Raw genomic sequence first — 72,089 nt, forward strand, 5'->3', positions numbered from 1 at the left:
GCACTTTATAAGGGGCTTACTACTAGGGGCACAAGGGGCACTGCACTGGGGGGACCACTACTGGGGGCACTAAATAGGGAGGACCACTACAGGGGGCACTGTATAAAGGCACTGGATAGGGGGGATCACTACTGAGCGCCTGCATAAGGGGGACCTCTACTGGGGGCACTGCATATGGGGGGCTACTGCTGGGGGCACTTTATAAGGGGCTTACTACTAGGGGCACAAGGGGCACTGCACTGGGGGGACCACTACTGGGGGCACTAAATAGGGAGGACCACTACAGGGGGCACTGTATAAGGGGCACTGGATAGGGGGGATCAATCCTGGGGACCTGCATAACGGAGACCACTACTGGGGGCACTGCATGGGGGGGCTACTGCTGGGGGCACTATATAAAGGGCACTGCAAAGGGGGTACCACTAATGGGGGCACTGCATAGGGGGGACTACTACTGGCGGCACTATAGAAAGAGCACTGCATAAGGGGGTACCACTACTGGAGGCATTGCATTCGGGGGAGTGCTACTGGAGGCACTATATAAGGGGGACCACTACTGGGGGCACTTCATAGGAGGGACCACTACATGGGGCACTGCATAAGGGAGACCACTTCTGGGGGCACTGAATAAGGGGAACTAATGAGGGGCTGCATAAGGGGGGACCACTACTGGGGGTACTGTATAAGGGGAACTAATGGGGGGCTGCATAAGGAGGACCACTACTGGGGGTACTGTATAAGGGGCACTACTATGGGCCTGCATAAGAGGGAACACAACTGGGGACATTGCATACTGGGGTACTGTATAAGAGGCACTAATGGGGTTAAGGTGCATATGGAAAGGAATGTTCAGAGTGACGATAAAGGGATGTGTGTCATGTTGACACGCCCCATTTTAAAGTGACCACGCCCATTTTTTTTGCACATAGAGGCATATCCAATTAGCTGCGGGGTTTCACCCACGGCTAATTGTCAGGCAAAAGTCCCGCGATGCGGGGATTAGCTATTCAATTAAATAGCTATTTCCCCGCATCATTAGAATGGGACTCCTGCACGAGAACACACCGATTCCGCTAGAACTGCGGAATCAGTGCGTCATACCCTCTCGCGCGAGGCCGAATAGGGCGGCTTCACGCTGATTTGACCTCGCACCTACATGAGGTGCGAGGTAAAGTCTGACAGTGGGGACTCGTGCACGGGGTCTCGGGGACACCCACGCATGGAATCCCTGCTAAATTAATCCCGACCATTGCGATAATTAGCTTCGGGGTAAACCCCGCGGCTAATTAGATATGCCCCATGGGGGGGGGCTCCATTTTTAAATTTGCCCTGGGCTCCACATACCCTAGTTACGCCACTGCCCCAGACTGATGGGTTAGTGGAGAGGTTAACAAAACTTTAAAACACATGATAAGGAAAGTGGTGGACAAAGATGGTAGAGATTGGGATTACTTGTTACCTTATTTGTTGTTGGCCATAAGAGAGGTTCCCCAATCCTCCACCCGGTTTTCACCTTTTGATTTATTGTACTGGAGACACCTAAGGGGATTACTGGATATTGCCAAAGAGACATGGGAAGGGCAGTCCAGTCCGTATAAAACTGTTATTGAGTATGTTTCCCAAATGCAGGAAAGAATTGCTGCAGTGGTGCCAATAGTGAGAGAGCACTTAGAACAGGCCCAACAGGCACAGCAGCGGGTATACAACCGCAATGCCCAATTACACGTCTTTGTTCCTGGGGACAATGTGCTGGTGTTGGTTCCCACAGTATAAAATAAACTTTTGGCTAAGTGGCAAGGACCCTTTGAAAATCTAGAAAAAGTGGGAGAGGTTAATTATAAAGTATACCAGCCTGGGGAAAGAAAGCCAGAACAGATATACCATGTAAATCTTCTAAAACTTGGAAGGATTGAGCAGCTCTGTCAGTGGTCCCAGCCCCTCCGGTAAACCTAGGGCCATTGGTTCCCAAAGTGACAGTAGCTAAAACCCTGTCAGCCACTCAACAGCAGGAAGTTAAAGAATTTCTTATCAGAAATAAGGTTCTGTTTTCAGACATCCCGGGTAAAACCACAGTCATTAAACATGATATAATCACTGACCCAGGGGTTAAGATTAACCGAAAGCCCTATAGATTGCCAGAAGCCCAAAGGGAATCGGTGTCCAAAGAGATGAAAAAAAAATTGGAATTGGGTGTAATTGAAGAATTGCATAGTGAGTGGTCAAGTCCCATTGTGCTTATTCCAAAGCCTGATGGAAGTGTGCGCTTCTGCAATGATTACCATAAATTGAACAGTGTATCAAAGTTTGATGCCTATCCAATGCCTAGGGTGGATGAACTAATTAAAAGATTAGGAGCCAGATATTTAACCACTCTAGACTTAACCAAAGGGTATTGGCGAGTGCCGTTAACTGAGAACGCCAAAGAAAAGACAGCCTTTTTCCTCACCAGAAGGGTTGTTCCAATACAAGATGTTGCCATTTGGGTTACATGGGGCACCTGCTACCTTTCAAAGGATGATGGATAGAATTCTAAAGCCCTGTAGACAGTATGCTGCTGCTTGTCTGGATGCTGTAATCATCTATAGTCCTGATTGGCAGTCTCACATGCCCAGAGTACAAGCAGTGTTGGACTCCATCTACAAGGCAGGATTGACAGCGTACCCAAAAAAATGTTGTCTAGAGATGGAAGAAGTAAAGTATTTTGGATACACCATTGGCAGAGGTTTTATAAAGCCACAACTTAAAGAAATGGAGGCAATACAAAATTGGCCACGACCAGAACCAGGACCGGATCAGAGCCCACAGATCGTGTACGAGATTGGCAGATCTTGCCTGCAGTAGGCAAAATCCGACAATGGAATGTACGACCTGCGGGGACGCGCATCAGCATCATGATTGTGAGTGGACACTTACAATTTGTACATATAATGCATGATCTGTCATTCCGATGCGTCGGAATCAGCCAGATTGTGCATAATATTGTCTAGTGCGTACGCACCTTCAAATTCTCATTACCTGGGGTCTAGGGACACTGTGATATACACTTTGTAAGTACTGTGCATATGCATATGTTGTGATGAGGGCAGTAGGCCCTGTCATGTTGAGATAGGAAACCTGTTTGTTTAGTTAGTGCCCAGATGGGCTAGAACTTATTTTTATTACCGGCTAGCTTGCACGAAAACCCTGGACTGGTGTGCTGTTTTCTGGCTGCTGTGTGTAAAGAGTTGTCCAACTACCCCAGGAGAGGGACCCCCTACCCAGATCTTATTACAATATATATATATATATATATACATATAGAGAGAAAGAGAGAGAGTCCATATGCTGGCACTCCCCTTGCTATTTACACGAATGCTTGCACCCGGTGCATTCCACTTTACCACTCCTTGCATGGAGGGGAAAGAATAAATACTTGCTGGATAGATAACACCCCTGGCAACTTGATGAATCAGCCTTAGTACTCGTTATGAATTATCAACATTTCAGAACTATTTAATAAGTTCTTTCATCAGGACATAAAGGATTTTATATCCTGATGAAAGAACGTATTAATTAATTCTGAAACATTGATAATTCACAATGAGTACTAAGCCTGATTTATTAATATATACATATATACAAACATTTCCATAGCATCATTAAATCTCATGGAAAAAGTGATTTAAGTACAAGAGTACAGTCAGCATTTACCACTTACATATAGTGTAAACCCATCTGCTTTAGTTAATGTGTGCTTAATGTGATAAATCCCTTGAATACCCAAACCATTTATATCACAGCTATGGTGTTCTCCATCAAGGAGGAATTTCATCAATAAAACATTTTTTCTGTTTATGACATTGAGATTGAGAAGATGCAATATGAATTTATTCTTGTTTCCATTAATTTACCTCACAATTAATTTTTTGTCATTCCCAATTTTATTTACAGACATATGGTACTGCCATGGGAACTTATTTTGACACAATTTTTGGTAATTTAAATAAGGCCTCTTTAAAAAAACAGTGTTTTTGGAATGCCCACCAACACACTATAAATCAATAAATACATATTATTAGAAGTAAGTAATCAAGAGTTTCTGAACTCCACCGCCACCAAAAAGATATTAAATGCAATGTACAACCACTTTGGGGAGAATACTGGAAATGTATTTGACATGTTACTTGTGGTTATTGAAACAAAACTATTATATGCAGACAGTAATCATGATACATAATTAATCATCAAAACTTAATGCAGTGCAATACCAAAAATTATCTTCAAATCTAATACAAGTTTTAATTCTAACCGTGCATTTGGCCAAATTCAGGAGCTACCCATACTTGTAACAGAGCTTTGATCTTGCTCTCCAAAATCTGAAAATGAAACAATCCTCACACAGCAAAATGTCTACCATTGGTGACATAAAGTCAAACTGTTTTTGTCTTGTACTGTTAAAAAATATTGATACACTATATTTTTAAAATAGAGTTGCAAATTGCCCCTTGTGTTTTGCAAGGTTCATATGGATTGCTCATTAAGATGATCTTTGCCCTAGAACCACTAATGTCTTATAATACCATGGATTAAGTTGGCATATTACTAATGCATACCCTCTAATAGAGGTAAAGGACCTGACCCAAAGTTGAGTGCAAGTCGGCCGTAATAGTTCCTGAATAGTTTGCATGACAATAAACGTATGCATTCATCCTTATACATGAGTTGGACGACTCTCTGCCATGCACCCGCCCCCTTTCAGTAAGAAAAATTTGAAACTCATCATCATTATCAACCTATCCAGTATGAAAATGACAGACCTGGAAATATGCGCATTTAGGCATACATCCAGCTCTGCATTCCCGCAAGTGCGTAGTCACACCCTCTCTGATCTAGAACATGATAATGCCCAATTACAATCCAGTCGTGCACCTTCAATCGCAAGTGGAGATGTACTTGAAATGCATAAGCCACTGTATCACCCCGTACATATGCATGCTTGGTTCTGGACCCTGCAAAAACATGCAAGATACACAGTGCAAAGAGGCACAAGCATCAGGCTCAAATACCTTAGCTAAAATAATTTCTAAAAGCCTGTATCAGGCTCTTCAAATGCCAATGATTAGTAGGAAAAAATCTTCAGCATCATACGGGAATAACCACAGTAATCATTGCTATGAATTCCTACAGCAAAAATATTTTGTTAGGTTAGGAGAGACCCCTCAGACTGAAGGATTTATTAAATGCAAGACAAATAATTTAGTCTTTAATTTATTATGTTTGTGCAAGTTTACTTATGTAGGTAAAACTATTAACCCAGTGAAACCTGGAACTGCGCTAATGATGATGATGAGATTATTATTATTATTATTAGTTGTATATGTATTTTTATTATAGAATTTTATTAAATAATTAGGACTTTATTTAACAATCAGGTTACAAATTTTACCTTGTTATTTTTTATAATTATTATTATTATTAGTTGTATATGTATTTTTATTATAGAATTTTATTAAATAATTAGGACTTTATTTAACAATCAGGTTACAAATTTTACCTTGTTATTTTTTATAACTATTATTATTATTAGTTGTATATGTATTTTTATTATGGAATTTTATTAAATAATTAGGACTTTATTTAACAATCAGGTTACAAATTTTACCTTGTTATTTTTTATAAATTAATATTAAAAGTTGATGACAGCAACTTAAATTATAAAAGCTCAAATGCAGTGGTGATAAATATGAAATACCTAATTTGTTTTAAAATATGTTTTGTATATGGCTGCCATTAGTTTTATTAAACCTTAAACAAAATCATGTGAAATGATAAATTGCAGTTCTATCCAATCAAACATAATTTATTTAAACTGTCTGCTAGATACAACTCCGATGACACAGACAGAAGCCACTTTAGCAATACCTAATAGATAAACCACTTGCTGTAAAACCGAAAAACAAATGTAAAATGTATAACATATTTTCATGGAAATATATAGTTTGAAAGTTACTTAGAGGGCTGTAAGTACAAGTCTGGCTTTTCTTTGACATAAAACAGAGACAAAGACATGACATGAGGGCAGTTAGGTTACATTTGATTTACCATCTGAGTGCAAAGATTTCTTTTTTTTTTTTTTTTTTTAAATCCTCCCCATTGATAAATGACTTACTGACCTCAACTTATTAAAAGTTCCACTGTGTGTCTGTGAGCAGTTTAAGCACAATTATTTGTACTTTACTAAAAGCAGCTATTATTGCTGAAGCTGTGTTCTTTTAAAATGAATATAAAATCTAGTATGTTTGTGCAATAAATTAGTTAGACTGCGCTGTAATCCGGCTTTGTGTACTAAGTAAACTGTAGAGGTTTGGAAAAAATCTGTGAAACACTCAACAAATGTTTATGCCAAATGAAATATTTAACATAATATCAACTCAATGGATATATTATAACATTGCAAAAGAAAACTTATTTTAGTAGAGAGAAAGGAACAACTTGTTGGTATAAGTATTTTTTTGAGTTTGTGATATTAGAATGTATGTTTTATTGTAGAGATGAGCAGATTGGTTATGCTGAAAACTGAACACATACGAACTTTGGAGTTCCGAGTCGAGCCAAGTCCTAGATTGGGGGGGTCATTCAGACCCGGTCGTTAGCGCTGATGCGCTCGGACCGGGCCGATGGCCCCCCACAGAGCATGCGCACGCATGAGACCCGCTACGACCGACAGCGCCGGTCGTAGCGGGTCTCGATCCAAAGGGGGCGAGCTGTCGATGTTGATTGACAGCTCACCCCGTTTGGAAGGCGGGCTGGTGGGTGGCAGCCCAAACGGAGGCGTTCCTATGGGAACGCCTGCCGTTTGGGGGAGGCCCCACTGACATCGCATTCGCTCGGCATCCATTCAGTGATGGGAGAGGGCTGGGGGAAGCCCAGCTAGTGAGGCTCCCCCCAGCCTGACGTTATTTGGAGGCATGCCACGCGGGCATGCCTCCAAATAAGTCACATAGGGGGCGTAGCCTATGGTAAGTAGGCCACGCCCCCATTTTCGGTCATGCGCAGCCAAACCCACTTAAGAGGGCGTCCTCTTAAGAGCCAGCACAGGGTATTCCAACCCCTGGAGCCGGCCCTGGTTGGTTTAACACATTTGTGGTGCTGGGAGCACTTACACATTATACCTTTTTTTAGTAACATCGCCAGCAGATCTTATTGGCAATTTTATTAGTAGGGACCCCACAAATGAGTTGCACTGGGGTCCTAACAAACCCTAATCTGACCTTGCATGAGAATAATGATAAATATCCCAGATTTAACATCTCCTATTGCTGGAATTGCCGGCAATAAGAGAGTCACAGGGAAGAATTTGCAACGGGTCTTAAATAGAACTCCAGGTGTTTAGCACTGCCAAAATAAAATAAAAATAATATGTATTATTGTCATAAAAATATTAATATTCTTTATATAAATCAGACATTACAGGATACTATAGTACTTTACAAAAAGAATGACACAATGAGCATACGATAAGAAGAACATCCATTAAATATGCAATAAACAGCCATTAAGATGTCCAAGCAAAGCTTAGCTAGATCCTGAGATTGAGTATACAGTATAAAGGAGATGTGAGGGGGGCGGGCTGGTGTTGGGCTGTGTAATGCTGCGGTCCATTAGGATCTATAAGGATGTAAGCTGTGATGTGTTTAGTCATCCAGTAGGGCCATCCATTAGCTAATTACAGAGCATCTATACAGTAGATGGAGCAGTTAGCTAAGTGGAGATCTCTGGAGATAAGTTATATAAACGGGTTACCATTACTCTCATCATTTCACATGGACGGGGGAAGATTTGTTATTCAAATATTTACTTTAGTCATGGCTTCAGAGATGCACAAGTTAGTAGAATGTTTAGTATAGATTCACCTATTACATGACTTACTGTAACATGTGGATTCTTTTATAAATATAGGAGTCGTCAGATTAACACATTAGTATTAATTTAAACACATTAGTGAAGACTTTTATTTATACATATCTAACCATCAGCAAGTGGACAGTTTAGATGGAAAGCAAGATGGGTGCATTTGAATCAAAACCTACTACTATGCAGAGCTACTACTATGGGGCCCTAGGCAAGATACCAGTTTGGGGCCCCCCTCCCTCAAATAATCCATAGCACTATACCTTGGCGTGTGCGCAGTGCAATCACAGTCTGTGCGCAGTCGACCGATAATCGCTCAGACCATAATTATTAACTAGTCAATTTTAAATCAGATTGCACAACATAAAAACGACATAAATCTATCTATGGTACAGAGTAATTGAGAATAAGGCCGGCTACGCACTTGCACAATATCGGCCCAATTTGGCCAAATTGGAAAGACAAATCAGACATATATCGTGCAGTGTGTTTGCCCGATTTGCACGCTCCCGCGGTCGCATGAGGTATCGTGTCATTGGCTGTGCTGCACAGGCAATCACACGATATCACAGGCGGCGCCATACATATTAATGAAGGATGGAAGAAGTGATCGTTCTGTTGTTCATTAAATCGTGTAGTATGTACCGGCAATCATGCGATGCCCAGGGTGAAGGCACATCGCCCTGAACATCGGCACAATTGCTGGTCGCTCAGGTGTGTACCCACCCTAACACAATACCCTACCTGTCTGGCTGCTGTGCTTCCTGGAGATCAGAGGCCTCTGAAGCTCTGTCTGTCCCTCTGGTCTCTGCGTGCTGCTGGTGGGCGGTAGCAAGCCTGACAGTGGGACTGTGCAGAGGCTGATATGCAAGCTGGGGCTGGGCCCTGGGGCGAGCCGGGGCCCGGGGCAAATGCAGGATTTTCCTGGATGGGTTTCTAAATATATATAAATTATATATATATATATATATATATACACACACACACACATACACACACACACATATATATATATATACATAAATACATAATATATAACATACACACTAACACATACACATAAACAGTCTACACACACACACGTATATAAAAATTAACACATACATACACATATATACACATTAACATATACAATAAAATATACACAGTATACACACATATACACAATAACATACATAGACACTAACACATACATACATACATACATACACATACATACACCCACTGAAACAGTACACATACATAATATACTTACACCCAATGCAGCAGCTGCTAAAGGTACAGTACAGGTTGCTAAAGGGGAGGTCACATCCATTCATTAGGCCCCACCCCCTCACAACGTAATGCTGCGATTCGCTGGGATATGGGGGCGGGGCTTGTTGTATTGGCTGTGGCCAGAGCAGGGGGGATTCAGTGTCTGTTCCGGAGCTAGTTCGAGCTGGGCAGCGGACCCGGTGACTGACCCTCCTCCTCCCCCCTGCTATGCACAGTCACTCTGAGTCTGTGATGGGACTCTGGCAAAGTAGGCGGAACCGTGTGACGTCATGACATCACACGGTGCTCGCGATGTGTTCCTCTGGGAGCATTTTGACCGGCCAGAATTCTTAGGCCCCTTGGATCCCGCCGGGCCCTAGGCAAACACCTAGGTTGCCTGGTGGGAAATCCGGCCCTGCTACTATGTCATGGATAATAGGGACAATCGCATAAGGGCAATTAAAATCTGGGTATTTCAGGAATGTGAGAAGCTTTTCATTGAACCCTCAGAGCAGTGGTCAGGGAACAGGGATAAATTACTCCACATGGGGTAAAACTGAAATTCCAGGGGGTAATGGACGGACAGCCAGGCATGCATATGAATCATTCTCTAATATAGAATGATTCATATGCATGCCCGGCTGTGCCACAGGGAGGCTCTAAGCTGGACGCCCACTGAGATGTTATTACCAGCGGGTGCCCGGCTCCTTCCCTGCAGTGCCACGTTAGCTGGAGGCTGGAGTTCTCTTCTGAACTCCAGCTTCCGCCTCTCTCCATGCGCACTATGGGAGAGATGTCACAACGTCTCTCCCATAGTTCCAAGGAGCAGCCAGGCGGACAGGATGGCGGCGGATGTAGGAGTGGGGATTAAGGTAAGTGGATTTTTATGTACAAGCGGCACTTACAAGGGCATTATATGGGGGCACTACTACAGGGGCACTACTACAGGGGCATTATATGGCGGCACTACTACAGGGGCATAACTATGGGGGCACTACTATATGATTTCCTTCCTTTCAAATCAAGGGGGTAACGTCGGCGTATCTAAATATATTTTGGGGTTAAAGGTAAAAATGTTCCCTAGCCCCTGCCTCAGAGGATCACTGAACACAAAACTGAAAAAAATGGAATTTGATGAGATGAAATAAAAATAAAAAAAGACCTGACTACCATTGCACATTAATTATCATCCACATTCCACTCACCAGATGCACCAGAATGGTCAGTATTTTTAACATGTATTTAAATGGTTAAACACTACAAACTACCTCTTAACTGTGGGTGCATGACTCATGAATAACATCACCTGTCTGAGTGAATGTCTAAGTGCATGACTCATGAATAAACATCACATGTCTGAGTGAATGTTATTCACCAAATAAAGGTCAGGCTGTCTAGCCTGCAGGTGCAAGACCTGTTCACTTGGCTCTCAGAAAGGGTCTGCATGTGCCCAAGCCTATTACTGTGTTATTAGAGCGTCACAGTGCTTAGCCCAGGAAAGATTACTACCTTATCATATTGACTGCTGTTTATCTTCTATCATGTGTATCCTCTAGCCTTCAATATAACCTACTCTGGCTTAGAATCAACGTGTGGACTAACCTCCATGTTCACATCCTCTACACACCTACCAACTTGTAAGCATCTGCCAATAAGTATTGAACTGCAGTCCACTGTTGTTTGAAAAAAGCTGAGTGGGTGTTGATGCTCCTCCCCTTCAGTGATCCTCCCAAATAGGTGGGCCTACATTGCGGATGCAAAAGACTTGTGCATGCTCAGAAGAGTAGAGTGTAGGGATGGCCATTGATGGAATCACCATCAATGGGCGATGGTGTTCAACAATCAGGAGGAAACCATTGATGGTACATTCACAGGCCACAGCCCGGCATGCGCAGGCCACGGCTGCAGTCCAGTGTTACTAATGTTGATGGTTGGTGGCCATCCCTAGTAGAGTGGGAGCCTCTGAAGGCTGGACTTACATCGGAATGCTATAATGTAGTAAAGGGAGATATTAGTAACTGAAAATGTTGGATTAGATTGATGCTTAAAGACCATCAGGGGCTTGGCCCTTTTCGGTATGTAAATCCAAACATCAGTTGTCGATAGATGATACGGGGAGATACATGATAACTGTACTGTACAAAGTGTCCCAAAATGCACAGGAAAAGTATTGCAAATTGTTTTCAATGCACAAACTGGCTTAAGGGACAAAACAGTTTCCTCTACAAACAAATGTGCCTCTGCATCTACAGTACATTCCCATCAGGTTATTAATTTTTATTATTTGTTTGTCATATTTTTATTTCTATTGCAGGATGGCTCAACATATTAATAAACATTCAGAAGGATTGTCTCATTGTGAAAGGTAAGTATAGGGCCAGTATAAAGTCTCTTTAATAATGACTACCTTGTTTTGCAAACTATGTATATTTTTACGGTCACTTTTTGCCTATAGAAACAGACGTGTAAAATGAAGCCACCATTACATACAGCACAGGCAGCCATTTTGTGAGATGAACTAATATTCACAGCATGCCATCCCCTTTGGGGTGAGTCAGAGTGTGAGGGCTGTTGGAGAAGTATTAGTTTGTTCTGTGAAGTGACTGCATGTAGGGGATGAAGTGAGTGAGAGACATGCAGAAGACATGCAGAAGTGTGGAACTACAAGTGTCAGCCAGGTAACAAATGCTGGCAAGTGAAAATTATGTGAGAAGGCAACCTATTCCATGTGCTATGTGGACCTGTGTAAGGGGATTGGGTGTGAAACCTGATTCCCGTAGAGTGAGATTATGCAACATCATGCTGTTTAAGGTGTAGGTTGAGATAGGAGAAATTAAGGGCCTGATTCAGAGCCGGACGCTCTGACCAGAGCGCTCGCTCTGAATCAGGGCCCTCCTCCATTAAAATGGAGCGTCCTCCTGGACGCTCGTATAGCTGTGGGTCACCACCCACAGCATATACGAGCGTCCAAGAAGATGGTCGCGATGGTCTTGACCATTGCGACCATCGGACTTGCGACGGAGACCCTGCGGTCGGGTTTCCCAGCCACAAGCCCTGGAGTGATTTTGGCTCTATCAGAGCCAAAATCACTCCCACTGACATCCCTAGTGATGTCAGTGGGGCCGGCTTCAGACGGTAGGCGTTCCCATGGGAACGCCTCCGTCTGGCAGGCACGCCCCGGCACGCCCACCAAAGGGGGCGTGCTGTCAATCAACATCGACAGCACGCCCACTTTGGTGCAAGACCCGGAGCGATGGGAAGCCCGTCGCTCGCTGGGTCTCGCGCATGCGCACGACGGAGCTCCCTCCGTCATGCGCATGCGCAGTGGGGAACATCGACCCACTTGCGAGCGTACTGCCGCTCGCGAGTGGGTCTGAATGACCCCCTAAGTTCACATGGAATGCACCTATATTCTGCCAAATGCCATCTGCATCTCATTGTGGGGCCTATTCGTCATCGGAGGCCGTATGGCCCCCGATGATTAATTAATGGTCTTGCTGCGAGGGATACTTAAGTATCCAACTGTCAGAGGGGGAAACTTTGCACCGGAGCAATTCATCCGAAAAGCAGCTGTCCCCTCGGTTAGTATCGCAGCTACTTTGCAGCTACAGAAGTAGCTGCGTTACTTACCTCCTCCCCGTCAGCGCGGCTACACAGGCATGACCTGAGGTCACACATGCGCAAAGCTGCCGGGGAGGTACTGAGAAGGTGGCGGAGGGATCCGCATGGATCCCTTTTCGCATCCCTAGAACTCCTTCCCATAGGAAAGAACGGGGATCCGAGAACAAGCGCCGTCTGAAGATGGCACTTGTTCTCGCAAGCAAACTGAAAATTTTCGGAGATTGCTGAATATCAGGGGGTCCATTTGGTGCCCCTGATAATGAATGAACCGGTAACTAAAATATGCTGAAACTAGCGTTCCCGCATGGTTACTGGGCCATTTATCGATGATGCATAGGCCCCTGTGTCACCATTCAGGAGGAGCAATTAAAATGTGACCTGTTCCATTTGTAACCACAGAGCTAAAGTGCTAGAAGACGTACAAGTGCAAATAATAAAGTTCATTTGCTTTGATTGATAGACGGTTTATACCCTTCACACTGCCATAAATATCCCAGGTTATTTCACGTGAACGCGCAGCAACCCGGGTTACTGCGCAGTGTGAAAGGGACAGGTTGAAATTAGCCCAGCATGTCAACCCCGGTAATGAGCAGGGTTGAACACGGGTTCAACCCGGATCGTGATGCAGTGTGAACGGGTAAACTGGGTGGTGGGACCCGAGTCCCGTTCACAGCATAGGAAGTGCGGGCGCTTGGAGATGATCTCATCTCCAAGCGCCGGCTCAGCAAGTGATGGTGGTGATGTCATTATTGCTGGGTCGGGCCGCCAATCTGAAAGAGGTCTCATCTGGGTCACACCCGGGATGGACCCGTGTACAAAATCCCTGGTGATGGACCCGTGTACAAAAACCCGGCAATGTGATATGAAAGGGGTATAAGTTAGCAAACTAGCAACATCACTGATGCATCAGGATTAATGGGAAATCATATTTCAGTCAGATATCTGTGCCTCATGCCTCAGTGATGTCATTAGTTCCTAGACACTTGATTGGCTACAATCTATTAAATAATAGAGCAGCTCACAAAATGGCTGACTCCAGCATAAGTAGACAACAGCATCACATTAAAGGTCATACACTTTAAGGTGCCGGCAGGGGAGATCATCTGAACTGAGGGCCTGATTCAGACCCGCTCGCAAGCGGGTCGATGGTGGCCCAGTGCGCACACGCGGTGCGAGCCATTCGTGTGCACAAGCCCCGTAGCGAGTGAGAACTTCACTCGCTCCTGGGCTCGCAACAAAACGCAGCGGCTGTCGATGTTGATCGACAGCTCGCCCCATTTTGTAGGCGGGTAGGGGGGGTGGCTGCACAAATGGAGGCGTTCCCAAAGGAATGCCTGCCATTTGTGGGCGGCTCTACTGACATCACGAGTGCAGCCCTATTACATTTTTCAGGATACATCTGTGCAGACACTTTACTCAACAATTCAGGATTAATGTTTAATGTCAGAAGAAATATACATTTTGTCAACAGTAAAAATATCACAATAACATCTTGGAAGCTATCACTGTTGAGCCACTCTCTAAATGACATATTTTCTGTTGTTTTCCTAACAAACTGCTTACTGGGGCCCCATTTATGCTTCAATTAATCATTGATGGTAACTTTGAAGTGTAACCTTCACCATATTTGCCGAGTTTGCTGCTTTCTCCTCCTGGAAGGGTCAGCCAGGTGGGTGTAGCGCATCATTGTGGGTCTGGTACCCATTATACAGTGGCAAGAAAACAGATGTATTGCGTCATCAACCCCCCCGCCCCCCGCCCTGATAAATCTTTTCATTCCTCTGTCAGAAATCTTGCAAGGAGCACCTGGTCATGGCCGGTTTATGGTGAAATTATGTTCTTTCCACTTCCAGATTATGGCCCCAACAATGCTCACTGGAACATTCAGAAGTTTAGAAATCCTTCTGTAACCAATGCCATCAGTATGTTTTGCAACAATAAGGTTGTGAAGGTCTTGAGAGAGCTCTTTGCTTTTACCCATCATGATATGTTTCTTGTGTGACACCTTGGTACTGAGACTCCTTTTTATAGGCCATCAGTATGGACTGAACCAGTTTATATTAATTTGCACTGACAAGGCAGGGCTGCTTTCTAATTACTGATAGATTTTAGCTGGTGTCTTGGCTTTCCTTGCCTTTTTGCATCTCCCTTTCTTCATGTGTTCAATACTTTTTCCCTGTGTCATTTCACATTATTACACATAACTTAATTTATAGACATCTATGGTTTGATTTCTTTGAATGTGTGGATTGCATGGGTTGTTGCCGATATTTGGTGAAAATTTTATTACAATAACCCCATTACAAATATATGTACTGAGAAAAATGTTGATGTGTTCAATACTTATTTTACCCGCTGTATGTTCAGTAATAAATTGCTATGTTGAATATAGCCATTCCTCTATTAATTATTCAATTAATTTTTGACTATAGTTATATCTTCCACTGGCGCAGTCTTTTCCTAAACTTTCTAGTCATTTCTTTGTTTACAGACTTTTGACAATAATAAGTAGTTAAAGACGCTGAAGGTGGGATATATATTTACTTAAATAATTTATTTACTTCATAATGCTTATTTAAAACATTTTGTTTACTACCGATCTTTGACCAGAATTAGAGATTTTTTCACCCAATAACGTGTAGCACAAGGATTCACTCTGTGTGAATATTTACGTTATAACTGCATTGTTTGATTGATTTTCTTTTCTTTTTTGGGGGGGGGAGGGGTTGGTGTACAAATATTTACATTGTATCATATAAAATGCTCCTTGCAGGTACAGAGGACGTAAAAAAATCCCAGGTACCCGCTCGGTGCAAAAATCAGGATGGTTTGCACATTACAAGAATACTCCGCAAAGTTTCCTTAAATGCACCATTTCCCCTCTTGGTATAAGCTAAATAAAATGATGTGTTGGTGCTTTCTGCAGACTGAGACGTAGCACTGCGCCTAATCTGCATTCAGCAAGTAAAGTCCTCATCCATCAAAATTGTACCATCAAAAGGAAAGTCGGTCTATTATATTCCCCTGTGCCATTGCCGCTCTATTGACATGCTAAGTCATGTGTGTACCCCTCTGTACATGGCCGAAGTTGGCGTTTTTATTGAACTCCAACTTGTGTTGCATTTAGGGCTCTATTTACTACAATCCGCATTTATAATGCAGATTATAGTGTGATATTACCGACTGAATTCGCATTACGAATTCAGGCAATATCACAGGGATTTACTACAAATCCCTTGCAGGTACAGAGCTTGTGAGAAAGCTCTGTCCCTGCGAATACCATCCACACACTAGTCACGGTATTTTCGCAAAAAAATACCGTGACTAGTGTCCCACACATGCGCCGACCGGCCGCCGCTGCTACCCCCTGGTGCTAAGCCTGGCCCCCGTCGTTAAGCCCCACCTCCCATGATTGCGGACCCCCCTCTCCCTTAATTACACTTACCTGCATGATCTGGGCTCCGGTGATGTCTTCCATGTCCTCCGGTCAGCTGATATCCCATACTGCACTGGGACCCGATCACCTGATGACCGGGCCGCAGTGCAGCATGGGAGACCAGCTGACCGGACGGAGGACATCACCGGAGCCTCGACCACCGGTCCCTGGAGTCAGGTAAGTTAAATTTTGTTTTGACTTTTTTTTTTTGACTTTTTTTTTTACACTGTTTAGACCTCACAGATGATTACTGGGGCCAGCTCTGGGCTCTGACCTCCCCGTTAGAGCAGGGCAGGAGTCCGGTAACCAGGGGAGACCCTGGATAACGCCACCTCCAGGTGGCATTATTATCATAGGGCTTTCCCCGGTATTTTTTTACAATTTATTTTTAGTAACTTTGGTCGGATCACATTTCCCATTACAATTATGGGAAATGCGATCTGCTTACTAAAAATAAGTGATACGTAGGGGTTGGAGTAGAATTCTACGAATTCTACTCCATTTGCCCTTTAGTAACTTTAGGTAATACTAAAATAATGTGAAAAGGGTGTGAAAATACCCTTTTTCACCTTATCTTAGTAAAAATAATGTTAATAAATAGAGCCCCATGTAACAGCGAACATAAGAACACATACAGTAAATACCTTATGAGTTATAACAGATACAAAGTACACATCATCCATCCACATCTAAAGTTACTTTGACACATTAAGCAACAAGTATAATTGTTTATTCAACATAATTGGCTGGGCTTTACTAGACTTGTGTATACAGTTTTGGAAAAACACAGCAAAACCATTGTGATAAAGTGCAGGGATTTGTGGCAGAGATATGCTCTGACTGATCCAGGATCTCTGGGAGACAAGCACACCCATTATCACACGGATGATATAAGTTCCACTTGAGTTCAATAAGATTGTGGGGTTTGAAATCCTTATTAATCTCTTAATGTATAAACACAGATGCTTAAAATGCAGACAATTTACAATTTAAAATGAATACCATAGTAAATGTCATGTTTTTACTATTCTGCGGGGGCGATTCAATTGTTTTTTAAGCCGTGATAATTAATGGGCGCCAAGTGTTGCAAATCAATTGTTCTGGGCACTCATTAATTATCGCCCTCTTCGCCCCGAGTTTAGCCGTGTAGAATGGTTAAACCCGTCTTAAGTTCTGGTTAGGATGCGCTAATTGCAGTTAGCGCGCCCTAACCAGGGGGTTTCTCACACACTTCCGCTCGCACCCTCCTGACAGTAGGAGCAGATATGCTCCGTCAGGCGACTTAAGAGAAAAAAATAGCAGGCAAAACATTTGAATCGCCTCCTGACTATTACATTGAAGTCCTAGGGGTAAATTTACTAAAGTGCTGGTTTAAAAAAATGGATGTGTTGCCCAGCGACCAATCATATCCTGGCTATTATTTATCAGGTTAATTCTAGAAAAAAATAGATTTAAATTAGTTTAGTTGGTATGGGCCTGGTCTAGTCTAATAAACAGTCAATAATTATAACAAAGCATACTGGCCTACCAGAAGGTGCGGGAGACTCCTGATTTTTCGGTGAAGTGCGCATGATGTGGAGTTAATATGGGGAATCACAAGTTTGTAGGGAGGAGACAGGACTGAAATTATGCAAATTGTGCCTTTTGCACCCACCACTTCCCCCGGATCTGTGATTCATGGGGGCAGGGCCTAATGACATACGTAGCCAGACCCCACCTGCTAAATGGTCAGCTGTATCTCTTCTCTGGGCTTCTCCTGGAGAGGAGAAATCAAATGTCCGTAAGTATATAAAAAGCCACATTATTTCACTTCTATGTTACTACTTGTGGAAAGGGGATGTAGTCAGCATGTCTACAATGACAATGTACACAGTCAACATGTCGACACCAAAATGTCCCATTTTATCATATCGACATGTGTAAATTGTTGACATTCACCTGCAAAGTGTCGACATATGACGTGTACTTTGTAAAAATGTTGACAATAGAACTGTTAGGGTTAGCATTAAAATTAGGTGTCCACATATTTAACATTTAAACTTTTTGTTGCTGTCGACATGTTGCAAGTTGGCATTGTATTTGTCGACATTACGGCCAATCATCTTGGAGATTTAGCAGTCATTCTTCAAGAAAATCTTGGTGCGGTACTCCTCTCTTCACTCGACATTATGAACCTGTCACCATGTACTGTCAACATGGAGAACCTGTCGACATTATGTAGTCAACATAATGACAAAACATACTGAACCCGTGAAAAGCAACAGTAATTTTGCCGCAGTCTATGCAGAGATGAGGTCATGACAAAGGGCCTGATTCAGACCCGCTCGTGAGCGCATAGCGCTCGCAAGCGGGTCGATGGTCGGGCAGTGCGCACACGCGGCGTGCGCACTGCATGTGCGCGAGCCCCAGAGGGGGGAAGCTGTCGATGTTGATCGTCAGCTCGCCCCGTTATGTAGGCTGGTCAGGGGGGTGGCTGCACAAACGGAGGCTTTCTCGAAGGAACGCCTGCCGTTTGTGGGCGGCCCTACTGACATCACATGTGATGTCAGTAGTGAACTTCCTGCTCTATTAGAGCATGAAGTTTCACTGGGGCTTGCCATAAGGGTCTTGTCGCAAGCCCGATGGTTGCGATAATCGCGACCATCGCCAGGCCGCCCGCACAAGCTTTAGGTGGTCACCCACAGCTATGCGTGCGGCCTGGAGGCGGATTTTTAATAGCGAGCACCTCTGAATCAGGACCAAAGTGCACTATAAACTTCATCTTGCACAATAAGCTTCATCTTGCACAATAAGCTTCATCTTGCACAATAAGCTTCATCTCGCACTATGAGCTTCACCTTGCACAATAAGCTTCATCTCGCACTATGAGCTTCATCTTGCACAATAAGTTTCATCTCGCACTATGAAGCCACCTCTGCAATCTAAAAGTGTGCCTTGCTTTGTAGGAAGGCAGAAACCATCAGAAAGGGGTGCACGTCATCAAAGTCTAAATTTTTACACTTTGGGGCAAGATTCAATTAGCCCTGGTGCCTACCCTATAGCCTCGGCTTTATCACCTGGAGCTATTCAATTATAAGCCGATTTGCTCATGCAATAAACCCGCGGCTAACGCACGTTAACCCATGTATTTCAGGTTAAACGCTCAGAGCTATTAGTTAACGTGCTTGCGCCGGCCGCAGTACGGACAGAAAGCCCTACTTACCGCAGATTTCTGTTCGCACCTCAGGAGGGTGTGTAATTGAAAAGTTCCGAGCACTGCTAAAAAAAAAAACACCGCGGGTAATAAAATCTACCCCTTTAGTTGTTCCCCCTTGAATTTTATAAAGTTTTTAGTGAATCTTCTTGATTTAGTGTTATTTTTAGTCTGGATAAAACAGTAGAAAGAGAGGACATCGGGGCTGTTGTATTATACGGGGTCAATTCAATTAGCCGCAAGGGGGGCGAGTTGCCGCTGGAGTGGCGTAGAAACACTAGAATGGCAGCTGTACTCGCCTTCCTCACTGCCCTATATCTCCCCAGACTCACATTTTTTTGAGTGCAGCCCCGTGAGGCTGCAAACAAAAAGCCGCAAGTTCTAAGCAACAGTGGTTCTGATTCAGCAAGGAACGCTCGGATGCAGACGCACGCACCCGGCCGCTGCGAGGATATGCTAATGAATGTATACGCACGGCCATCTCAGCAAAATAAGCAGACGCCCACTACATAATACCACCCACTTCCCTTTACTTGCGTCCTCTATACCTGGCAAGACAGCGGAAACATCTGTAACATCGAAAACCATCGGACCAATACGCACAATAGTGGTTGACCTGACCCTCCCGCAGACATAGCGAGACTTCCTGTGTGCAACTAGACCTCAGGCTGCATCTGTCGCCACAAGGGCTTAATTATGCACGCCCCTGAAACGCCATCTAAACGCACAGGCACGCCTGCGTTTGCCCGACCACTCCCCCGTCACCACCCACAAACGGCACTTCCTGTCAATCACTTGTTCCTGGGGCTGCGGACTCCCTGCGTACGCATACTCCATCACACTGGCCACTTCGCGCATGCGCAGAGCAAAAACATCGGCCAATTGCGTGTGTCTGCATCCATGCGTTCCTTGTTCAATCAGCTCCAGTATGTGCAACAGTAAATGCGGGATGAGCCGCCTTGCAGCTAATTGAATGGACCCCTACGTGTCATGTTTGAGGGTGTCTAGCTTTTTATTACATTTCCATTAATGGAGCACCTTGATGTTTGCCGGTCAGACGCATAGGTCTAAAATGAATGTGTTTCGCAGTGAGCCTCGGCTGCTCTTCAAACATGACCTCACCAGTATTCTTTTGCCTTTGTTGTACTAATAAAGTTGTGCTTTACTAATGTTATATTGTTATTTTGAAGTTCAGACAATAAAAACTCCAAATAATGTGTTTCACTCCTCTATTATATACAGGAAGATCTAGGGGTATATTTACTAAAGTGAGAGTTTTTAGAAGTGGAGATGTTGCCCATAGCAACCAATCAGATTCTACTTAACATTTAACTAGCATCTTGTAGAAGATAATCGCTACAATCTGATTGGTTGCTATGAGCAACATCTCAACTTCTATAAGCCTGCACTTTAGTAAGTTTATCCCCTAGTCCCTTGGCTTGAGCACCAAGGGACAATTTGACAAAGTTATTATACAGGAAATTCCCTGAAAATAGCCTCTTTTGGGGATCTTTGCAAAAAGTAAGTATCCCCTGGAGTAACAAAGAGAGACAGCAGTCCCTCCATTTTCAACCATAACAGTAGCCCCCATAGGTTTCTATAGAGGCTGCTAAACGGTCACATTTACCAAGCTCCAGAATGCAGAGCATTTCTTTTCGGAGAGGTATATGCAAGCAATCATTTTCATTACTGCATTGTGAGCTGGAGAGTAATCACATCCTAAGGGGTCTATTTACTAAGCAGTGTTAGGAGACAGAGTGAAAAGTGATAAGAAAGTGATAAGGTTCCAGCCAATCAGCTCCCAACTGTCATTTTTCAAACACAGCCTGTGAGATGACAGTTGGGAGCTGATTGGCTGGCACCTTATCACAGACATCACTTTTTACTCTGTCTCCTTGGCTTCTCGTTATCCAATCAGCTGACTCCTGTACACACTGGCATCTGAAAGGATTTTCATATAGTACCATTAAACACCAAAACCATAAATTTAGATAATCGTCACCAAACTTCTCTTTATGCCCATGGCCTACCTACCACCCCCATGCAGCTTGGACCTGTCAGAACGGGTTGACCAGCAGAAATCCTAGCTGGAGGTGAACGTGGGGGAAGTGTGAAAAGATTGTGAGGTAGAAAAAAAAGAGGGGGAGAGAGAAAATAAAAGAAAGGTAAAGAAAAAACAGAGGGAGAGACAAAGTAGGAAGAGAAAAAAAATAACATAAGTGGGAGAGATAAAAGAGTGATATAAAGAAGAAAGAGTGGTGAGAGAAAAAAAGAGGGAGAAGAGAAAAAAAGATGGGGAGACGGGGAGAGAAAGAGACAGGGAAATGTGGAGAGACAGCTGGAGGCTGAGGGAGAGACAGGGAGGAGAAGAAGGCTGAGCAAGATGGGAACAGAGCGAGAAATGGAGGATGGGGAGAGATAAAAAAAACAGCTAGTACAATGAATTTTCATGCTTGATAAACTTATTTTTACCAACTGTTCTATACTTGCTTTTCTGACTTATATTTAGCGCCTGGATGTTTATGGTCTTTGAAAGGAAGAAATTAGCAATGTACATCTAATTAAAGTAGTGTACTTGTGTTTTATAGTTACTATAGATTTATTTTTGCACTGACCTATGGGCGTGATTCAGGGATGGACGCATATCACACACCTGTCGCGTCTTTGTGCGCAATGGCTGTGCGATTATAAGCTAATGTCGCAGGAGGCCTCTGTGATCCACTGCCGTGCCCGAGGATTCTGCATGGGATCATCTGCGTGACCATTGGACGTCTGAGTAATGCCGAGGACAGGGTTGGCTCCAGGGGTCGGAGCACCCTGTGCCGGTTCTCTACAGGGCGCCCTAACATTGCGCACGTCCAAAAATGGGGCGTGGCCTAATTACCATAGGCTACGCTCCTTGTGTGACATTCCTTGACACACAAGGAACTCCTTGCCCGAACGGCACGCCTCCAAATAACGTCAGACTGGGGGGAGCCTCACTAGCTGGGCTTCCCCCAGTCTTCTCCCATGCAGCATCCATTCAGACCCCAACCTCCCGATTTGACCACCCACCGGCCTCTTCGGCCCACGGGTGGAACAGCGGAACAGTACTGTCCCGCTGAGAAGGGGATGTTGGGGAGGGGTGCGCCCTCTATGGTCCCTGTTCGACCACACTGAGCCGGCCCTGGCTGAGGATGTCCGGTGTAATGATGCCGCTGAAGCCTGTGAAGCTCTGTCCAGAGTCAACACGCCCGTTTTCTGTGACGTTGCCTGTTGCATCGTTGCCAAAAGCTTGTCAATCATGCTGTAGAGTTTGGGGCACTGTGGGCACCATCGCAGCTCCGATCTGCACATGTGCTAAAAACATCAGAGATGTACGTAAACCGTAAGGCCCAATGTTCATAAGAAGAGCCCTTTCCCTGGCAGGCAGACATTTTATCAGCTGAAAAGATCTTCATCGTATCAATCTACTAGGAAGACATTTCTCGCCCCTCAGTGATGTCATCAGTTTCGTAGTGAAATAATTGTGTGCCGTCTCATAAGTGCTGGTTCAAAGCATATAATGGCTGTTACCACCGTGTTTAACACATATAAATTTGTCTACATACAACGATAACTAAACATAGAACAATTGCATCAGAATACAAACTTATCCCAGGAATAATGAGAGGGAGTCATTGGGGTCAATCCAATTAGGTGCGAATTGCAAGTAGCGAGTTTGTTTCTTGAAACTCGCAGACTTCTCACTAATGAGCGCTCCAATCCAATTAATAATGCCTATTTGCGGTACTCGCAGCAGAGGGGTGCGAATTGACTGCCAAGTGAGATGTGTGTGTGCATATTCCAAGAGAAAATGTCAACTCGCACCTAAGTGGATTGACCCCATTGTATGGTGTTACATCGCTCCTAGGGGTAAATTTACAAGGTGGGAGTTCTATTAAGAAGTGATGTTGCCCATAGCAACCAATAAGGTATTATCTTCTAGCAGGTGCTAGTTAAAGGAGAAGTAGAATCTGATTGGTTGCTATGGGCAACATCACTTCTTAATAGAACTCCCATCTTAGTAAATTTATCCACTAGATACAAAAGAACAGTTTAAATCAAGATTCCTCCCATTATTTTATTTATGATATTTATATTTATTTCCTTTTATGTTTATTACATTTGCTTTCAATTTTAAACTGAATGTATGTCACATTCTTGGTATTTTAGACACATTAAGAAATAATATTAAATTGTTTTGACTGATGAACCCTAATGTCTCCTTTACATTTTTCTTTACATCGGTAACAAAATCACAGCATGAAAAAATATCCCATCTGGAGTAAATAAATCTTTTATAAATGCAATAACAAAATAAAGTAGCAACTAAAATATTTCCCAATTTTTTTTCTTTATTTATACCAGTAAATCTCATCTTATTAAACATCTTGTTGCCTCTACTTTGTATTTTGTCATTTACAAAGCATGGATGCCCCTGGTTGAATTATTTAACTTGTGTAAGCATTAGTGGGACTTAGCGAGCTGCAAAGTCATGTGATGCCCTCGGGCCAGGTTTGCCCTGCTGCTGCAGAGACCTCTGGTAATTCTAGATAAATTATGCTCTTCAGCTGGAGGCATTCATCTCCTTTAAGGGTACGTAAGGCCACTTTGACATCCTCCTTTGGCATGATGCCCTGCACAGAAATCACTGGAAGGGGATATAGTTATGAGACCTGCGGTGAAAGTCCAACACGGGATGTAAGATAGACGTTGAAATACTGATGCCTATCTTAATCCCAACGTTGGAACACAGAAGAACGACTGCTCGAACAAGGTAAGTCCGGGGCACACTTAGGACCTCATTCAGACCCGCTCGCAAGTGCTATGTGCTCGCAAGCGGGTTGATGGTGGGGCACTGCTCCGGGGCTCGCTACAAACGGGGCGGCTGTCGATGTTGATCGACAGCTTGCCCCGTTTTGTAGGCGGGGAGGGGGGGTGGCTGGACAAACGGAGGCGTTCCTGAAGGAATGCCTGCCGTTTGTGGGCGGCCCTACTGACATCACTCGTGATGTCAGTAGTGAGCTTCCTGCTGTATTAGAGCAGGAAGCTCACTGGGGCTTGCGGCAGGCGAGACCCTATCACAAGGGTCTCGTCGCAAGCCCAATGGTCGCGACCATCACCTGGCCGCTCGCAAAAGCTGTGGGTGGTCACCTACAGCTCAGCGAGCGGCCAGGAGGCCGGCTAAAAAAAAAACAAAAAAAACTACCACCTTCATTCAGAGCGAGCGCTCACTTTCTGCGAGCGGCTCTGGATGAGGTCCTTAGTGTTAGCCGCGGGGGGGAGGGTCAGGTTTAGATAGCATAGTGGGTTTAGCATAGCGGGGTTATCATTAGGTTTTTGGGTTGGGGAGGTTAGGGTTAGGCACCACTGGGGGGTGGGGGGTTAGGCACTAAGGGGGCGGGTTGGATTTAGGCATGAAGGGGGAGACTTAGGTTTAGGCACTAACAGGGTTAGTTAGGGTGCGGAGGGTTAGGCTACAGAAGGAAGGGTTGGGGGGAGAAGCAGGATACCAACCATTGGGATGCCGCTGTCGGTTCTTTGACAGAAGGCATCCCGGCAGCCGGCTTTTCATACCGATTCCACTGGAAGGTTAAGAATAGCTTCACCGGTCATGAAAATGTCATCTTCTAGAATCTAGAAGGTCTGTCCAGTCTCCTACATGTATGGACAGGGGACAGACCCTAGCAGGAGGACCCACCGGGAGGGAACTATGCAGCCGCAGGAAGGAGGGGGCTGGTCGGGACAGAGCAAGATAGATAGCATGGCGGAGCAGGACAGAGAGGAGGTGGGCAGTACAGAGCAGGTGACGGAACGAGGCAGAGCAGCGGACAAAGGGGGGGCGGACTGGAACAGAGCGAGGGAGGCTGAGCAGCAGGCAAACTGAGGTGACCTGGGTCCCTTTACTTGTAAATTCTATTGAACACTATGACAAGCATTGGAACTTTACACTTTACACAAGTTTTGGCATCCATGATCTACGCAGCGATTGCAGAAACTGCCGATAGTTAGAGCATGGCGATCGTTATTTTGATAACTGGTGAAGCTATTTTCCCTCGCAGTAAATGCAGAGTAGGGTGTCACCCCATAGGCGGCTGTTACATCGTCAATATGTGCCCTAAGGGAAACAAGAAAAGCTACCTCCATGTTAGTAAATCAGAAAGTCATTGAACATTAAGGGACTGATACAGTGATGAACACAAGTCGGCCATACGTAACGGCTTTAATTTTGAGAACACAGAACTAAATACGCATATTCGCCCGTGTGTATAGCTGCGGGTTGGACTGCCCTTATCCATACTCTTGATGTCATAACCGTTATTAGTTGGCACAGTTGTGCAAAAGATCTGCGTACAAAATGGCGTAATTATGAATACGCACAATCCTGCCCGCATTTCCATCTACATGTCCTCATTGAACTTTGCCCACATGCTAGCTCCCCATTACCACCCGGGTTACAAACCCCGTCAGCTGCAGGTGGAGATGCGATTGAGTTGCATACGACTCATCCTCGCCCTTTGTTACGTACGCTCAGCTCCAGAATGCGCAGTGCGGAATCACGCAAAGGCCTGACCGATAAACCGACTTGCATTCAACTAAGCATTGGCCCCTAATTCTCTTAACTTTTCTCATTCACAAGGCTGCAAACTTCTTAGAAATAAAGACAAATATGATATCACGAGAGGTGGAATAAAACTATTGCTTAGTAATCCGTGCAAATATAAAAGAGGGGGAAAAAAAACTACAATCAACTACAATATCTTGTAGAAAACAATAGGTTATAACGTGCAATAGTGCAATTTCTTCTTTACTCCTCCGGCAATGCATATCTTTGCATAAAAGTCCACAAAGTTTTATTTCTGTATATATTATACCATTAGTCTAGCTCTGCATTTGTTTTGAGTTGCTGTTTTTATTGGCATTTTGTGCAACAGGAGATTTGATTTTTCGAGGACGTCGGAGCTTCTGATCCCAACGCTGTAAAACATAAAAAGAGAACAAGTTTAAAAACACCAAACAGATGGATCGTTACACGTGTAACATTAGTACTTGTGTGATATGGTTTATTGGTCTGTGGAAAGGGAGTAGAATGTATTGATTGCTCACCAGCTCTTGAGCAGAATTATTATAATTTTTATTTTACAAAATAATTCCTATGCTATCTTCTGTTAAGCTGATTAGTGAATTATGTAGGGGCAGCACATATCCTGCATCTAATTCTTGGCACACGGTTGAATATGATGAAAACAAACACAAAAGACTTTATTAGTAAACACTGATATCACTTTATGCTGGCAGTGGGTGTGTGATAGCAGTGCCGTATCTGGATGGCAGTGCGCCCTGTGCAGCACTGCCGCCCCTCTCGCTCCCCCCCCCACCCCCCTCCTCCCCCTGAGCACATACCTTTCCATTCAGGGGGTGGAGGGAGGGAGGGATCTTCCACCGACATTCTTGGTGCGCCATGCACCACTGCAGGAGGTCTCTTCCTGCAGACCTCCGGAGACGGGAAGTGTGTGGCCGGTGCCGCTGGGGAAATCCGCCCTATGCGGAGGCACCGGCCGCACCACCCTTCCTATGGCCCTGTGCGATAGTCTTGGGTACGGGATGCCAGTGCTCAGAATCACGGCAGTCGGAATCTTAATGCCGGCATCCCAACAGGGTTAAGATACTGATACCTGTCTGTAAGTATCATAACCCTACCACTACCCCTAAACCTAACCCTCCCTCCCTCCCCGCAGCCTAAACCTAACCCGCCCTCCACAGCCTAAACCCAATCACCCCCCCCAAAACCTAACCCTATCCCTTTCTCTAGTGCCTAACCCTAACCCTCCCCCTAGTGCCTAATCCTAAGCCTCTCCCTAGTACCTAACCCTAACCCTCCCCCTAGTGCCTAACCCTAACCCTCTCCCTAGTGCCTAACCCTAACCCTCCCCCTAGTACCTAACCCTCCCCCTAGTGCCTAACCCTAACCCTCTCCCGAGTGCCTAACCCTAGCCCTCCCCCTAGTACCTAACCCTCCCCCTAGTGCCTAACCCTAACCCTCCACCTAGTGCCTAACCCTCCCCCTAGTGCCTAACCCTCTCCCTAGTGCCTAACCCTCCCCCTAGTGCCTAACCCTAACCCTCCACCTAGTGCCTAACCCTCCCCCTAGTGCCTAACCCTCCCCCTAGTGCCTAACCCTAACCCTCCACCTAGTGCCTAACCCTCCCCCTAGTGCCTAACCCTCTCCCTAGTGCCTAACCCTCCCCCTAGTGCCTAACCCTAACCCTCTCCCTAGTGCCTAACCCTCCCCCTAGTACCTAACCCTAACCCTAGTGCCTAACCCTAACCCTCCCCCTAGTGCCTAACCCTCCACCTAGTGCCTAACCCTAACCCTCCCCCTAGTGCCTAACCCTCCCGCTAGTGCCTAACCCTAACCCTCCCCCTAGTGCCTAACCCTAACCCTCCCCCTAGTGCCTAATCATAACCCTCTTCCTAGTGCCTAACCCTAACCCTCTCCCTAGTGCCTAACCCTCCCCCTAGTGCCTAACCCTAACCCTCTCCCTAGTGACTAACCCTCCCCCTAGTGCCTAACCCTAACCCTCCCCCTAGTGCCTGACCCTCCCCCTAGTGCCTAACCCTCCCCCTAGTGCCTAACCCTAGCCCTCCCCCTAGTGCCTATCCCTCCCCCTAGTGCCTAACCCTAACCCTACCCCTAGTGCCTAACCCTCCTCCTAGTGCCTAACCCTCCCCCTAGTGCCTAACCCTAACCCTCCCCCTAGTGCCTGACCCTAACCCTCCCCCTAGTACCTAACCCTAACCCTCCCCCTACCCCAATACTTACCGTCAGAATGCTGGCGGTCGGGATGCTGGCTCCCGGCATTCTGACTGGTGTCAGGATTCCAGCGCCGGTACTGCGAGCGCCACCATCCCATCCCGGCAGCCGGATATAAAGGCTGTAAGGCTACTCCTACTTGAATAGTGCAATGAATGTTGCATGATCATAAGGCGTACATTGCAAATACTGTATTAAATCAATCCATGTATAAGTTGGGCACAATGAACCCCCGTCTGAGACATGTACTGTAATTGGGGAACTTTTTGACACATAACCAGACAACAGAGCTCTATCCCAGCAGGAGTCCCTGCAGTTCATATACAAGTGACCAAACTCATACTCACAAATAGGAAGAAATAGCGCAACACATACGTTGACTTAACTAAGAAGAAATGAGTTTAAGCTCAACTAATCAACCTTAGATAGCGCTGTTTACCATCTATATGATGATATATTTGCACTCGGTTGGTTGATGATAAAAATGGGTTTGTAGGACACTCACAAAAACGATTTGGAACTTGTATGCATTCAATATTAAAAAGTAAGTTGATATCACTGGGAGTAAAATTCTGCTCTCACCCTACCTGCCCTAATAAATGTTATGTTTAACGGGTCGACACTAAAATGCTGAAATTCGTAAGGTCGACGTCAGAAGGTCGACACATTCTAAATGTTGATGGTCAAAAGGTCAACATAGCCATTAGGTCGACCATCATTCAGTAGACATGTATTTAGGTCGACACTGTGTTAAATGGTCGACCCATTCAAAAAGTCGACACTATATTGTCGGCATATTGTTTCTACATGAGTTGTAGGATTAGGGTTAGGTTTAGGGTTACATTTAGGTTTATGGTTATGTTTTAGTTAAAATTAGAAACATTTTAGTGTCGACATGTTAAATGTCGACCTTTGAAAGTGTCGACCAGTTAACCCTTTCTTCCTAAATACATATCTACAGAATGATTGTCGACCTAATGACCATGTTAATCTATTGACTGTCGATATTTACAACCAGTCGACCTTTTGGTGTCAACCTTCTGAATGTCGACCTTTTCAGTGTCGATATTTCATACCACACCCCCAATAATCACGGACAACCCTGACCACCACACTAGGAAGGGTGGGTGGAGGTGATAAGGAGTCTACCTTGTAGCTATTGTCGGTAGGGAAAACAAATGAATTATAAGCTGTCCATCTTTCCAAACCAGACCCAGGCGCAGTTTATACACTATGTAGACAAAAGTTATTGGACACTGACAGCAAATAGATCAACGAGATGTTATTGACGTCAGTACTTTGTAGGTCCACCACGTGCAGTGATTACTGTAGACGCCCTTCTTGGCAAACTGTCCACAAGTTCCTGGACAACAGCAGTCGGTATGTTTTGGCATTGTGTCTTAAGTACAGTGACCAACTGTGACACTGAAGAAGGTCGAGTCGGCCTAGAATGCACCCGTCGTTCTCATTCCCAGAGGTTCTCAATGGGGTTAAGATCTGGACTCTGAGCTGGCCAGTCCATCCGAATTACCGAATTGTCTGTATACCAGTCCAGCGTCGCCCTGGAAACGACAGGTGGCATTGTCGTCCTGATAAACACATGTGTTGTTTCCATAGACACACCACAATGTAGGGAGCACAGAGTTATCGAGAACATCTCTATGCTACTCAGAGTTAATGTGACCCTGCATTACAACTAGTGGACCCAGGGCAAACCAGTTGAAACGCGGGGGTGTCCAATCACTTTCTTCTACATAATGTATAACTCAATTGTAAGCTTATATTCTGAATTATGCCTTTTCTATTTGTAACTGACCTTGCATATATTCTTCTGTTGTGACACTATTTGTCATTTTTGTAAGCACTCTATAATGTGTTATATACAGTATACCCTAAATCAAAGTTAAATATGTTTACCTTTAACTGCTCTAAATAAATCCAGAAACCTTAAGAAGAGAAAAACTGCTTGGTGATACCGGGCCTAATTCAGCAAGTAACGCAAGTGAGAGAACGCACGCATTCGGCCGCTGCGTGTATATGCTAATCAATGCATCCGCACGGCAACCGCATCATAAGATGCAGACGCCCAGCACTACACAATGGCGCCCACTTCCCTTTACTCAAAGCCTGAGTAGTCCGCAGGACAGCGGAAACATCGAGAACCATCGGAACCATATGCACAATAGAGGTTGACCTGATGTTGTGCAGGATTTTGGCCACTTCCTGCGTGCATAGAGTCGTCTGGCTGCGTATGCCGCCGCACTGCCTTAATTATGAACGTCCCTTAAACCCTCGTCCCAACGCACAGGCATGCCTGCACTCGACCGACCACCCACAAACGGCACATCCTGTCAATCATTATCGGAAGGGTCTGCGTACACACTGCGTGTAGCCTGCGTACCCTTACCCGATCACACTGGCTAGTTCGCACATGCGCAGTGCGATGCATGAGCAGTAGGAAAACATCGGACGAGTGCGTGCGTTCTCTCACTTGCGTTCTTTGCTGATACTGGCCCACTGACCCATGTTAGTAGGAATAGAGAAGATGAACACTTTCACGGCTAGGCAGTCTGATGTATGTCAGAAGTGTGTTCTTGAGTAACAGGGTATATATCTGTGTGCAGCAGAAGTGGGGGATCCTGTTGCTCTAGAATCAGTAGATGGCTGCAGATTGATTAGTAATAAATGGATGTAAGAAATTAGAATACTGTGTGGGGATAGTTTAGGGATTGTGTGCTGAAATAGAGAGAAGGGGTACATTTACGAAGGGTGGATTTCCAGTTCCATTCTATTGGTGATTTTGAGGTGAATTGGTGGGGATTTTGGTGATCAGGTATTTACTAAAGGCAAAACCGATTCAAAATCCCCAGAAATTCAACTTCACACACAAATAGAACTTCAAATAGACCATCGGTACTTCCCCATAGCCATCAGTAGAAAAAGCTTATTTGCTAACAGTCCATTTGAGAATAGAACAAAAATAAACCAAAATCACCATTTTCAATAGAACCATCAAAAACAGTTCTATTTGTTTTTAAAACGTGTTGTATTGTCTGAAAACTCAATATGATGGAATAACAAACATGGGCGAGAAGCATGTAAGGCACTCTGGCTGTATAAATCAGGCATTTAAAGGCATAACAATTACTTTTTAAAAATCGTGGATATGCAAATTAGCACTGGGATGGGAAGGTGTTTGTGGGTAATACAGTGCATGTGACATGTTATGGCCAATAGGAATGCTTTTGTATAATTCTGTGTCTATTTTGTTTTGATTTTGAGTTCTATTGAGGGTGAATAGAACACATTTAGAGCTTCAAATAGAACTTCAAATAGAAACCAATGCACCATCGAAATGAGAATGGAATCCAAAATCGACTAATAGTAAATGATCTATATTGAATAGAAACACTGTGGTCGATTTTGTAGTGATGTTGGTTCTATTTTGGTGGATTTTAAATGGAACCAAAATCGACTCTTAGTAAATTTACCCGTGAACCTCATGGAAGCATCCACAGTCACGGGGACGGGGAGCAGATATTCTCAACAACTGGTTTTCATGTTTTTAGGCTCTAGGCAGAGTAACAAAAATCCTTCCACTGATTTACTATAACTTGGGACAAATTACCCTATTTGTTAGTATTGCACATTGTAGTTTTGTAGTTCATTTTATTTATTTATTCAGTTTTATAGTGCAACGAAGAGGATAAAGATTTCAGAACTGAGAGTTCCATGTAAATACTAGGAATTCCTATTCAGTAACCAATTCCTTAATAACATGTGAGGACCATGGGGGTGATTTATCAAATGGCTTCATTTTTACTTTATCAATATTTGTTACTTTTAATTTGAATCACCACTTAGGTCTGCTTTTACGCCCAGTGACAGCCTTTCCTCACTCTGCATTTTAAATGAAATAGTGTACTAAAAACAATGACTCTGCTCAGAATTATTCAATGTCAGCTCTCGCCGATGCATTTTTTTCTGGTGGTATCAGCCGTGCGCAGTATCGACACCTTTAGTTTTCTAATATCATTTTAAATTCTTATAGGTGGTCCCAGAAACAGGAAGAAATCAGAGAAACAATTTCAGAAATAAATATTATAAGCTTCTGATCACTTGTCTAGAGCATGGGAAATAATATATATCTTGTAACAACCTTTTTACGTGTCGGCGAGGAACGGCACCTTGTGACACTTTGTATCTACTGAAACTTAATAGTGAGTGTGAATTTTGCAAGTACGTTGGAAAGGATTCTAGTGCAGATACTACAGGTGCAAACCTGCACAACTTGCAGTAACTGCCATTCTGCATAAGCTCTCAATTGTGGCTTTTAGTGATTGCATTATGGGCTTCACTCAGAGGCGGCCGTCGATGTTTTTCCAGTGCACATGCGCACGAGGGAGCCGGCTCCTTCGTGCGCATGCGTGAGACAGAGCCGGTCGTAGCGGGTCTCTTTCCAAAGGGGGCGAGCTGTCGATGTTGATTGACAGCTCGCCCCGTTTGGAAGGCGGGCCGGGGGGGGTGGCAGCCCAAACGGAGGCGTTCCCATGGGAACGCCTGCCGTTTGGAGGAGGCCCCACTGACATCACTAGTGATGTCAGTGGAGAGCTTCCAGCTCTGACAGAGCCAGAAGCTCTCCGGGGCTTACGACGACCCTACCCTAGGGTCTCGTTGTAAGCCCCGATGGTCGTGATGGTCTATGACCATTGCGACCATCACCCGAGCGGTCGGTCAGGATGCAAGCGGCCGCCCAGTTTCTGAGCGACCGCTTGCATCCTCCGACCGCCTCTGAATGAGGGCCTATATCTCTGCAGTTTGGAGCACAATCGCCTACAACCTCGGCATCAGCTCTATAGTGTCACAGGACTAAATAACGCCTCTTACACCCAAAATTGCCAACCCTTGTTTCTGGCCTTACCATAACTTTTTTTGCAAGACGATCCCTCCATTTTTCAGCAAGCGAGCCTTCCACGAGTAGAAGTCTACGTTCAAAAGCAGAATTTTATATGTCAATTGTTTAATTGCTCTGTGTTGGTATCAGAGTAAACACAGTAAAGTATTTTTCTGTATAAGCTGTGCTCTCCTTTCTGTAAGGCTAGATTGGGGATCTGCTGATTAGTGAAACCCGGCATAAGTTAATTTAGATTAATAAAGTGAATACTAGCAAAACATACTCGAGGCATATTCGACCAGTGCGGTGGAACAGGGGCGCCAAAGCATAGAGGGTGCACCCAGCCCAACCATCCCGATTTTCAGCGGGATAGTCCTGTTTTTCGGGTACTGCCCCGCTGTTCAACCCACAGGCCGAAGTGTTCTGCCGGTGGTCGGGAGGTTGGGCACCCCCATTTGGCCCCGGAGAAGAGTGCAATGAGACTATAATCACTAGGGGGTGAGAAAAACGCCAGTGAGGTTCTATTGCCCCAGGGTGGTCTGTAAACACTACAAGGACACCCCAGGGAATATTTTTTTTCAATAAAATATTTAAATACGTCTTTAAAAACACATTCTAAATTTAAATAAATAAAAAAAAATATGTGACAATTTCTGGGCGGTTTTGGCCGAAATAATTTGCTAGTCCAGTGGTTAGGTCATCACAGAGACAGACTAATAGTACCTGGTACGCTCTTTATCTTCATATCCCATAATGATATATTCTTCATTGACCACGAGGTGTGGGCACAGGCAGCCGGAGTTTGTGTACAGAGTCACCGTGTCTTTAGGAATGTTCACGAGGGAGGACTTGAGAATCTCCTTTACCTCTACCACGGCAGTGGCGTCGTGGCATTTCACCTTCACGTCCTTCACTTTTGCGCGAATTACTAAGGAAGAAAGTTAGAACATTGCACAGTGCATGAGAATTAGATAGATCTGTAAATCATAGGGGACAAGTTCAAATTCTGGAAGTCTACAAATTATGTATCTAATATATTTTGATGTGGGACAGAGCAAAGTAATTATTAATATTATTATTTTTTATGCTTTAAGGTTCTAAAGGGGAGATGTTTCATGTCTTAAGCTGGGTACACACCGAGCGATGTGTACCCTGCTGATATGTCATGCTGCAACAGGCCCGCTTGCGATACCGTGCACCACGGCCGACCAGAAGATGTTGCAAGCGGCCGCGGGAGGGCGCATATTGGCCGTGCACACTGAGCGATGTGTAGCCTGCTGATATATCATGCTGCAACAGGCCCGCTTGCGATACCGTGCAGCATGGTCGACCAGAAGATGTTGCAAGCGGCCGCGGGAGGGCGCATATTGGCCGTGCACACTGAGCGATGCGGCCGATATGTCGTTCCGATTCGGCCGGAAACAACATATCGTGCCGACATTGTCTCCGTGTGTACCCAGCCTTAGAGAGATATAGATTGGAGAGAGATAAAGTACCAACCAATCAGCTTCCAATCAGTGGCGTAACTATAGAGGGTACAAGTTGTGCGCTTGCTATGGGACCTGGCAGCTTAGGGGGCCCAGCAAGTAAACCCCTGCACCATGCTGAGTTTTTTTTTATTTTTTTACTTTTAAAACTCTTGGCTGGGTGGTGGCTGGGCGAGCAGTCAGGGCAGAGCCGGTTTTACAGATACGCTGGGTAGGCAGCCGATTAGGGCGCCACATAGAGGAGGGCTCCCTGACCCGGCCAAGGCCAGCGACATGTATATTGAAGCTCAGGCAGGAGGACGGCAGGAGGACTGTCACTGTGTCACTGGCACACGGTATGCAATCGGGAAGCCGACTGCCTAAATACCGGCAGCCGGCTTCCCGACTGTCATATCCCGGCAAGGGTGAAATGCCGGGCGTCTAGATGTAGACGCCAGGCATTTCCCCGACACCGGGAGACTGGCGCCCGGCATCCCGATCGTAGTGATGCCGGGCGCCGCGAGCGGACAGCCACAGGGGGAGAGGGTTAGGTTTAGGGCTCCCGGGGGGGACTTAGGGTTAGGCTAGGGGGAGGGAGGGTTAGGGTTAGGCACCTCGGGGGGGGGGGGATTTAGGGTTAGGCACCCCCCCCGGGGGATTTAGGATTAGGCAGCGGGGAAGGGGGTGGTTAGGGTTGGGCACTTAGAGGGGGGATTAGGGTTAGGCACTTGTGGGGGAGGTTAGGGTTTGGCACCCCTAAGGAGGGTTAGGGTTAGGGGGGTTAGATTCGGTTAGACAATACTCACCTATCCACGATCGGGATTTCCAGCGCTGTCGGGCTTCCGCTGCTCGGAACTCTGCTGATGTCGGGCTGCCGGTGCCGGGAATCGAACCATGCGGCCGGCGGTACTTCATACCAATTCCCTGGCACACAGCTGCTTGTTCCCCATTTCATAGTGGGTCGGGCGCCGTGACATCATGACGTCACGAATAACTCGCAGGGCACATCGCATAGAAGCTGGCTGGGGCTGGCGGTTGCTGGCTGGACCCTGTGGCGACCGTTGGTGTCCCTGGCCGGACCTTAGGAGACTGCTAGCTACGGCAGGCTCCGGACCATAAGAAAAAGAAAATAAAAAGGTGGGCACACCACTGTCTGTGCTGATGAATTAGCCAGCCTTTTACTGCAGGTCAGCTTGTTTTGTTATTTTTTAGGTATCGGATTTAATGTGGATTAAGTTTGGTGCAGGGGAGGCGGCAATATTTACGCGCCACTGTTAATTCACATTATCTAGACGAGGGGTCTTCAAACTTGGCCCTCCAGATGTTGTGGAACTACACATCCCAGCATGCACTGCACATAGTTTTAGCATGCTATTATATCAAAAAGGTGGCAGTGCATGCTGGGATGTGTAGTTCCACAGCAGCTGGAGGGCCAAGTTTGAAGACCCCTGATCTAGACCCTTCTAACCTTGAGGTTCATACCTCAAGTGTGTGTGTTGTTGTTGTGGGGCCCACACAGTTCTAGTTACGCCCCTGCTTCCAACTGTATTTTTTTAAATCTTAGCTAGTAAAATGACAGTAATGGTGCATACACACGGAATGAGAGATTTGAACGATAACGAAATCAATATAGTTAAAATCGTTCATTTTTAGGACCCTAGAGACTCACCAACGACCTGCGATGCGCGGGCATGTATGGTGGCTATCGACCATCGCCCGTGTATGCAGGTAAACTTGCTTGATATCGAGCAAGTTACTATAGGGACCTGCAGGTCGTTATATTCGTTGGTGGGTACATGGTTTGCTGGATGATTGATAGCGATCATCCAGCACACCCGGGAGATCTAACAACGATATCGTAATTGTTGTCGATCGTCCCGTGTGTACGCACCATTAGGATCTGATTGGTTGGTGCTTTATCTCTCTCCAAGGCTTAGGGGTCTATTTACAAAGCAGTGTTAGGTGCCAGCCAATCAGCTCCCAACTGTCACCTCACAGGCTGTGCTTGAAAAATTACAGTTAGGAGCTGATTGGCTGGCACCTTATCACTTTCTTATCACTTTTCATTCTGTCTCCTAACACTGCTTAGTAAATAGACCCCTTAGTATATCTTCCCCCTAATGGTGTTAAACTGAATTCATGCAAATTAAATTGATACTAAAATCCCCCGTAAAATGTTTACATGTTGTGAACTGTAATGCTAGTCTTTTCCTCACAAGTTTAGCAGCTTTCTTTGCTAAGAAAGTCAGCGTTGCTGAGCACATGCTGACATATTTCTGTGAAAGTCCAGCCCGCATGCCAATCGCTAGGCGTCTTTTGCAAAGGAGCATTTTATTTCCCATATGGGATGCATAACGATCTAATGAAAGCTGTATGCCGCTCATAGAGATCACTTGCAGAAAGGGGGATTTGTGTCAGACAATGCACTGAGTACTGACATGGGCATTCCAGGTGCTGGTCACCAAAATATTCCTATTTATGTATGTAGACTCCCTATGAACTCTAAACACAGCATATATAAAGAATATTAGACATGAATGTATGTACTTCCTGCCAGTGCTTTTTCCTACAGACAAAAGTTCAATAACATTTCTCCATATTTAAATGGTATTTCTTGTCTATGGGGGAGGGGATTAGGTCCACCTGTAATACCCCCGTGCTTGTCTATGCAATAATGTAAATAATGTGTACAGGCTCATGAGGCAGGAATCCGTGCATCTTCCCTAATAGTTGCAGTATTACCAAGGTACAAAAGGTTTTAAAAAATAATTCAATGAAAAGTAAAGCAACTTATTTCCTGCTGCTGTGAATATTCACATAATCTGATTGGCTGCATCTTGTCCTATCCCCGCCCACTTCAAGAGGGAGGTGTGTTAAACCTTCTAAAGAGCATAGGTGGAAAAGTTCTCTAGAGCAACCAATTAGCTTCTAGGTAATTTAAAGAATGTTCTTGATAAATGATAGTTAGAAGCTGATTGGTTGCAATGGGAAACTTTCACATTTATCCTCTTTAGAAGGTTTCATACATCTCTCCACAAGAAAGAGAACATTACAGCTAAGCAGAGGTTAAACTCCTTAAAGTCATTGCTCATAAAGAGTAGAACATAATGCTTTAATACCCAGGGTGGGATGTACTAAGCATTGCATCCATGATGCCGTATATACCGCCCATTATTGGGTACATACTGACGATTATATTGCCGGTATGTACCTAGAAAATCGCAAAGGGCAGCTCTCCCGGTAAGAGCTGTCCTTTGTGATAGAGGGACTTTCGGGTTTATGACCCAGAAATCTCTCTGACGTCCTTCTGATGCGCAGAAGGACACGCACGCCGCATGGGGAGCAGGGAGGGATACAATCGGACCCCTCTCAGGGGACGTCCCGAAAAGAAGACCATAGGCTTCTATTGGGTAACACCATCTAAAAATAGCATTACCCAACGGGACGAAGCACCAGACTGCATCACATTCTGTTGCTTAGTACATGGGAGAAATGTGGTAAAATCCCTGAAAACTGCATTTTCAGGTGATTTTCTGCATTTCTGCACTTAGTACCTCCCGCCCCCAGTGATATACCCTACAATGTAGTTTTACAATGTATACTGTACAATGTAGTAATACAAGCCCATGAGAGGTAATGAGTCACTTCCTTAGCATAGATAAATAGCTCAGATTGTTAATAAGCATTGTATACCATGTGTCATTGTTCCCTTGTAGAGCATACTTGCCTAATCTCCTGGAGTTTCCGGGAGACTCCTGGGCTTAGAGGAGTTCTCCTGGACTTCCAAGAAATTAGACCAACCTCTCAGATTGGATGTGGATTGTCACATTATGGCCATGTCCCCCCTCCCTCCCCGATACGCCATCATACAAATCATGACATTCAGCAGTGGGGAGTGAGGCCACGATGATGCAAAAAGTGTCTCCAATCAACTTGCAATTGCTTGTAGGGGGCGAACAATAAGTAGGGCAATACGGCAAAGCGTAACACTGGAGAATAGAGACAAATCTAAGTTTTCCCACTTACCATAGTTGTAATTGTTCTTGAGATATGTCTTTTGTGAAACTTTCATGGGCTTACATTTACAAAGTTCTGAAAAAAAAACCCAAAAAGAAACATTAAAGGACATGCAAGCACATTGACACTTTGTAACCAACACAGGTAACCAGAAATTATCACTATCAGAAGGCTAGTTTATCTCTTAGGGGGTATCCAATTAGGCCTGAACATTGTTCGGGTGCTAATACATCCCCAGGGGCTATCCAATAAGCCCTGAAGTCCGCCCGATACCGGCATTTATTGGGGACATTTTTTTCGGGACCTGATGTGTCCCGAAAAATAATCCACAATAAGTGCCGTTTTTTCACCCCTGAAGTGGACAAAACACGTAGGTCCTCCAGCTTATCGCGGATACTATGTGCTTTCGGGAGAAATATCTTATTATTTCGGATAAAATAATAGGATAGGGTGAAAAAAACATTGTCGGAAAACAGGGATAATCTGATAACGCTTAGTTGGATACCCCCCTTTATAGCTAAAGCCCATCAAGCAATCCATTGGGATGCCGCGGACATCAGTGATGGTTAACCATAGTCCTAGCCCTGACAAGTGAAGCATCAAACACAGTGGAGGATTTTTTACTAAAAATAAAACTAAAAAAAAATATGTGCAGCTGCAGTAACCAATAACAACCAATCAGCAGTCAGTTTTTCTCATGCTAATATGGGTGAGACAAAGAAATCCAATGTGGATGGGTTGCCGTGGGTCACTACACATTTGTGCTAAGTTATCACAATAAATAAAATGTAATACATAACAGTACTGAGATAGGTTTCCCATTTAAATTAAATATTTCAATAAGTATTATATTAATAAATACATCTTCTAGAAGTGCCATTTTGAGATGTGTACAGTGGAACTCGCCAGTTCTTTTATTCTCAGTAATGATATTTTCTTTTTAGGTGGCCCTAGATCCTTTCATTAGTGTAAATAGGAAATTATGACTAATGTATAGTAAAATGCTATTTATTTTACTAGTTTTCATTTGCACAATGCTTCTACTTATTCTTACACCTGCAGAACCAGTCTCTCAACTAAAAATAGCACTTTAATAATATTAACAAAGAATAAATGGTATATAATTCAATACAGGATACATAGAGCGTTCCCGCTTCCTTTTGGAGGGCAAAAAGCCGGCCGCATGGTTCAAATCCCGGCAAATCCCGATCGTCCCCAGGTAAGTATAAACTAACCTAATTTTACCCCCTAACCTCCTTAGGGGTGCCTAACCCTAACTGCATAGACGGATCAAGGTTTGACGTGCAGTAGTCAGCTTTAGGAGTCTTATCATGTGAGTCTCACGCATCATAAATAGGAACATGTATTTAAATCGGAGCTTTGACCAGGTAAACTTAATTTACAGGAATACTGCTGATATGTCTCAAGTTGTAGTGGAAGAGATTTACATTTTTCGCAACTGAAAGGCTCCCTTGGTCCAAACATATCTGGGCACTGTTAACTGACATTTCTATGCCAAATGCCCAAAAATGGTTACAATGTTTAATGTACAACTATGTAGAAATGAATGAACAAAGACAGCATTATAAAGATAAATAAAAAAAAAGTTTATTTTGGATGAAAACTGTAACCTTGGTTCTCTGCTGGTCTGGATTTCAGACCACTTCCTTCGGCATCAGGAAAATTGCAGTTCTCAGGTTCGGTAAGACGTCATCTAAATAACATGTCAGGACTGCTCTATTTTGACCTTCAGGGGTTCAGTGATATCAGTTATTTGCTATTTAAATATTATTTGAAATGTTTTATTGCTACACGAGGAAGTAATTACAAGAATTAAAAGGAAATTCAATTGAAGTGGTTTCCGAAGATGCTCAACTGAATGGTTTGAGGCACCGACTGCTACAGATGTGTACTGATATATCAAGCCTCAATACACCGCCAGGTTCCGTAAGACTCTGCTAGTGCTGGGCGCCTTTTTTCGCCGAAAAGGGGTCTAAGTCGCACCAGCAGACTGTGCTGATTAATGTGATATGCGACACTTGTATATCTGTGTGCACCTGAGTCTGTATATGGGAGACTGTGCTGATTAATGTGATATGCGACACCTGTATATCTGGGTGCTCCTGAGTCTGTATATAGGAGACTGCACTGAGTAATGTGATATGTGACACCTGTATATCTGTGTGCTCCTGAGTCTGTATATGGGAGACTGTGCTGAGTAATGTGATATGCGACACTTGTATATCTGTGTGCACCTGAGTCTGTATATGGGAGACTGTGCTGATTAATGTGATATGTGACACTTGTATATCTGTGTGCACCTGAGTCTGTATATGGGAGACTGTGCTGATTAATGTGATATGTGACACTTGTATATCTGTGTGCTCCTGAGTCTGTATATGGGAGACTGTGCTGATTAATGTGATATGTGACACCTGTATATCTGTGTGCACCTGAGTCTGTATATGGGAGACTGTGCTGATTAATGTGATATGTGACACATGTATATCTGTGTGCTCCTGAGTCTGTATATGGGAGACTGTGCTGATTAATGTGATATGAGACACCTGTATATCTGTGTGCTCCTGACTCTGTGTATGGGAGACTGTGCTGATTAATGTGATATGTGACACCTGTATATCTGTGTGACACTGAGTCTGTATATGGGAGACTGCACTGAGTAATGTGATATGTGACACCTGTATATCTGTGTGCTCCTGAGTCTGTATATGGGAGACTGTGCTGATTAATGTGATATGTGACACCTGTATATCTGTGTGCTCCTGACTCTGTATATGGGAGACTGTGCTGATTAATGTGATATGTGACAGTTGTATATCTGTGTGCTCCTGAGTCTGTATATGGGAGACTGTGCTGATTAATGTGATATGTGACACCTTTATATCTGTGTGCTCCTGAGTCTGTATATGGGAGACTGTGCTGATTAATGTGATATGTGACACCTGTATATCTGTGTGCTCCTGAGTCTGTATATGGGAGACTGTGCTGATTAATGTGATATGAGACACCTGTATATCTGTGTGCTCCTGACTCTGTATATGGGAGACTGTGCTGATTAATGTGATATGTGACACCTGTATATCTGTGTGACACTGAGTCTGTATATGGGAGACTGCACTGAGTAATGTGATATGTGACACCTGTATATCTGTGTGCTCCTGAGTCTGTATATGGGAGACTGTGCTGATTAATGTGATATGTGACACCTGTATATCTGTGTGCTCCTGAGTCTGTATATGGGAGACTGTGCTGATTAATGTGATATGTGACACCTGTATATCTGTGTGCTCCTGAGTCTGTATATGGGAGACTGTGCTGAATAATGTGATATGAGACACCTGTATATCTGTGTGCTCCTGACTCTGTATATGGGAGACTGTGCTGATTAATGTGATATGTGACACCTGTATATCTGTCTGCACCTGAGTCTGTATATGGGAGACTGTGCTGATTAATGTGATATGCGACACTTGTATATTTTTGCACACATGAGTCGGTATATGATCTACAACGGAACTTGGAAAGAAAAAAGCTGCGGCCGCTACATGGTAGCACTTCGTGTACAGATTTGGGGACTCAGTCGTAGACAGATATACAAATGTTGCATATTAAATTAATCAGCACAGTCTGCTGGTGCGTACATGTTGCATCGCATTGCGACTCAGACACATGTTTGGTGTAAAAAGATGCAGAAATTACACCCAATGCTAGCAGAGTCTCACAGGACCTAGCGCACAGAGAGGTGCTTTTCAGTGCGACTGCAGTAAAGATGTCATGTAGGGCAGCACGGACAGTGTAATGGTTAACATTACTGCCTCACAGCACTGAGGTCCTGGGTTCAAATCCCATATTGACAAATTAATTGGCTCCCAATGAAAAAATGAACCCTAGTGTGTGTGTGTACATGTGGTAGGAAACATAGGGCTTAATTCTAAGTTGCACCCTATTGCACACTTTGGGCCTTATTCTATTAGCGGTAAAAACTGATAGTTGAAATAAGATAGAAAGCTATTTTTTTTCCAGGAAATTGTGGGTACGTTAAAATGGGTGCAGGTATATTTTCGGGTCGTAAAAACACAATTTTAAAAACCGTTAAAAAAACGCTTGCTGCGACGTTTAAAAACACTTGATGCATCCATAGCACCCCCCGAAAAATCAGACCCAATACGTTAAAACCATTTTCAACAATTTGTTTTTTTCACCCAAAATTTTCGCAGGTCGTTTTTCGCCAAAGTCTGCAACTTACGATTTTTTTTCAAGTAGTTTATCAATAGGGGGGTTTCCAAAGGGTTCTGAAAGAAATCCCCACATTTTTAGCCAAAAATAGGGATTTTGAATTTTTTTTCTCCTGTGTTGGATGGAGAAAACTTTTCTCCAGTTTTTTATCGCCTGTTGCCGTTTTCGCCTGTTTTTGGTGAAAAACTTCAGTTTCCGCCAATGGCTGAAAAAATGTCCATTTTCACCGCTAATTGAAACTGCGTAAAAGGATGCAGCTACTGCCCGCAGCACGCCCAGAAACGCCCCGTTTTCTGGGATGCTACCTGACTCCACCACCAAACAGCGATCTCGCAGTAGAAAATCTGCACAATGCGTAGTTCAGATCCTGTGCATGTGCACATCTCCAAACATCGGAGCTGTACATAAGCCATCGGGTTTGCGCACCACTCCAAATCATCCCCATAGAGCAGGGATGGGGAACCTCAGGCCCGGGGGCCATATAAGGGCCGCGGAATCATTTGGACTAGCCCTCTGAGCTTTTTACTGCTCGCCTCATCTGGCTAGCAGGGTGCCTAGAATGGCAGTGCAGCCTGGAGCTTCCTTAGGACGCTTCAGACGGCCACACTGCTGCCCTTACAGCTCCCTGGAGCATCCTCAGGTTGCTCCGGGCATTGCCGTAATTACCTGTGATTGTAGCCCTGCCCCAGTGTGACATCACACTGAGGGGGTGTGGCCTGCACCAGGTCCGCAAATAATGTTATATATATCAAGATGGCCCTCGGCAGACAAAAGGTTCCCAACCCCTACCATAGAGTGTAAGCTCCACTGGGGCAGGGGCTGATGTGAATGGCTAAATATTCTCTGTAAAGCGTTGCGTAATATGTGTGCGCTACATACATAACTGATGACAAATAGATTCAGAAAACTATTTTCCGAAAACTATGCCACAAGCCGATTTGAGAACTTACAACTACAAAATAGTGGAAAATAACCATTAATAAATATTAACGAATTAATTTACTGTTTACGGAATCTTTCATCTGTAATCAGTTTATAATATTTGCCTGGAAAACTTTCAAAATGACAAAATGGTAAGAGGCATCCGGAGCACCTCAAATCTATTAGAAAAAGTTGTAATGTAATCGCAGGACGTGGTTCTTACAAAAAGATTAGATTTCACTTTAATTAAAGAACAGCTGAGTAACACGAGCTATGTCAGACAGCCAATTATGGACCTCTATGACAATGAGAATAAGAGAGAAGGGGATTACTCTGTGAGAGCGTTTTATTTGGGGGAGCGAGTAACCGTTCAGATAGAGGTAATGTGATACATTTACACGAGCACTGGCTTACGCTGGGTACACACTGGCAGTTATATTGGCCGATCAATTGATCGGCCAATATATCGGGTGCCCATTGGCCAGTGTGTACCAGCGATACGTCTGTGAACTACGTCACTCACAGATATATCGCATTGGTTCTGCTGCACAGCCGATGGACAGATATATCTGCATATATATCTGTCCATCGGGCAGTGTGTACTGGCGGTCTGCAGCAGAGGCAGTGGGGAGGGGGCCGGACCAGCCCCCGACACGGCGAAAGTTGTTTTCTATGTTTTACCCCCAATGGCTAATCCATACCTCCCGACATTTTTGTTTCAGGTATCAGGGGAGAGTGCGTTGTCCCGATACACACTGGTGCTTGCCAAGTCACATTGGGCCCACGTCATGCCGCCCCAGGAGACTTCCCAGTGCTTCTGAAGTATAAGGCTGCCCCCATTCCCCCTCACCTAAAAACACCATCTGAATGTTGTGTGCACCAACAGCTGGTGCACTCACTGTTAACAGATATTACTTAGTGGACATTCCTCCCAGATGTCCCTGGATCAAAACAAAGAGTCCTGATACTCAGGAATGCCATGACAGTCTACTCAAATCGGAAAACTAGATGTAAGTTAACCATCTGTGTATATCTGTTACGGTCCACTTTGCAAGCACTAGGGGGCTAGATACACAAAAAGTGCACCTAAAATAGGGATTGTTGACTCTTTAAAGAACAAAATTCAAATGTAAAATCAGTGGGGTAATATAGCATGGTAACCAGACACACACTCCACGGCCAGAGGGTGTAATACAGCCAGTGCAGGACAATACACAACCCACAAAGACCACTACTCAAGCATCTGAGGACCAAGTGGGGTAAGTTACCGGACCAGAGGGCACAGGACGCCGCCCCTCCAGAGCGTTACTACTCTCATTTTTTATGTTGTTGGACTTTTACTGCTATATATTCCTACAACTTTTTCTACTTTTTATTTAAATTTTTGGACAATTTTTTGGACTTTATAGACTACTTTAGCCCACCACTATTTAAAGGGCACATTTACAAAGATCTGACAATTTATATACAAGGAGCATTGTGACTCCATCATATTTTTAATTAATATACATTATTTACCACCTACTTACAGCTATGTGCTATCATCACATGCTATATTGCCCCACTGATTTTACACTGCCTTTTAGTACAACAGGGTGGGTGGTCATTTGTGCTGAGCGCAGACACACGCCCTCCACTTTATAATCATTGATAAGGGATGTAGTTTAAATCCCGGCTGTTGGAATGCCAGCGTTCAGAATCCCGGCACCGGAATCCCGACCGCCATCATACCGATGGCACTAGGCAAGGGTTAGGCTGTGAAGGGGTAGGGTTAGAATACTTGCCAACAGGTGTTGGTATCCTATCTCTGTTGGGATGCCAGCGTCGGGATTCTGACCAACCGAAAAAAAAAACAACACTCTACACACAGGAACATCATGGAATCAATCATTACTGACTAAAGCAATTAGGGCAATGATATTCCCCTGACTTGTTTTGGACTTCGAAGGATCCTTTGTCATAGGTTCTAATGACTAAAACCTATAACTATGGAGCCAATTTGGTCCGGAACACAGCAAAGGGCCTAATCTTTCCCCAGGCTGTGCTTTTAATACATAAAATATGACTTGCTGCTACGCTGGTGCCGAGAACACTCTTTGGAAATGTAACTTTCTTCATGCAACGTAAAGAGGAAACTACAGATCACAAATCATTCACTGTGAATGCTGGATGGACCATGAACACAGAGGGACTGATTCAGCCCCGAGCATAGTCCCAATTCGGTCTCAATTGGCCGATATTTTGGGGACTGCGCATGAGCCAAAGCCGCAGTGAGAAGGTCTCCTGATGGAGCTGCGGCTCCTGTCGCAGTGGCCTGTTAGCTGCAGCCTGATTGACAGACTGGGAACATTCCAGAAAATGGGAGCTCGTCAGTTCTGTTTTCTGGGTGTGGGAAAGCCAGAGGCTGCGTCCTCGGACGCAGTTTCACTGGCCCCGGAAGCGGGTTTTGCGGGGCGTCATGAGTAAACTGATGGTTACTCTGAGTTCCGATGCTGTGACCAATAGTCGCGCTGTTAATCTGATGCTGCGTCTTCAGATGCAAGCAGCGGACCAGGGAACCCAGCAGTGGGCGTATTTTTACACAAGGTGCTTCCTGTGGCTGTTGCATATTTCCGCACAGCCGCTGCACACAAAGATGCGGCACTTGCAACATTTGCGCCCCCCTCTGCTTCATGCCCGTAGTGCGCTATATATTATATGTGTAATACATTTTATATATGGCTTAGCCTCTCTACACAGGGATCAATTATAAAATTTTTAGTTGCATTTTACCAGCAGTCCCATTTTATGAAACAGTCAGGTTGAGACACTGAATAAGGATGTCATAGGCTACAAACTAAGGGTCTCATTCAGACCCGCTCGCGAGCACAGGACGCTCGCAAGCGGGTGGATGGTACCCAAATGTGCATGCGCATGACGGAGGGAGCTCCGTCGTGCACATGCGCGAGACACGGATAGCGACAGCCAAGCTGTCGCTCCTGGTCTCGCACCAAAGGGGGCGTGCTGTCGATGGTGATTGACAGCACGCCCCCTTTGGTGGGCGTGCCGGGGGCATGGCTGCCAGACGGAGGCGTTCCCATGGGAACGCCTACCGTCTGGGTCCGGCCCCACTGACATCACTAGTGATGTCAGTGGGAGTGATTTTGGCTCTGATAGAGCCAAAATCACTCCAGGGCTTGCGGCAGCGAGACCCTATCCACAGCTATGCGAGCGTCCAAAAGGCCGCTCCAAATTTAAATAGGACGGCCCTGATTCAGAGTGAGCGCTCTGGTCAGAGCGTCCGGCTCTGAATCAGGGCCTAAGAAACATATGTACTTGTAATAAACCTGAATTAAAATGGCTACTGATCAATAATATTTTCAGTTATAATAAATAGGCAACACAAGAGAACATCTAAATATTGAAGTGAAGGCTTTTGAACAATATCTATCCCTAGTGGCTCAGCTTATGTCTCTGAAAACTTATTTTGAGTTAACCAATTAACTGAAAAATATAAACACATCGATGTAACAAAATAATAGTAAAGAGACAATATAAACTCACCGCACTTCCCATTGTTGGAGTCAACTGAATGGTCTGTCATCGGTTCTTAAAATAAACAGACATAAAAAAAAAGTTAAGTATTATAAAGCTCACTTAAAATATTAAATATTTATACAGTTTTGAAACAAATATGGAGTAAATTAATTATACCATGTTGTTTATTCACTAATTATAATGGTGCATACTCAGCAAAGACCTCACAGCAGAGTTGTTTACATTTAGCTGGCTCTTTAAGTGCTGTTATATCCTTGGATGCACCACATGAGAGAGTTTGTGTAACATATTCAGCAGCTGATGCCCAAAGAAAGCTCTAGCTGAGCTTAAAAATATTCTTATTTTTGTACTAAAATGCAGAGAGGTATGTAAACGGGGATCCGGTCAAAATCCAGACAGTCGAGAATACTGGCACTTAGAATGCTGGTGCCGGAATCCCAACACTTGTAAGAATTTAGGCGCTGGTATCCTGATTGTGAGTACTGGGGTTAGGGGGAGGGTTAGGGGATATGGGTTAGGCATTAGGGGGAGGGTTAGGCACTAAGGTGGGAGGGTTAGGTTTAGGGTGCAGGCAGAGGGAGGTTAGGTTTAGGCATTAGGGGAGGTTAGCTTTAGGCACCGGGGAGGAACGGTTAGATTTAGGGTGCAGGGAGAGGGAGGTTAGGTTTAGGCACCGTTGAGGGAGGGTTAGGTTTAGGGTGCAGACAGAGGGAGGGTTAGGTTTAGGCACTAGGAGGGGAAGTTAGGTTTAGGCACCGGGGAGGGAGGGTTAGGGTGCAGGCAGAGGGAGGATAGGTTTAGGCACCGGGGAGGGAGGGTTAGGTTTAGGGTGTAGGCAGAGGGAGGTTAGGTTTAGGCACTAGGAGGGGAAGTTAGGTTTAGGCACCGGGGAGGGAGGGTTAGGTTCAGTATCCTAACCCTGTTGGGATGCCGGCATCATCTTGATTCTGACCTCTGGAATCCTAAGCGTAGGCATCCCATACCCAACCCATGTAAAAGTCTAATGTATCACCACACAGGTAGATCATGTCATTCGGACAGAGCATCCACCTTTACCATGCAAGGATATCCAAAGTGGGCAGATTTGTTTATCAGGACAAACCACCAGATCCCTATTAATAGGGTCACATAGTCCGTAACTACAGGTTGGCCAAAAGTGCACTCAACAGATACTGCCCTGCACAGCCACACACAAACTTTACCTGCTGGGGACCCCCAGCTGACTGATGCTAGAGAATGCCCGCCATAAATTACAGCAGCCTTGCTTTTGCTCCAAGCTCTTGGCTCCACCACGGAACCTCCATGATGTTATGGGCCAGAAGTGCAGCACCCGATGTCAGGATGCCGCAATGCAGTAAAAGTTTTAGTTAGTTGTGTCTTTCCCTTTGCCAGGGGGGCCCAGACCTCTAGTTGCAGCACTGACGACATGGCATGCTGGATCTTGAACTTCAATAACGCACATAGAAATTAACGTATAGGTTTGTTTATGCGATCAGATAACTTGTGCGTTCTTCAACCCGCACTGGAGGTCTACAGTACTACTGTCACCTCATTATAACTAACAGTCCCCTCTTCCTTTATATAGTAAAGTCTGTACTAAGCCATGGAGGATAGTTACACACGTATATAACAACATGTCGCAGAAATGTGGTATGAGACGTAACATGTAACTAAGGCATGATCAACAAGTATTACTCTCATATGCTTACAAGAGGTGATAAATAAAATAAAACTTAGTTTAAAAAAAATCATGGTAAGAGTTCCAAGGTGGATACTTGCAGTGGTTTGGGTGTATTTTATTTTCTGTTCTACAAGTAAAAGGTGTTTAATATTTATATAATAAGTTATGATCATTTTCAGCAAACCTTATTTACGGTGTCAATTCAACTTATGTTTCTGTTTGTTAGTATTCCACTAGCTTAGTGAGGTCATCTTTGTTAAATTGGCAAAACGCGGCAAATCCTGCCGCTCAGATGAGTTTCCTTACACATGAATGGAAAATTGGATGAGAAGCTTCGGCTTGGACCCTTGGGCTGAGGGATTTAATCACATTTCAGAATGATTGAGGCCTGTTATTGCATTCATAAAATATCCACACACACAAGGTAACGGCATGCCCCTCCTACAGCATTTATGGGTCCGATAATCCGGATCACTATTGGGGACCTTTGGAATTTTTTTTGGGGGGGGGGGCAAAATTGGAGAAATAGCTTGCATTATTGCAGGGTCCTCTATTGTTACCGCCAAATAGTAATTAACAAAATTAATAATTATAACAAATGAATCATGTCTATTGGGACGTTTCAATGAGACTGTATGCTATGCTACTAACAGTAATATAAGAACAGGATTTGGGGGCCTTGTAGCATTGGTGTTACCTAGGGTTGCTTTTCAATGGGGAAAGGGGCATGCAGATTAGAGAAGCCGCCAAGAGTTTACAAACATGGCCAAAGGTCCATTCTAAGTCAGCTATTTCTGGTTGCCTATGCAATTACCTGGTTCCGACTCCAATATCACCAGAAATTCTCTCCTGAAGCCACCTGACCGGGTCCGGTATATTATGTCAACATTCACCATGTCAGCATTCATAATAAAGATGACATGACACTGTCAACAGTGAACATGTCGGGACGCTCATCATATTGACATTCGCCATGCAGTAAGTCTATGCCTAACATAAAAGCTAACGCTAATGTTGACATTTTGACAATGTTGACGTTTCATGTCGACATTCTGTCCATGGCAACATTTTCCAGATGTTGACATTGTCAATGACAACTTCATGACTGCGTACCACCTGGAAGGGACTGTTGTGTTAACTATGGAGGTAGAGGGTGTCCTCTCTAGCTGGCCTGTCCCATTGGGAGCCACTGGAAGGGGGACAGACCTTAGTCGATTATTATATTCCTCCCTAACCTTCTATAACCCCTGAGGTGCCAAAGGCCAGCAGCTATGCTTTATTTTCAAGCAAAGAAACAGTAACTGATATGAAATAAGTAAACAGTTTGTGTCTTTGTCCTTCGTGAAAAAAAGTTTTATGAGCAGAGCCCTTGAAATCATAAATGTTTTTTTACGCAGGTGATATTTTTTAAAAACATTGGGGGGGAGAGATGTATCAAGCCTTTGAGAGAGATAAACGGGAGAGAGATAAAGTACCAACCAATCAGCTCCTAACTGGCAGTTAGAAGACAGATTGGTTGGCCTAGGCGTGCGCAGACGCCGGAAGAGAAGGTGCCGCTTCGGCACTTCCCCCTCCGCCGGGTCATGTACAACCGGGTCACGTACGTTTATCGTTCATTCTGTACAACATGAACGATTTTCTGAACGAAAATCATTTGTTGGACAGTCAGAATGGACGATGAACTACAAACTACAAACGTGAACGCGCACGAACGATTATCGTTCATCGTTCACCTTAAAAAGATGAATAATAATGATAATAATGACTTTGTTATTGTTAAATCGTTAAAAAAAATTGTTATGTGTGTACACACCTTTAAAGATAACTGGTTGCAGTAGGCTTAGTGAAGATTTGCACCACTGAGCAATGAGGGACATTGTAAGCCTCATTGTAATTAAAATACAGAAAAACATTCTTACATGCTGTATAACTTATTGTGATTAAACAATAAGCACCAGCCGGGAAAAATATCACCTGCATGCAACTGTAAATGATATAGAAACTAAGACGGCTGAATTAAGAGCAAATACCTCTGATTTGGAAGTTTGGTCTTTTACATTAGAAACAAATTTGTAACACTGAAAATCCCCCATTTAAGATCCAGCCAAGTAGCTGTGACCTTCCTGTAGTCCTTCTATTCTATTCACAGAATCCCTGGAACAGCACACACAAAGGCTCTCGGCTGACACAGTGATTTAGGCTACATTACCCATCAGAAGTAATTATGCAACAACTGTCTGCCAGGCTACTGACAATGTGTCACGAAACTTCCCATTAGGGTTCAATAGAAAAGTTTCAATAACCTTTAGCATCCATAATGTCCATCGTCACTTAATGTCTACCCTGGCTTCTCCAAAACCCCATGAAATAAAGCCGGCAAAGCTACTGCAGATACATAATCACTGCACCAAATGGGACAGAATGTGGAATTCTGTGCACTAGTCTATAGATCCCCCGAATATCTGTCTCTGGCAGTTCATGAATAATTGTAGCTCATTGGGAAAGTGAGCCATTAGTTCACCCACTCACAGGAGCATGGCATAGCACCCAACAGCTGGGACTAAAGTAATCACTACTGTATTTGGATGGCGGGACAGTCCCATAATAGCTGCATTTTTTGTCAGGCTGTATATAAATGCTAAAATGTAACACACAACAATTAAAGTGATACTACTTTATTTTGTACATCTCTCATTTAAACAACACAAACAATCTATTTTCTGTCATAGAGATAGATGTATGAAGGACTTAATTTTTACATAACATCAGGTCATCTTATACACACACATTCCGCAGCACATATCCAAACCAACTGCTCCATGCTCCTTCCTCACTATCTACCCCTCTGTGTCGCCCCTGTCTGTCTGCCCTTCCCCTTTAGAATGTAAGCTCTCACGAGCAGGGCCCTCATCCCTCATGTGCTTCTCCTCCCCCTACTTATAGTATCATTTACTCCTAACTCCCCACAACAGCACCTAACACCTGGTTGCTCATGTCCTGCTGCTTGTGTTTTGCAGCTGAGCTTATAACCTTGTCCTTGTCCTGCATTGTTTTGTATTACTATTAACTGTTTTTCTTGTGTGCTCATTTATGTACTGTGTAAGGCGCTGCGGAACCTTTGTGGCGCCATATAAATAAAGGATAATAATAATAATAATAATAATAATAATAATGATAAGGTGTCACATTGGAGTTGGTTACGGGATCCCGGCTGTCAGAATCTATATCACACGTTTATGTATTACACATTTATTTATTGCCCTGTGCTAATTAAGCACCAGATTCCTGCAACACTGAACCATTGGGATAACTGCTGTTCCGTCTTTAACCTTTGATAAGAAGTCCTGCTTCCGCACAACTGGGGAGAAATTCATTCAATATCTGCCACGATTCCCTTTTCTGGGCACTTTCTGTTGGCAAGCCCAGTGCAGGAGCAATTGGCCGTCATAGGATTTAGCATTGTGGCTACAAGCTTGATAAGAGTAGTACACCTGTAGCACTTCAGGGGAGATTCAGTTACTACTTTCTGTTATATAATATCAAGTTTACTATAATATACACTGTTGTTCATAAAAGGCTATAATGCTTTAGTTTTTTATTATTATTACTAATGTTATAAATAATAATAATATTTACTTATATAGCAGCAGGATATTCCGTAGTGCTTTACAACTGGAAGGAAAACAGTAATAAAACAAAACCAGATAATTAGCAGATAGACAAAGGGTCAAGGGGGTAGATGTATGAACCAGCGAAAAGAGTGTTGCAGTGTGCCATTGGAGAAGTTGCCCATGGCAACCAATCTGCTTTGGGGTTGAACTTATCAAGTACAATCTATGAAATGGTAGGTAGAAGCTGATTGGTTGCCATGGGCAACTTCTCCACTGGCACACTTCTCCACGCTTTTCACTGGTTCATACATCTACCTCCAAGGGGCCCGTTTATCAAAGTGTATTTGAGGCAAAATCCCCCAAAACACCCGTTTTCTATGGGGGATGTGATGCTGCCGAATTTACCAATATCTGGAATGCGATGCATTCCAGATATTGGCCCCGGCAGCTAACCCTCCCCGGCTACGGCGGATGTGCATGTGCAGCGCACGCTCACCACCCCCTGCACTGGCCGGCAGCTCTCCGGGGACATCGCAGGGACGGGTTCCTATTGGAGCCCGTGGCCCTGCATATCTCGGATGATACATCCGGCCGATAGGATCGCTTTTTGCAATGTAATCATGGGAGTTACTGGCATCCCCTGAGCGCATTGCAAAAGCGATCATTGATAAATGGGCCCCCAAATGTCATAGGGTGCAGGATTCTGAAACAGCAGAGATTTCGTAGAATTAGCAGGCAAATTTAAAGCGGAAATGTTTAGCTATGCAAAACCAGGTGGTCTTTGCCTTTCTAAACATTACCGCTTTAAATTTGACTGCTCACTTGCCGAAACTTCTGCCGTTTCAGAATCTAGCAGCCTATTATCCTATATCTTACCTGGTTCATTTATTGGTCTATCTCTAGCGCTGATTCTTTTAATGTTATTAGTGTCCTTTTTTTTGTAAACTGCACAGAAGTTTACTTGGACCAGAGGCTGAAAGATTATATGATGTATTCAGTCTCAGTGAGACTGAATACAACATATAATCTTATTAACTATTTCAGGGTCTCTAGATTCACTCTTTGCGGCATCTTACAAATAAATGATGATAATAATAATAATATCTGCTTTTAAAAGACTGTCATAAATGAATATAGAGTATGTGCAGTAGTTATATAAGCATGACCTAGAAATAGTTTATGGTCTTCTGTAAGTTATTTAATGCCATTATTTAGATAGCACTTACCAGTCCCTTGTTCCACGGTGATAATAGCCTCCGGGGAGATGCAGACCCCTCTGTCATACACCGGTAGCTCCTCGCACGCCAGGCTCTCCGGCCACGAATGCCTGTACTTGATGAGGATCGGTTCGCAGCCGGTCCTGGCGCGCTCGCAGACCGATTTGCAGGGCTTAATCGGCTCGTTCTGGAAATCGATGGTGCAAATGGGCGCATACATGGCGCAGAGGAAGAACAGCAGGTCCTGGCTGCAACCGGTGGCCAGCAAGCCCTCAAACTGCTCAATGGCCAAGATGGCATTGGCCTGGGTGCTGTGGTGCAGGTGGTTGGGCATTTTGGTCATGTTCCAGGGCATAGATTTGCACATGGGGATCCTTACAGGCTCGCAGGAGGCACCTTGTGTCCAGGGCAAGGTCATCAACACCCCCAGAGTGACCCACAAAACCTCATAATTCCCAGGAGGGGACATCTTATCAATGATCTTGTTATAACTCTATGGTCAGTTTTTTTTCCCCTCAAAAAAAAAAAAAGACTTTAAATTGGAGTTTTAACCACAACTAGGAGTAGCTGAGTATAGGTCCCAGTAGTATAAAGTTTTAAAAGAAAAGTGAAAGTTGCAGTAAGAGATGAGATAATGAAGGACGGTGGGTGCAGCTGAGCTGGCAGTCAGTGATATCCAGCATCAGGTACAAGGTGCAGCAGATACATGTGTCCAGGCTGAGGAGTCTGAGATAAATGCGAGTCCCCCCCTGCAGCCCCGGCTCCTTGTCACTCCTCTATCCCCTCCTCCCGGCGGTCCCCAGCCCTCCCCTCTGTCTGAGCGGGTGGGGGGAGACTTCTCCCCGACAATAGATGCTAAATTGTAACTTCTGCACAACTTCCAGGCTGACACCTAAACTTCCCAAATCATTACAATAAATCAGACTGCACAGTGTGTGGGTCCCACTTCTGTACACAGACACAGACTTATGTGGTTCTGCAAGCTAACGGCCATTAGGCAATCCCTACTGTCTGCAGGTTATTAGCGCAGTGAGTTATATATATTATTACAGGGTGACGTCCTTGGTTCATACTCCTCCTATCACACTGACGCTGGCCTGGCTGCTGCGCAGTGGGGACTGAGCTCTCACGTTTGTCCTGGGTTACTGACAGGGCATAGGCACTGTGCAGATTGTTATAGTGATAGGGCCTGATTCAGAGATGGACGCTAAAGCTTACGCAGCTGCGATTTCGCACAGACCGCAGCTGCAAAAATATGCTAACAGTTCCAAAGCTTACCCAAGCATAGGTAGGGACGGCTCAAGGGGTGCTCGACCAGTGCGGTCAAACAGGGGCACCACACAATAGAGGGTGCACCCCTCCCAACATCCCGATTTCAACGGGACAGCACTGTCCCGCTGTTCCACCCGTGGGATGAAGTTTCCCACGGGTGGTCTGGATGGGAGGTTGGGAACCAGCTGCGGCGGTGTCAGACCCCGGAGTAGCTGAATGCATGCTGCGTGCATGCGTGCAGCATCCAATCAGTGGCGGGAGAGGGCTGGGCGAAGCCCAGCTAGTGACGAAGGGCTGGGCTCACCCCCAGCCTGACGTTAGACGGGAGGTGTGTCGTGTAGGCATGACCCCAAATAGTGGCACATAGGGGGCATGGTATGGTAATTAGGCCACCCCCCCATTTTCAGTCACGCGTGACTAGGAGGTGCAGGATACAAAGGTAGGCACAGGCCGCGGCTACCCCTGGAGCCGGCCCTGGGCCAACGTCATGTACCAGCGTAAAGAACGGTAACATCAATGCACCTAGATCAGCCATTCAGCCTGTGCGGCAGGTCTGACCTGTCTCAAGTACGGCTGCTCTCCTGACGCTCAGAGAGCTCTCATGTTGTGTAATTTGACCGCAATGGCTAATTTATGTACGCCCATGTGCGCCCGTGTAACGGTCATACAGGTGTAGATCGATAGATAGATATGAGATAGACAGATAGATAGATCGATAGATAGATAGATATGAGATAGATACAGGGCCAGATTAAGGTCTGTGGGGGCCCCTGGGCAACAAACTTGACCGGGGGCCCTATTAGTGATCCAAATTATATATATATATATATATATATATATATACATACACACATATACATACATATACAGTATATACATACACAATATATATATATATATATACATACATATATACACACACACACACACAACACATACACACTATATATATATATATATATACACACACAACACATACACAGTGGGTGTATAATATATATATATATATATATATATATTATTTTTTTTTTCATTTAATATTGTGCCTGCCCAACCCCACAACCAGTAGCACCACCACACATATTAAAAAAAACATTATTTGACTCACCTTCCAGGTTCCATGCCGGGGCAATCACACAGCAGCAGACCCGAGGCAGCAGCTGCAGGTCCTGTATTTTCACATCCTAAAGGTAGGTAAGTATGAGATAGATAGATAGATAGATAGATAGATAGATAGATAGATATGAGATAGATAGATAGTTAGATATTAGATAGATAGATATGAGATATATAGGTAGATAGATAGATATGAGATAGATAGATATGGGATAGATAGATATGAGGTAGATAGATATGAAATAGATAGATAGATAGATAGATAGATAGATAGATAGATAGATAGATAGATAGATAGATAGATATGAGGTAGATAGATAGATAAATATGAGATAGATAGATAGATAGATAGATAGATAGATAGATAGATAGATAGATAGATATGAGGTAGATGGATAGATATGAGATAGATTGATAAATATTATGTAGAAGGATATATAAAAGATAATAAGTAGATTATCGATTTGGTATAGATATTATTATTATTAAATTTTATTTATAGGTGATGATGTATGAGATAGATAGATAGATACAGGCCTGTAACTAGTGGTGGATGCAAGGCTTAGGGGGCAGAACCACTGCTTGCCCTTGGTGCCAGTATTTGACTTACAGGCCTGGAATGGCACCCTGCAGCTTAGACAGCCTCCTGGAGCATCTTTAGGATGTTCAAGGTGCTCAGCTTCTACCTGGTCCCAGCAACCCCATCTCCTCTTCTGGGCTGGAACTGGGTGGAATATCTCCCTGCTGCAACCGATAGATCGATAGATGATAGGTAATATATCATATAATAGTAATATGCCCTCTTCATAGTGCCACTTTATACCAGACAAAACTGGTATAACAAAGCTGGGGGTTATAAAAACTCAGCCATCTAATGAAATGAATAAAATTTGTGCAAGTAATATATCTGGTTGTAACAAGTGTTGGGTAAGTTATAAACAGAATTATATTGATGTTACTACAGGTTGAGTCTCCCATATCCAAAATGCTTGGGACCAGGGGTATTTTGGATATCGGAATATTCCGTATTTTGGAATAATTGCATATTATAATGAAATGTCTTGGAAATGGGACCCAAATATACACACAGAATGCATTTATGTGTTATATACACCTTATACACACAGCCTGCAGGTCATTTTAGACAATATTTTTTATAATTTTGTGCATCAAAAAAAGTTTGTGTACATACATGAAATGCATTTATGTTTCATATACACCTTATACACACAGCCTGAAGGTTATTTTATACAATCTTTTTAATAATTTGTGCCTTAGACAAAGTTTATGTACATTAAACCATCAAAAATCAAAGGTTTCATTATCTCAGTCATGCTGAAAATATTCCGTATTTCGGAATATTCCCTATTTCGGAATATTTGGATATGGGAGACTCAACCTGTACAAGCAATGTAGATCTGTGCAGTTAGGCAACTAAGACAATAGTAAGAACACTGTTGATACTAATACTAGAATTACACATACAATTTTATAACTATTATTAATAAAATTATCATCATCATCATCCTCATCATTCTCACTATCATGCAGATTATGTTACTGATGATGATCAATCATAGTTTATGATTTTCACTGCAGATTTGTGCTGTTTGTGCTAATTGTGTTATGGACACCTCGTATAATTATGTCTCCGCTTGTTGTCTATTTTCTAAATAGCATAGGTTCAAATAGTCCGAAAAAAGGTCTTTGCACTTCTAAAGAGAGCGGAGATGAAAAGGGTTCTCCCCTCCCCCAAATTCTCACACCAGTGAAGAGGAGCTCTGTCACCTCTCTCTGATTAATGTAATCTTATAAGATTGTTCCCTGCTGTAATGTGAGCATAGGCAGTAACAATCAGGATGTACTCTGATAATACCTTGTTACAGGTTCTCACCTTCTTATTCTTCCCATTCAATGTAAAACATGATATGAATGGATTTACCATTTACCCTGATAAGTGATTGGATCAGCATCTGGGGTAATGCAGTCTAGAACAGGACCATGATTGGTCTTCTGTGGGTTTCCTTGGATCAGGATTTCTCGTGTTTAGCTAAATGTTCTGCATTATTTCTTTGTTGGATTACTTTATTTTATCCTTAGTCACAATATTAAGGCTTCATGATTAAGGACGAATATCAGGATCAATGTTAACATTCTCCACTGCAGTAAATATGCCCCTTAGTGCATTCCCTGGAGTAAAAGAATGTTAAAATGCACCCTTATAATTAAAAACAATAATAATAATAATAATTTAGGTAAAGGGGGGGATGCTCCTGTCAAACAGATAGTGTATGCACCTGTCATACCCCTTTTACTCCAGAGCTAAAAACCCAGGTTATTGCAGGGTTACACGGGTAGCTCCTTGGTGTAACAGGGGACAGGGTTGGATTCCTGGGTCAAATGACCCAGCAATCCAACCCAGGTAACTTGCAGGGTTTAACATGGCAATGACCCGTGAAACCCTGCAGTGTAAACGGTGTGATCCAGGTCACGATGACCTGGAGGGCGCGCTGCATGCCGGCCATTTGGCCGGCTTTGGTGGCGCTTGAAAATGACGTCATCTCCAAGTGTTCAGTTCCACGCCGGAAGAACCGGGTCACTACAGACCCAGCTCCGGTGTGAACGGCGCTGACGCGGGAATATCCTGGGTCGGCGCCAGCTAAATTCCGGGTCTGATCCGCCTGTGTTCGGATCTCCACTCCCCCGTTTTCAAGCACCTTCCCCTGTTACCACCCACAAACGTTACATTCTGTCAATCAAATTAGTTGCCCCTCACTGTTTTGCGAGCGTACGATTTCTGATCACAATGACTGGATTGCGCATGCGCATTATGACCCAAATGCATGCGCAATTGTGTGAACATCGCTCAGAGCGAACGAGCGTTCGCTTACGAGCGACTCTGAATCAGGCCCCCTGTTCCAATCTCCGGGTCAGACCCGGAATTTAGGTATAAAAGCAGTATCAGAGAGGTGCATACACCAACCCAACATGACATTCCCTCACCCCTGAGCACCACAGATCCACAGACAGGCACAAAGCTCACAGCACACGGTGTGGCCATGCTTCCTACATAACAGGCCCAATATTGCTAATAGAGTACAGGTTGAGTCTCCCATATCCAAATATTCCGAAATATAGAATTATTTTGGCATGACTGAGCAGTGGCGTAACTAGGGCAGGGCGAGCGGGGTGCTTGCCCTGGGTGCCGTGGGACCGGCGGCGCGGGGGGGCGCCGCCGCCACGGCCCGGCCCGCCCTAGTTAGCCTCCAGTGTAGTGCCGACTGCAATGAGTGCGGTCAGCGCTACACATTTACACAGGACCGGCGCTAGGCTTCCAGTGCCGGTCCTGTGCTGCACACCTGAGCCCGTTCCCTCCCCCTGGGCGCTTGCCCAATAGCGCCAGGAGGCGGGCTCAGGCTGTGCATAACACACGCATTGCCGCCAGCGCTGGTGGCGATGCGTGTGTTAAACAGCAGCCAATGAGAGTCAGATAGACTCTCATTGACTGCTGCAGCACCCACTGCAAGAGCCGGACTTCCGTCCAGCTCCTGCAGTGGTTAATGGGACAGACGTCATGACGTCTGTCCCATTATGCTGAGCGCGCCAGCCCGGGAGGACTGGCGGGCGGCGGCGGCGGGAGCGGCGTCGCGGACAGCAGCAGCGTGGATTCAGTTAAGTATGTTTTTATATATATTTTTTTAAAAACCTGTCAGCTCTACTGGGGGCACAACGGGGGTGGCTATCACTGGGGGGACCTCTACTGGGGTGGGGGCACAACGGGGGAGTGGCTACTACTGGGGGCAACATTATTAGGAGGACCTCTACTGGGGGGGGCTATTACTGGGGGCACCATTATTAGGAGGACCTCTACTGGGGGGGGGCTATAACTGGGGGCACCATTATTAGGAGAACCTCTACTGGGGGGCTATTACTGGGGGCGCCATTATTGGGAGGACCTCTACTGGGGGGGCTATTACAGGGGGCACTTAATCGGGAGGGGGAACCTCAACTGGGGACCACTACTTGGGGGGGGAACTACTACTGGGGGCATTATAAAAGGGGCCTACTACTAGGGGCACTGCACTGGCAGGACCACAACTGGGGGCAATAACAGGAAGGACCACTACAGGGACCACTGCATGGGGGGTCACTACTGGGAGCCTGCATCAGGGGGACCACTACTGGGGGCACTGCATGGGAGGGGGGGGGGACTACTGCTGGGGGCACTATATAAGGGGCTTACTGCTAGGGGCACGGCGGGGACCACTACAGGGGGCACTAGATAGGGGGGGATCACTACTGGGAAACCTGCATGGGGGGGACTACTGCTGGGGGCACTATATAAAGGGCACTGCAAAGGGGGGGGACTACTACTGAGGGCACTATATAAAGGGTACTGCATAAGGGGATACCACTACTGGGTGCACTGCATTGTGGGGACTGCTACTGGGGGCACTGCATAAGGGGGAACACTACATAGGGCACTGCATTTGGGGGGACCACTACTGGGGGCACTGAGTAAGGGGAACTAATTGGGGGCTGTATAAGGGGGACCACTACTGGGGATACTGTATAAGGGGCACTACTATGGGCCTGCATAAGAGGGACCACAACTGCATACTGGGGGTACTGTATAAGGGGTACTACTGGGGTTAAGGTGCATATGGATAGGAATGTTCAGCATGAAAATAAAGGGGTGTGTCATGTTGATACGCCCCATTTTTAAGTGACCACGCCCATTTTTTCCCACGCGCACCATCGGCGCGCACACATATCGAGATGTTGGGGGGGGGCTCCCTTTTCAAATTTGCCCTGGGCTCCAAATACCCTAGTTACGCCACTGGTCTAAAGCACAAATTATTAACAATAATGTATAAAATTACCTTCAGGCTGTGTGTATAAGGTGTATATGAAACATAAATGAATTTAATTTCTGTACACAAACTTTGTTTGAGCCACAAAATTATTCAAAATATTGTCTAAAATGACCTGCAGGCTGTGTGTATAAGGTGTATATAACACATGAATACATTCTGTGTGTATAATTGGGTCCTATTGCCAAGATATTTAATTATGGTATGCAATTATTCCAAAATACGGAATATTCCGTTATCCAAAATGCCCCTGGTCCCAAGCATTTTGGATATGGGAGACTCAACCTGTACTGTATGTAGAATTATAGGAAATTAGACTGGTCCTCTAGAGAAACACATTTACATTCGGATTCTGGCCCTGATTCAGAGCCGGACGCTCTGACCAGAGCGCTCGCTCTGAATCAAGGCCCACCTCCATAATTATGGAGCGTCCTCCTGGACGCTCGTATAGCTGTGGGTCACCACCCACAGCATATACGAGCGTGCAGGTTGATGGTCGCGATGGTCTTGACCATTGCGACCATCGCCACTGCGAGCCGAAGCCTGCGGTTGAGTTTCTCAACCGCAAGGCCCGGAGTGATTTTGGCTCTATCAGAGCCAAAATCACTCCCACTGACATCACTAGTGATGTCAGTGGGGCCAGCTTGTGACGGTAGGCGTTCCCTTGGGAACGCCCCCGTCTGGGAGGCACGCCCCGGCACGCCCACCAAAGGGGGCGTGCTGTCAATCAACATCGACAGCACGCCCCCTTTGATCAGACACAACGAGCGAAGGAAAGTCCTTCGCTCGTCGCGTCTCGCGCATGCGCATGACGGAGCTCCCTCCGTCGTGCGCATGCGCAGTGCACACCATCGACCCACTTGCGAGCGGACAGCCGCTCGCGAGTGGGTCTGAATCAGGCCCTCTGTGTGACAGCTTTCTGTGACATATACTTAGATGGAAGGTCAGAGAGCATCACTAGAGTAGATGTAACTGATCACATATACCTATGTGCAATCCTATTCGGAGATTCAGACCCCTGTGTACTAAGTCTTGGATAGAGATAAATGTTTGAAAAATGACAGTTAGGAGCCGATTGGTTGGTACTTTATTTCCGACCACCTTATCTCATTCCAAGGCTTAGTACATAGACCCCTGGGAGAGTTCGGTGCCGCTGCCAGCACACATCCCAGACAGGAGCACTTGGTAATGCAGGTCAGCCAGGCATGTGTGAGCGCATTAGCTGTACAGTAAATGTGTTACCATTACTGACTCACACATACTGTATCTGACATAACCCATCCACTTATCTGCTCACTGCGTGTGAATGAATAATTGATTAGACTTATTTCGGTAATGGTATGTCCATAGCTCCTTTGTGATGCATCTTTCTTAATGGAAAATAGAGTGACCCTCATCAGAAACAGATGGAGACCTGGGGCGAGGATCTACCTAGAGCAAAGTCATTGGGCTTCATTCAGAGATTGAGGCAGAAGCGCATAAAGCAGCGTCTATTGGCGGTCGCCCACCTGCGAGTTTATGCAAATGCTGCTACAGTGCCCTTCCCTGGTGTACACCCGTGTGCCTGAATGTGCAAGGACTGAGGTGCCCACTGTCAGCGTCCATACATAATACCGATTGGTGCAAGCTTAGACGCCACCGTCGGTCGTGCCATAGAACTTGCCCTAGCCTTACGGCAGGTGCAGTTCCTCCGTCTGACTATGGCCTCCCATGTCTGCAGCCGCCCGTCCATGTACGCAGCCGCATTCACAGATGCGCCCGCGACACGCCCATAATGCGCCCACTGACTGGCCCATGTTTGCGCGCACTAGTGGCCACCTCCCCAATCACCGCACATTTCTGATTCCGTGCATCTGGATTGCAGCTCTCTGTGTAACACAGGCGGCGTGGGAGTCTCACGCACATGTAGTTGCAAATAATCGCTCAATTACATGAACATCGGCGTTGCGTGCGGATTGCGTGTAGCTCTCAATCAGGCCCTTTGTGAACAGATATCATCCCTCCAATTACAAAAGAGTCAGCACGGAGCAATATCCTGTGAATATTAGTCATTCAATGCAGGGAAATCACTATTCTAACTTCATGGGAGATGTGCTAAGTCTTGGTGAGAAATAAAGTTGAGATAAAGTACCAACCAATCAGCTCCTAACTGTCACTTTACAGGCTGTTTGAAAAATGACAGTTAGAAGCGGATTGGTTGGTACTTTATCTTACTCCACTTTATTTATCTCCAAGGCTTAGCACATCTACCCCATACACCGTTAACCCAGGTTTTTGCCAGAGCTTGCGGCTTGAGGGTCTCGGCTGATATGTGAACATAAATGACCCAGGTCCATGTCCTGGGTCCCTAACCCTGCTCGATAACAGGGTTATTCCCGGGACCGGCCCGGGTCACCTATAGTGTGAACACTGCATGCCTAAAATTAGTTGAGTGATGGGCACAGTAGCACTTGGACTTGACATCATTTCGAAGCGTCCACTGTTATATGGAAGACCCGGGTCCATTGTGATGGGTGAACACCCGGCTGTAAAAGTGGGTAAGTACTTAAACCCCGGCTTCAACCCATGTTCAGTGCCCAGGGTGCAAGCCGGGTTAAAGCTGGGGTTTATGTGTGAAAAGGGTATAAATTGTCTTTTGAAATATACATTTTGAACAAGAGATAATATGGAAAATCTTAAATGAGCACTAAATCGTACCTTCTTCTATACCATTGACAGTTTGTTATGTAAAAACATTGTTTACCTTTCTTCAAATGTAGTATATTGCAGGAGGAGCCAACATGTGGCCAGCTACTGTGGAACTACACATACCAGCATGCCCTGTCACAGATTTAGCATTCCCTAACAGAACAGCTGAGGTGTGTAATGGCAGGGCACGCTGAGGTGTGTAGTGGCGGGGCATGCTGAGGTGTGTTGCGGCGGGGCATGCTGAGGTGTGTAGCGGCGGGGCATGCTGAGGTGTGTAGCGGCGGGGCATGCTGAGGTGTGTAGCGGCGGGGCACGCTGAGGTGTGTAGCGGCGGGGCACGCTGAGGTGTGTATCGGCAGGGAATGCTGAGATGTGTAGTGTCAGAGCACGTTGAGGTGTGTAGTGGCAGGGCACGCTGAGGTGTGTAGAGTCAGAGCATGCTGAGGTGTGTAGTGGCAGGGCATGCTGAGGTGTGTAGTGGCAGGCCATGCTGAGGTGTGTAGTGTCAGAGCACGCTGAGGTGTGTGTAGAGTCAGAGCACGCTGAGGTGTGTAGAGTCCGAGCACGCTGAGGTGTGTAGTGGCAGGGCATGCTGAGGTGTGTAGTGGCAGGGCATGCTGAGGTGTGTAGTGTCAGAGCATGCTGAGGTGTGTAGTGTCAGAGCATGCTGAGTTGTGTAGTGTCAGAGCATGCTGAGGTGTGTAGTGGCAGGCCATGCTGAGGTGTGTAGTGGCAGGGCATGCTGAGGTGTGTAGTGGCAGGGCATGCTGAGGTGTGTAGTGTCAGAGCATGCTGAGGTGTGTAGTGTCAGAGCATGCTGAGGTGTGTAGTGTCAGAGCATGCTGAGGTGTGTAGTGTCAGGGCACGCTGAGGTGTGTAGTGGCAGGCCATGCTGAGGTGTGTAGAGTCAGGGCACGCTGAGGTGTGTAGTGTCAGGCCATGCTGAGGTGTGTAGTGGCAGGGCATACTGAGGTGTGTAGCGGCAGGGTACGCTGAGTTGTGTAGTGGCAGGGTATGCTGAGGTGTGTAGTGGCAGGATATGCTGAGGTGTGTAGTGTCAGAGCACGCTGAGGTGTGTAGTGGCAGGGCATGCTGAGGTGTGTAGTGGCACAGCAGCTGGGGTGCCACAGGTTGCCTACCCCTGGTTTATTGTACTTTTCCTGAAACACTGAATATACTAATCCTTGTAATGTAACACAAAGCTACAAAACTAATAAAAATATAATTTTAAAAAAAGATAATTTATTTTATATATGTTAAACAGTCTTTTTACATAACTGGTTAAATCTGTAACTTTGGACTCATGGCCGATGTTTTCGCAGTTGGACGATATTTTTTGTACTGTTCATGCATCCCGATGGCTTAGAGACAGCGGTCGCAGTTACGAATAGGCCACAGATTGTTTGACAGTCGGTGACCACTTGTGGGAGGTAACGGGGCAACGAGACAAATGCAGGTGTGTTGCAACCATTTTGTGGGCGTGTCATAGCCAGCAACTGCACCCTTGTACGCAGTTTCACTGGCCCCAGCGACTTTAGTTCCTGTGGTTGCTCAGAAGTACAATTGTGCTCTGAATAAGACCCTTTAATCTCTGTAAATAGAACAATTTTCCCAATATCATCAATATCATAATATCAAATTTCCAATTTTCTTTCAATTCATGTATTTACAGTGTATTGCCATATATGTGGAGGCTCAGTGGCTGTTTTTTTCAGTCCATAGACCTGTCAATATATAACAATAAGGATATAATATGATCTAAGTGATGCTATCATTAAATCAGTATTTGTTTCGTTTTTGGACACTTTGATCTCTCCCAACACCTCTAACAATGTTGTTATTATCACCCAGTAAAAACAAGGACTGTAAAAACAAGAGAGATAGGCTTATACACATCACACACAAACGTATATAGAGGGCACGTGTACATTGACAGCCCCACCCACATCCTCCTTTCAGCTAAGTCACTAAATATGTAATGCCTGCTGTGCATTTGCAATTTCAATTACATTAGCCATTGTTTCTGGAAAGCATAATACAGTTTACATTGCAAGCTTCAATCTGTGTGTAAAAATAAAATACAAACTGCTGAAAAGTCCCAATAAAAAATGAGAAAATATATACAACTAAAAGTGTATTTATTAAAAACAGAACATTTTAAAAAAACTATACCATTCTCATAGATCATAATGGTTTAATTATGATGATGATTACACAATAATATCTATATAATAAACGTGAATGCTGATCAAAATTAGGACATCAAATTGTGTGTGGGGGCGTGGCTTGGCTGTTATGGTACCTGGGACCTGTCTCCTGGCTGTCCTTACTCAGATGTGACAGTAAAGGTGGATACACACCTGACAGATATATCTGTAGATGATGGTTGTTCATACACACTTAACAAGCATCATATGCGGTCCCTCCCCGATTGCAAGTGTACGGGCGGTTGGCTCACCTCCTGTACACACAGCACGATGAGCAGATATATCTGCCATCGGCTGTGCTGCACAACTGACGCGATATGTCTGTGAATGACGCCGTTCACAGACATATTGTCTGTACACACTGTACGACGGGCACACGATATATCAGCCATTCAATTGAACGGCTGATATGTCAGACAGTGTGTACCCAACATTACACTGCTGCTCTATCAGTTAGTTTAAGGAGTGAACTGGCAGGGCTATCGCCGGGGTGCTGTGGCCTGTGAATGCAATTGCAGCCACTCCACCAGCGCTGTATTGCCTGGTGGCCAGCCAGGAGCGCAGCCAGGGGTTAAAGTGGGCTGGAATGGTACAAAACTAGTTCTGTCTCTGCCATGGCCCTGCACAGTGAATGAGAGAGCACGAAGACAAGAGGGTAAGAGAGGGGGCAGGAGAGACATCAGTGGGGGAAATAGACAAATGCAGGGGGGAAGGAGTGAATAATAGAGATGCAGTGGTGTGAGCTGGAGAGATGCAGTGGTGTGAACTGGAGAGACACTGGAGTGTGAGCTGGAAAGATGCAGGAGGATGGTCCTGGGGAGACACAGGGGTGTGAGCTGGAGAGATGCAGGGGGGTGAGCTGGAAAGATGCAGTGGTGTGAGTTGGAGAGATGCAGGTGGATGGTCCTGGGTAGCCATAGAGGTGTGAGCTGGAGAGACGCAAAGGTGTATGCTGGAAAGACAGAAGGGAAGCTGGAGAGAAGCAGGGTTGTGAGCTGGGAAGACAGAAGGGTAGCTGGGGAGATGCAGGAGTATTCTTCTGCAGAGACACAGGAGGATGGTGTGGAAGACATGCAGGGGGGTGGTACTGAAGATATGCAAGGGGGCTGGTGTTATAGAGACACGTAGGATAGCACTGTAGAGATGCAGAGAGACAGACGCAGTAATTTATTGCATGTTAATTGATCCACTGAGGCTATTCAGGGATATTGGGGATATTTTTGGTTCTGATCAGACCCGAAAAGAAATCCCCGATAACTAGCATGCCGTGACCCTGATAATGCATAGGTCCATCAACTTATGCGTTAACGCCCATTACCACGCTAATTTAATAGGTGTTAAAAGGGGGTTCAGGTGGAAAAGGGTCTGGAATTGAATAGCCCCAGGCGTTATAGCTTGAGGCTACCACCCTTTGATTATGTGCTATAGTAGGATGGCATCTCTCCAGGATGTTTGATCGGGGAAGTTCACATTTTGCCCTGCCCCAAAACTTCTATTACTATGTATTATCTGGTTGAACCTCTGTTGTGTGAAGATGACATATTATTCCTATGCAAACAGGTGGCTCCCTAACCAAATAATTTCCTATATGCAAACTAGACACCGGCTTAAGACGCTGTCTGCCAAGGGAGGATCCACTTCTTCAGTAGTTCTCCATTGCAGAGAAACCTCCTTATAGGTAATAAAAGACTCTCATACATAGGGGACACACCGGGGATGTAAAATATTAAAAAAAGCTTGGGACACCCAAGTGACAAAAACTTTTCAGTGGACCCTATAAGAAAAACTCATAGGGGTGGCAGAAAAATAAGAAAGAGTGACACTAATGGCCAACCATTTCATTTCTTTTTTTATTATTATTTTACCAATTTTCCATTAAAACACAACTTGTTGGAGCCTCCTTTATGTTGAATGGATCTTAATATCTTAATTATATTGTTACTCGCATACATCGATATGCACTTTTCAATTTAAAGAGTGACATTTTGGTGAAAGAGTCATACCATTGAAAGCATTGTCCTTAGAGTGAGATGTTCATTTTTTGAGGGGGTTCCACATGGTCTATAACCAGCCCTGGTTGCATCCATCATCACCAGACTACAGCCATTACCTCTACATTCCCACTACTGCCCTAACGTGTGGAGTTTGTATATTCTCCCTGTGCTTGCGTGGGTTTCCTCTGGGTGCTCCGGTTTCCTCCCACACTCCAAAAATATACTGGTAGGTTAATTGGCTCGAAACAAAAAAAAAAATAACCCTAGTGTGTCTGTGTGTGTGTACATGTGGTAGTGAATATAGATTGTAAGCTCCTCTGGGGCAGTGACTGATGTGAATGGACAAATATTCTCTGTAAAGCACTGCGGAATATGTGTGCACTATATAAATAAATGGTAATAATAAAATTAATAACCAGATGCTTATACGTCATCACAATGGGACAACAAGTGAAGAGCTGGAGGTAGAACCCAGTCATGCAGATGACACAGGTCCTGCCCATGTGTAGTCCTGTATACTTGGTTCTGCCCTCTAGTCTCTGAGGGGTCTATTTACTAAGCCTTGGATGGAGATAAAGTGAACAGAGATAAAGTACCAACCAATCTGGTCCTAACTGCCTGTCATGATCCATACGGGAAGTTCCTCAGGTGAGGTCAAGAGCCAGTGGGTTAGGGTGGCTAGGGATCAACTAGGAGAGTGACAGTAACTAAGTCTTCCAATTGCGGCCAAACCCAGGTTTGGCTAGACCTGCCTAGAGGTCTTCACCAGTGACCCCTCCAGTTGGGATTTGGGTTTCGCTGCACTAAGTGAGCAGGTCGCGGCCCTCTGGTCAGGTACCTGGGAGTGGCAGGAAGACCGGAAACTATATTAGAGAGAGTAAGTACTGGGAACCCTAGAAATGTATTAACACTAGGAATTGAGATAGTTACTGGAGATGATCCAAATGCAGACTTGCTCTGAGAAACACAGGAAATGTAGACACAGGGATGTACTGAGAATTGTTAGAGATCCAGTCGCAGACTTGCTTTGAGAAACACAGGGATTGTTGACACAGGAGAGTACTGAGAATTGCTAGAGATCCAGATGCAGACCTGCTCTGAGAAACACAGGAAATGTAAACACAGGGGTGTACTGAGAATTGCTAGAGATCCAGACACAGACTTGCTCTGAGAAACACAGGGAATGTTCCAGGAAGCACTAGCTATCAATATGTAAATTGAACCATGAAATATTAGACATTAGCATGAGAGCTTGATACAAGTAACATAAGGAATCAGCGTGGAAGCTGACCAACACACTAGTGATCAGTATGAGAGCAAACACATGTAACACAGGAATTCAGCCTGAGAGCTAAACTAGTAATCAGCATGAAAGCTAACACATGTAACACAGGGCGTCAGCTTGAGAGCTGCACAGCACACTAATAAACAACACAAGAGCTGATACATGAAAAAACTGGAGTTCTGTGAGAGAGCTTAAGTGTCACACAGGGAATCAGCATCGGAGCTGATACAAGTAACACTGGAGGACAGCGTGAGGGCTGAAACAACACACTGCAGAATCTACATGGAGAAACACTGGAGAGTGTCACAATCACTGGAGCAGCGAAGTTGAACAGCAATTTCCTGTTCCTGGAGTCAGACTAAATACCCCTGGGTAGCTGGTCATTGGATCAGAGGATCAGCTGTGTTACCACAGGACTACCATTGGGAAAGACTAGTCAGGTGATATGGACCAACATGGCTGCGCCCATGCCCGCCACCATGGGAACCAGTATGCACACATGGAAGCCCTAGCAGACCCCGGGGAGAATACACAGTCACCACTCACCTCCACTCGACTGAACACCTAAGTCCAAGGACGCCAGTACGGAGGTGAGTAGTGGCCAATCCCAGGCCACATCCTGACAGTACCCCCTCCATTCAGGGTGGACTCCGGACACCTAGGAAGTGCACTAGAAAAACTTCAAGAACTTTAAACTTGAGACATCAGAAAAACTGAAGAAAAAAAAAACTAAGGGCCTGATTCAGAGCCGTTCGCTATTTGCGGTCGTTCGTTTAAAAACAAGGGGTGGCTATTCAAATGAACCGTACGCACATTGCAGTCTGTTCACACCTCTAAGTCTGAACGAGCGAGCAAAACATACGCTCGTTTATTTGTTAAAAACGCCCCCTGGCCGCTCGCACCATACGTCATGTCCGCTATTTATTAGATTAATCGAGTACATCGACCAGTGTATGAACTGCTCGCTATTCTTGTGGTTGGTGTTTGCTACCACAAATTTGCGAGCAGTTCTGGCTCTAAAATAACCAAGTGACGTGGTCACTGACGCTGCTGTTTTAAATATACACACCCATAAAACGCCCGTTTTGACCTTTAAGCACGCCTGCGTTCGGATCTCCACTCCCCATTTTCAAGCACCTTCCCCTGTTACCACCCACATACGCCTCATTCTGTCACTCAAAATAGCAGGCACTCGCTATATAGCGTACAAACGATTTTCGGCCGCACTGACTGGTTCGCGCATGCGTACTAAAAACCGTACGCATGCGCAGATGTGCAAACATCGCTCGGAACGAGCGTACTGCCGCTAACGAGCGGCTCTGAATGAGGGCCTAAATTTTTTAGACTCGGTAAGAGGAACTTGTATATTTACCAATATTAGTTGTCATTTAGTGGGATGGGATGGTAAACTTGCATAAGAAACTTCATCAGAGGAGGTACCGTAAGATGGACATGAGGGAGAAAATTCTTTATAAAGAGCCATACTAAAAGCCCTCAGATTTGAAAGTAGAGTATAGGGTCTTTGGACTCTATGAGTGGATTAGTCCACTCTAACGCCTTTCCTCTGAAGTTAAGAAGAAGGAATTTAACAAGGTTGGAGGTTGTAATACCGCATGAAGGATTAGGTTCCAATAAGGCCATATATTGTTCAAGTAGTACATAATATTGAGTCATGTCTCCATCAAAAAGAATGTACGCAGGAGTGTTCGATGAATCCTGGGAAGTAGAATTATGCTCAGGAGCAGGAATAGAACTATCCTGAGATTTCTTAGATTGAGGAAAAGACGAGACAGCTGGAAGTGACTGATGTTCCTTATACAAATCAACAGAATAGACCGAAAGAAATCCTGAAATCCTGGAGGTGGCCGTAATTGAAGTGATATGTTCGAAAAATTATTCCTTGTCAGACGAGGCATCAATTAATCTAAAGAAGCCATCCACATTAATAATCTTGACCCCCAACACTCACTGCTTTCACCCGCTTGGATTCTCCGCCATCGCGGCCCATGATAAGGTAGTTAGTCTTTCGGCTGATATTTCTGGTAACTATCCCCCATAGCTCTCGATTAATAACTTTATCATTCTTAATGGATTCCAAAACCCCTGTGATTACAAAGGTTAGATCTTTCATGCAATTATCTGCTCCCTGGGGAATTTGCTTAGCGTTAAGAGCTTTAGCGGCAGGACTGGTTTTGTCTTCAGAAGAAGAAGGTGAAGATCTGACGGTGAACATAAAGTTTTCTTAGTCCTTAACTTAGAACCCTTTCCTTCCTTGAAATATGGATACTTCAGACAAAATAGTCATACTGGCTGGGATGGACAAGTCACTTGAAACTTCCTTCTCTGACATAACACTGGAAACCCCCTGTTCGGGTGTGAAACTCAAAATCCCCTCCTGGGGTGAAAAACCTGAGACCCCCTCCTGGGGTACAAAATTTGAAACCCCATCTTGGAGTACAAGACTTGAAATCCCCCTCTTGGGGTACAAAACTTGAGACCCCCTCCTAGGGTGTGAAACTTGAAAGCCCATCCAGGGGTATGAAACTCAAAACGGAGACTCCCTCTTGGGGTGTGAAACTCGAAACCCCCTCCTGGGGCATGAAATTCAAAATGGAGACCCCCTCTTGGGGTGTGAAAGCCAAAACCCCCTCCTGGGGTATGAAGCATGAAACGGAGACCCAGTCTTGGGGTGTGAAACTTGAAACCCCTGTCAGGGTTCAGCCTAGGATCGGCCTCTCTCACCTCCTTGCCGGCTTCCCCTGACTTCCTTGCGGTCAGACGTCTGGTGCAGTGATGGATGTGGGCTGAGTATTCTGCCTTAG

At 44.9% G+C, this 72,089-nt stretch overlaps 1 protein-coding gene across 1 annotated transcript; it reads right to left on the bottom strand.

The window, feature by feature from the left end:
* Positions 1–23,509: 23,509 nt before the first annotated feature.
* On the bottom strand, positions 23,510–54,554 carry FRZB (frizzled related protein). Its single transcript, XM_088476424.1, has 6 exons — positions 53,841–54,554; positions 47,329–47,373; positions 38,617–38,682; positions 33,848–34,052; positions 33,152–33,215; positions 23,510–26,393 (listed from the first exon to the last, which is right to left on the bottom strand). The coding sequence occupies exons 1-6, from the start codon at positions 54,298–54,300 to the stop codon at positions 26,298–26,300; spliced, it is 936 nt and encodes a 311-aa protein (XP_088332550.1). The 5' UTR covers positions 54,301–54,554; the 3' UTR covers positions 23,510–26,297.
* Positions 54,555–72,089: the final 17,535 nt, after the last annotated feature.

Source organism: Taudactylus pleione, unplaced genomic scaffold (genome assembly GCF_031769625.1).
Source record: "Taudactylus pleione unplaced genomic scaffold, aTauple2 ptg000188l, whole genome shotgun sequence".
Classification (NCBI taxonomy): Eukaryota; Metazoa; Chordata; class Amphibia; order Anura; family Myobatrachidae; genus Taudactylus; species Taudactylus pleione.

What these genes read in the sequence shown, in the direction of transcription:
- FRZB (XM_088476424.1), bottom strand. Translation starts at nt 54,300, where the DNA reads ATGTCCCCTCCTGGGAATTATGAGGTTTTGTGGGTCACTCTGGGGGTG. An exon ending in CTCCAACAATGGGAAGTGCG is followed by an intron (nt 38,683 to 47,328) that starts GTGAGTTTATAT and finishes TTTTTTTTTCAG; the next exon opens with AACTTTGTAAATGTAAGCCC. An exon ending in CAAGAACAATTACAACTATG is followed by an intron (nt 34,053 to 38,616) that starts GTAAGTGGGAAA and finishes TTTCTTCCTTAG; the next exon opens with TAATTCGCGCAAAAGTGAAG.